Source organism: Phyllobates terribilis, unplaced genomic scaffold, assembly GCF_046119375.1.
Source record: "Phyllobates terribilis strain yellow unplaced genomic scaffold, ASM4611937v1 Scaffold_3__8_contigs__length_932513732, whole genome shotgun sequence".
NCBI classification, from domain to species: domain Eukaryota; kingdom Metazoa; phylum Chordata; class Amphibia; order Anura; family Dendrobatidae; genus Phyllobates; species Phyllobates terribilis.
This window is the reverse complement of record NW_027362763.1, coordinates 860,260,298-860,332,386: the sequence shown is the minus strand read 5'-3', so window position 1 is coordinate 860,332,386 and position 72,089 is coordinate 860,260,298. Positions and strand designations below refer to the sequence as shown.

The 72,089-nt window shown below is 45.6% G+C and overlaps 2 protein-coding genes across 6 annotated transcripts; one reads left to right on the top strand and one right to left on the bottom strand.

Moving 5' to 3' along the window:
* Positions 1-39,713: 39,713 nt before the first annotated feature.
* On the bottom strand, positions 39,714-49,872 carry SRSF7 (serine and arginine rich splicing factor 7). 2 transcript variants are annotated; one of them, XM_073672587.1, is made up of 8 exons: positions 49,702-49,872; positions 45,203-45,383; positions 43,229-43,405; positions 41,758-41,832; positions 41,300-41,401; positions 41,160-41,207; positions 40,513-40,545; positions 39,714-40,377 (listed from the first exon to the last, which is right to left on the bottom strand). In XM_073672587.1, exons 1-8 carry the CDS (start codon positions 49,727-49,729, stop codon positions 40,323-40,325), a joined length of 699 nt encoding a protein of 232 aa, XP_073528688.1. In that variant the 5' UTR covers positions 49,730-49,872; the 3' UTR covers positions 39,714-40,322. The 2 variants fall into 2 exon arrangements, with proteins under 2 accessions (XP_073528688.1, XP_073528689.1); XM_073672588.1 differs by having other exon boundaries at positions 43,253-43,405.
* Positions 49,873-56,306: 6,434 nt separating this feature from the next.
* GEMIN6 (gem nuclear organelle associated protein 6) lies at positions 56,307-62,434 on the top strand. Of its 4 annotated transcripts, none has more exons than XM_073672590.1 (4): positions 56,307-56,430; positions 58,327-58,377; positions 60,753-60,894; positions 62,034-62,434. In XM_073672590.1, the coding sequence occupies exons 2-4, from the start codon at positions 58,353-58,355 to the stop codon at positions 62,410-62,412; spliced, it is 546 nt and encodes a 181-aa protein (XP_073528691.1). In that variant the 5' UTR covers positions 56,307-56,430; positions 58,327-58,352; the 3' UTR covers positions 62,413-62,434. The 4 variants fall into 4 exon arrangements, with proteins under 4 accessions (XP_073528691.1, XP_073528690.1, XP_073528692.1 ...); XM_073672589.1 differs by having other exon boundaries at positions 56,375-56,527; XM_073672591.1 differs by having other exon boundaries at positions 56,409-56,523.
* Positions 62,435-72,089: the final 9,655 nt, after the last annotated feature.

Here is a 72,089-nt window from a genome sequence, read left to right as displayed (position 1 = left end):
GGACCCATGCTTGTGGAAGGCAGAGGCGATACCGGGAAATATAGTGTCCATACTCGGTCCTCAGCCGCCGCCGGCATAAGGTTATGAAAAGCTTCCGCCTCCACGAGCCTCAAAGGCCACATTTCAAGTGCAAGCAGCTGTCAAAAATTTGGCAGTATAGTATTGCAGCCTGTGGGTGGCTGCCTGCATACTTGCGCTTGCATTCCAAGGAATGGGGTAGGGGCAACTGAACACTGCAGTGGGACAAGGACGTGGACGGTGATTGTTGCAAGTCTGCAACAACAGGTGCATGACGGGAGGCATCTTCGCATGCGCCAAGGATCATTTATGATGGACACACTTATAGCCAGTGACCTGGGAGTCAGAGATGCTTCCAGAGGTCTTCCCCATGCTGTTCCCACGTCTTTTCAGCGCTGTATGCATGTGTCTGATGATGTGTCACACACCACATGGCCAGATAAGGTTGTAAAATGTTAAAATGACATTTCCTGGTGAATGCATTTGTCTTGGTTGAAAGCAATGCAAAAGTGCAAAAACGCATCAAAAACGCTACGAGTAGTGTTGAGCGAGCACTAAAATGCTCGGGTGCTCGAAGCTCGGGCCGAGCTCGCCGTGATACTCGGGTGCTCGACCCGAGCAACGAGCCCAATGTTAGTCTATGGGAGACTCGAGCATTTTTGTGGTGGCACCCCCGGCAGTCTTTTAAAAGCCTAACAAGTGCCCAAAACGATAGTGACAGTGCTCAAATGACATGGGGACAGCATGGGGATCGCCCCAGGAAGCATTTCTGACCCCCAGGTCACTGCTGTCAACAACGTGGTCAGAGGTATTAAGCCACTTTTACAGGCTCACAATAAAGCGTTCAAAAACGAAAGTGAAACTTTTTTCCTGTGAAATATGTTAAGGAACATCCTTTCCAGGGTAAAGACTTGTGTATAAGTTAAAATAAATGACCAAAAACAAAAATACTCCTTCACACCTTCGGCTATGTTCACAAGTAGCATTTTTTATGCGTTTTTGCACTTTTGTATTGCTTTCAACTATGACAAATGCATTCACCGTGAAATGTCATTTTAACACTTTACAACCTTATCTGGCCATGTGCTGTGTGACACATGCATAAAGTGCTGAAAAGACAAGGGAACAGCATGGGGAAGACCCCTGGAAGCATTTCTGACTCCCAGGTCACTGTCTAAAAGTGTGCCCATCATAAGTGATCCTTACCGCATCAGAAGATGCAGACTTGCAACTATCCCCATGCAAGTTCTAGTCCCAGGGCAGTGTTCAATTGTACCTCCCCCATTCCTTGCAATATAAGCTCAAGTATGCAGCCTGCCACCCACCCAACCCCAGGCTGCAATACCATACTGCTTGCTTGCTTGAACTTGAAATTGGGCCTTTTAGGCATGTGGAGGTGGAATCTGGCCACCACGTCATGGCTGTGTTGGCGGCCTGGAATACATACTCAGTCCCCAGCCGCCCGGCGGCCGGGTGTCCATACTCGGTCCCCAGCCGCCCCACGGCCGGGTGTCCACACACGGTCCCCAGCCGCCTGGAGGCAGCCGGGTGTCCATAAACGGTCCCCAGCCGCCCCTATTTCTCCTTGGAACATCCCCCCACACACTTTTCTTAGCCCGGCCTGCTTTAGGCAGCATTGGACGAGCCCACCAGAGAACCAGACTCCTCCGGTGGGCCCTGACTTCTCCATCGGTGGAGTTGAGAGTGCCAAGGTGAGGAGCATGATGATGATGACAGAAGTTAGCATCTGCTATGTTTTCTTTTAATGTAAGTGTAAGTGTGCAGCCTGCCACCCACCCACCCCCAGACTGCAATTCCATACTGCTAGCTTGCACTTGAAATGGGGCCTTTTAGTTTGGAGGAGGCCGAAGCTGGCCACTACCTCATGGCTGCTTCGGCAGCGAGGTATCCATACTCAGTCCCCAGCCGCCCATATTTGTCCTGGTGTGCCTTATACATAAGATTAAGCGCGTATACCAAAACATTACCTGTGCCCTCCCCAGTGCATTTAGTGGGAAGGAGAGCCTATTCCGCTGTAGTGTGTGCATGCCAAACCCCTGTTCATGGTACATGCGAAGATGCCTCCCACCTTGCACCTGTCGTTGCAGACTTGCAACTATCCCCATTCAAGTCCTTGTCCCAGGGCAGTGTTCAATTGTACCTCTCCCATTCCTTGCAATGCAAGCGCAAGTATGCAGCCTGCCACCCACCCACCCCCAGGCTGCAATACCATACTGCTTCCTTGCTTGCACTTTAAATTGGGCCTTTTAGGCATGTGGAGGCGGAATCTGGCCACCACGCCATGGCTGTGTCGGCGGCCTGGTATCCATACTCAGTCCCCAGCCGCCTGGTGGCCGGGTGTCCCCGCTTGCTCCCCAGCCTCCAGGGGGTGGCCGGGTGTCCATACTCGGTCCCCAGCCACCCCTATTTGTCCCGGTAACCTTTCCCACACTTTTCTTAGCCTGGCCTGCTTTAGGGCAGCATTGGCCGAGCCCACCGGACTATCAGACTTCTCCGGTGGGCCCTGGCTTCTCCATCAGGGGAGTTGAGAGTGCCAAGGTGAGGAGCATGATGAGGATGATAGAAGTTAGCATCTGCTTTGTTTTGTTGTAATGCAAGCGCATGTATGTAGTAGCGGCTAGGCCTGAGGTGGTCAGCGTTTTGGCGCATATCCTACCTCCTCCGAGGATTGCTGGATGTTTTCCTGCTACTATCCAAGTTCTATGACTCCCATTAAAACAAAGCTTCAGGTGATAAATGATGGATGAGGTAGTGGCAAAGGAGAAAGAGCAGGAGGAACAGGGACCATTCACATCAATATCAGGCCAGTCAAACCAGATATGTCTTGTAGGATATGTTTCTGTAACAAAAGGAGCGGTTCGGCTACACAGTTATAGGGCATACAGTGAGTGCAATGCCTGCCAAAAATTTCGAGCCACTCCAATGCCCCTTGGAAATGACATGGAGGTCAGAGGACGTTAACTAAACCTTTTTTTCCATTTATAGCAACTGGGTCTCCCGTGCACTGTTGGCCTAAGCAGTGAATGGAAGGCTTTCCAAAAATTATGAGGAACTGCAATGCTCCTTACAAGAGCCATGTGTGGCACCCCAGGGGTCTGGTCACCACAGTAATAGAGATATTACGTCGGAGAGCAAGTGGGAGGTTTCCTGGTCAGGATCCCTTAAACATGCAACATCCTCCTGCCCCAATCCTGGGAGGGGAGAATTCTGCCCTTATAAACTGGATCTGGGGCGGGGTTGAGTGAGTCAGAGAACAGTCAGAGTCAGAGTGAGAGCAAGGGAAAGTAACAGCAAGGAGCTCTGTAGGAGCTAGGAGCTAAAGGCCAGGGGCTGGAAGCTGAGCAGAGCTCACCCTGGCAGAAGACAATAGGAACCGGACACAGGAGTCCGAAGCTGTGAGGACTTATATATCCAGCAGCAGAAACCAGCCGGCAGGGGATTTCAGGTCCTCTGGCCATAGAAGCCCGGAGGCTCAGTCACAAGCAAAGGACCAGCACCGCCGTCGTGGAGCGGAGGCTAACAGAAGGCCCCAAGTCACCAGCTATACGGGTGAGCACTACACGGTACGCTCAGGGACGTGGGCTACTTCTACCCGCTTACAGCAAGGTAGCCAGGAAGAGTGCAAACAAACGGGGAGGCCTACAACTCCACCTGGCCAGGGGAACTGCTGCTTGCTCACAGACTGACCAGGCCTCTTATGCTAGCCAGTACTCCCGGGAGCGTCTACCTTATAATCATCAGTAAAGACCCTGAACTGCACTGCAAAGACTCTGAGTCGTTCCTGCTGCGCTCGTGCACCATCACCCCCATCATCCACACTCACTGCCCTGAGGCTATACTCCTCCCGAGGGGAGTTATCCCATTCTATGCTGCGCACACAACACCAGCCTCAGCGGTCTCCCTCGCAGCGGTGGTACTCCCTGACCGCAATCCACGGGTGGCGCAGTCGGACAATTAACCTCAAAACCTAAGAAAGACTGCCACTGGTTTGACCAGCCTGAACCACGGGACCGGGTCACCGCCACGGAGACTACAGACCCCAGAGACCCAGCACCGGGTATCCCACACACGTGTACACACGGCCCAGGGGGCGCGTCACATGCAATACAGCATATTACAAACATAAGTCCCATTATTGGGGAGTGGGTGTCCCATAGTATTTGCTTATGCTTTCCCAGCAAAAGCTGCCAAAAATTAGGACGGAGCAACTTGCAATGCCCCTTACAAGAGCCATGCAGTACAGCATATTACAAACATAAGTCCCATTATTGGGGAGTGGGTGTCCCATAGCATTTGCTTATGCTTTCCAAGCAAAAGCTGCCAAAAATTAGGACGGAGCAACTTGCAATGCCCCTTACAAGAGCCATGCAGTACAGCATATTACAAACATAAGTCCCATTATTGGGGAGTGGGTGTCCCATAGTATTTGCTTATGCTTTCCCAGCAAAAGCTGCCAAAAATTAGGACGGAGCAACTTGCAATGCCCCTTACAAGAGCCATGCAGTACAACATATTACAAACATAAGTCCCATTATTGGGGAGTGGGTGTCCCATAGTATTTGCTTATGCTTTCCCAGCAAAAGCTGCCAAAAATTAGGACGGAGCAACTTGCAATGCCCTTTACAAGAGCCATGCAGTACAGCATATTACAAACATAAGTCCCATTATTGGGGAGTGGGTGTCCCATAGTATTTGCTTATGCTTTCCCAGCAAAAGCTGCCAAAAATTAGGACGGAGCAACTTGCAATGCCCCTTACAAGAGCAATGCAGTACAGCATATTACAAACATAAGTCCCATTATTGGGGAGTGGGTGTCCCATGGTATTTGCTTATGCTCTCCCAGCAAAAGCTGCCAAAAATTAGGACGGAGGAACTTGCAATGCTGGCACCCTGGTGGTATAGTGGTGGTGGAGGCTGAGGATAAGGAGAAGAAGATTAAACAGTCGAAACGAGGAAGCGTATACCCATGTGTGGGTGTGAAGCGGTGCATGTGAATACACCTCCCGAAATAACACAGTGGATTTGACTTTGTCACTCTGCTGTCATTTGGTGGTGATGAGAAGTCTGGCCCACTCCAGCCCTTGTTCATTTTGATAAGGGTCAGCTTGTCAGCATTGTCAGTTGACAGGCGAGTGCGCTTATCAGTTATAATTCCCCCAGCGGCACTAAAAACACGCTCCGATAACACGCTAGCGGCAGGGCAGGCCAGGACCTCCAAGGCGTACAGAGCGATTTCATTCCAAGTGTCCAGCTTGGATGCCCAATAATTAAAAGGCACAGAGGAATCACGGAGGACGCTGGTACGATCGGCAAGGTACTCCCTCACCATCTTTTGAAACTTTCCACTCCTTGTGAGAGTACCCCGCGCCTCAGGGCCTGTAAGCTGGGCGGGTGTCAGAAAACTGTCCCAGAACGTTGACAGTGTTCCCCTGCCTCTGCTGGATTGGAGTTGCATCTCTCTCGCCTGTACGCCTTGGTTGGGCAACGAACTGTGACCTCTGCCGCTAGCGTGTTCAGATGGGAATTTTTTTAAGAGTTCTGCAGCAAGGGCCTTCTGGTATTGCCCCATTTTTGTAGACCTCTCCACCTCAGGAACAAGAGAGTGAAAGTTCTCTTTGTAGCGGGGGTCTACAAGTATCACCAACCAGTAATGACTGTCACCCAACATTTTGACAACGCGAGGGTCACGGTTAAGGCAGTGTAACATAAAGTCAGCCATGCGCGCCAGACTGGTAACGGGCAAGATTTCCGTGTCCTCACCAAGATGACGACTGACCATGCTCTCCTCCTCCTCTTCCTCCTCCCCCCTGTCCTCAGGCCACCCACGCTGAACAGACGGTATGACACTTGTACAGGTACTACCGTCTACAACGCATGATAGCAGCTCCTGTTCTTCCTCCTCCTCCTCCTCCTCCTCCTCTCCCTCATTGTCCCCCAATTGATCCATCTCATCATACTCTGGCTGCAATGCCTCCTCTTTAATTCTCTGCAGAGAGCGTTGCAAAAGACAGACAAGTGGGATGCTGACACTAATGATGGCGTCATCGCCACTCACCATCTTGGTGGCCTCCTCAAAGTTTGTCAGGATGGTACATATGTCAGACATCCAGGTCCACTCCTGAGGTCTTATGTGTGGAGTCTGACCTGAATATCGACGGCCTTGTTGCAGCTGGTACTCTACAACTGCTCTCTTCTGCTCACAAATCCTTTGCAACATGTGGAGGGTAGAGTTCCAACGTGTGGGGACATCACACACCAGTCGGTGTGCCGGAAGCTGCAAACGCTGCTGCAACACAGCAAGGGCGGCGGAAGCTGTAACCGACTTGCGAAAATGAGCTGACAGGCGGTGTACTTTCACGAGCAGATCTGGCAACTCGGGGTACGATTTAAGAAAAGGCTGAACCACGAGGTTAAGCACATGAGCCAGGCATGGTACGTGTGTGATCTCACCTCGCCTCAGAGCCGCCACCAGGTTACGGCCATTGTCACACACGACCATGCCGGGATGTAGGTTCAGCGGTCTCAGCCACAGATCTGCCTGCTCTTTCACAGCTGTCCACAACTCACAAGCAGTGTGAGGTTTATCACCTAAGCTTATGAGTTTCAGCACAGCCTGTTGCTGCTTGGTGGAGGCAGTACTGCAATGCTTCCAGCTTGTAACTGATGTGGTGATATCTGAGATGGAGGCTGAACATGAGGAGGAGGAGGAGGAGGAGGATGCGCAGGAGCTGTACACTGTGGGGGCAACTCTGACTGACATAGGGCCCGCAATCCTCGGTGTGGGGAGGATGTGTTTCGTCCCAAGGTCCGACTGGGTCCCGGCTTCCACTATGTTTACCCAGTGTGCCGTCAGAGAGATGTACCGTCCCTGGCCACAAGCACTTGTCCACGTGTTCGTTGTCAGGTGGACTCTCCCAGTAACTGCGTTGTTGAGGGCACGGCAGATGCTTTGGGACACGTGCTTGTGTAGTGCGGGGATGGCACACCGGGCAAAATAGTGTCGGCTGGGGACAGAGTACCGGGGGGACGGCCACCGCCATAAGATTGCGGAAGGATTCCGTCTCCACCAGCCTAAAAGGCAGCATTTCCAATGCAAGCAGTCGTGAAATGTGCGAATTTAGGACTGTGGCCTGTGGGGCGTTAGCTGCAAATTTCCTCTTTCGTTCAAAGGTCTGGGATATGGACAATTGAACGCTGCGGTGGGACGTGGACGTTGATGCTGTTTCTTGAGAAACTGCCATAACAAGTGAAGACTGAGAGGAGGGGGCATCTTTACATGCAGTATGGACAGGGGATTGCCTTGCACACACAACAGGGGGTTCTATTGCACGCACAACAGTGGAAGAAGCAGTGGTGACACCCGCTGACACTGGTCGTGGACCCTGGGTTTCGCCCCACAAAGTCGGGTGCTTTGCTGCCATGTGCCTGATCATGCTGGTGGTGGTCAGGCTGGTAGTTTTGTCACCCCTGCTGATGCTGGCATGGCAGGTGGAACATATGGCCTTTTTGGGGTTATCAGTAGAGTCTTTAAAAAAATTCCAGTCTCTGGAAGACCTACCGCTTGTACTGACAATATCCCTCGTGTTGTTGTTACGGGGAACGGTTGCCTGCCTTCTGTCTGCGGCCACCACACTGCTTCTTCCTGCCTGTTGGGGTACTCTGCCTCCCTCCCCCTGTGTGCTGCTGGCCTCACTCTGCATGTCCTCCTTCCACGTTCGGTCAGTTACTAGATCATCCACCACCTCCTCCTCTTCCACTTGCGCACCACGATCCTCCTCCTCACTTCCTGGCAATTGTGTCTCGTCATCGTCCACCTCTTGTGACAGATTGCCAACGTCGACTTCCTGTGGCCGTGGCTGTTCAAATATTTGGGCATCGCAACATGGGATCTCCTCTTCCACCACTTCAAGCGTATCAGGCGAGGGGCCCAAATATGGAAATGGACCAGTGAACAGCTCTTCAGAGTGTCCAAGTGTGGGATCACTTGCTGTCTGACTACACTCGGCATGGTGGGAGGAAGGAGCATCAGGGTGAGGAGGAGTATGCGGTCGAGACTCACGGCTACTAAGAGTTGACCGTGTGGAAGACAGACCGGAGGTGGTGGTGCCCAGGTAACTGGAAGTATTATCTGCTATCCAATTAATAACCTGTTCACACTGATCAGTTCTCAATACTGGTGTTGTTCTGTGCTTCCCTAGTAATTCGGTCAAGAAGTGGGAGCGAGAAGATGTGGCTGTTGGTTGTGGCACATTTTCACCTTGGCCACGGCCCCGTCCTCTGCACGAACCATTACCAGAACGTCCACTTCCACGTCCCTTGCCACGCGCCTTGCCCATTGTAAATGAAGTAAAATAGCTTACACTTGCACTATCAATGGAAAAAGGGTAATAAAGAGTAGATTAGAACCGTGGAAGAAGAAAACCACAGTTATTGTTTACTGGGGTATACCACACTTTTTTAAATAGAGATATTTGCGGCTGAACAGTGAGCGACACACTCAAACTGCTTTTTTTGTTAGATACCAAAGGCCCAAAACTGGATAGTACAGCGATTTGACCCGTGGAACTGCGAAACCACACTGGGATGTCGGGCCTACACAAGACTATTTTCAACAGATATATTTTTGTGTCACAACAGTCAGGAGACGCTACTGTTTTTCTTTACGGAAAAAACTACCAAAAGCTGAATAATAGAGATTTTTTACCGTGGGATGGCAAAACCACAGTTATTGTTTACTGGGGTATACCACACTTTTTTAAATAGAGATATTTGCGGCTGAACAGTGAGCGACACACTCAAACTGCTTTTTTTTTAGATACCAAAGGCCCAAAACTGGATAGTACAGCGATTTGACCCGTGGAGCTGCGAAACCACACTGGGATGTCGGGCCTACACAAGACTATTTTCAACAGATATATTTTTGTGTCACAACAGTCAGGAGACACTACTGTTTTTCTTTACGGAAAAAACTACCAAAACCTGAATAATAGAGATTTTTTACCGTGGGATGGCAAAACCACAGTTATTGTTTACTGGGGTATACCACACTTTTTTAAATAGAGATATTTGCGGCTGAACAGTGAGCGACACACTCAAACTGTTTTTTTTTTTAGATACAAATGGCCCAAAATGGATAATACAGAGGTTTGAACCGTGGAAGTGCAAAACAACACTTCTGTTTCTCTAGCCTACACCAGACTATTTTCAACAGTTATATTTGTGTCTGAAAAATCAGAGACACGCTTTTTTTTTGGTGGGGGGGGGGACACACCAAAAGGTTAATAAGACGGGTATTTGTACAGTGTGAAGGAGGAAAAAAAAGGAGGATTTAGATGAAAAAAAAAGGATTTTTCCTGGCCCCCGACACCTGGTGCTAAGTCCAGCAATTTCAGCAACAGGAGCACACAGGACTGTAATGCAGCGTTTGCTGGTATAACCACTGTGTCTCCTATACAGCCTGCCTGCCTGGTATCTGGGATGGATATTAGTCCTGAAAAGGACTGTTTGTTTGTTCTGGCAGCCTTTACAGACCCTACACTAACTATTTTGCAGTTTATATCTCTCCCTAAATCAGCAGCGCTATCCCTACACTGTCTAATCCGGAGCGACTGTGTCCAAGATGGCGGCGCCCCGTTTTAAATACTCAAGGTGACGCTGTGCGGCCAGCCAATCACTGTAATGCCCACAACCAACATGGCTGCAGCATTACAGTGACTGGCTGGCAATCCCTGCATGTTCATTGGCTCTGTAAAGAGCGCCAAAGATGCAGGGCGGAGACCCGAGCTCCCGCCCGAGTAACCCGGAAATGCTCGGTGCTCGCCGAACATCCCGAGTAGCGTGATGCTCGGGCGAGTACCGAGCAGTGTCGAGCATGTTCGCTCAACACTAGCTACGAGTGAACATAGCCCAAGGTGTGGAGGAGTATTTTTGTTTTTGGTTATTTATTTTGCCTTATATACAAGTCATTACCCTGGAAAGGATGTTCCTTAACATATTTCCCAGGAAAATCTATTTTGGTTTTGTTTTTATGTTTTATTGTGAGTCCATAAAAGTGGCGTAATACTCTGACCACGTTGTTGACAGCAGTGATCTGGGAATCAGAAATGCTTCCAGGGGTCTTCCCCATGCTGTTCCCGTGTCATTTGAGCACTGTTCCCATCGATTTTGGCAATTTTTAGGCCCTCTGCAAACCGCCGGGGGGGCCGCCTGAAAAATGCTCGAGTTTCCCATAGACTTACATTGGGCTCGTTGCTCGGGTCGAGCACCTGAGTATTCCAATTTGCTCGACCCGAGCAATGAGTACCCGAGCATTTTAGTGCTCGCTCATCACTACTAATTATTCATGGCTTAATTGTGACATGGAATCATTGTATTCCTGTATACCACACAATCCGGGTTTATCAGCTATCTCTGAATTTTTAGATAGGTACTCACTATACAGTCAGGATTTGAAACAATTCATTATTATGGCATTAGCATATTTATCATAATTATCAGCAAATAAAAAATAATTATTTACACTTGATTGGTGCACCCATGGGGGCTAAACATTCTTCATCTTTCGCAAATTTGTACATAGCCATTTGGGAGGAAAAATATATTTTTTCCGCAGCAAATCCCTTTTTTCAATATGTGGTATGGTATGGTTGCTATATTGATGACTGTAGTTTAATTTGGTCAGGGGACCAAACGGACCATACCACATTTCATGCAGTATTTGAATGCCAATCAATAAAATCTTAAATTTACCCATAATTGGCAAAAGGATTCTCTCTCTTTTCTGGATCTAATTCTGACTTCCAAAGATAATAGATTGGATACTTGTACTTATTGTAAGGAAATATCGGGTAATACTATCCTAAATGCCAATTCATGCCACTCCAGAAATACCATCAAGGGTGTGCCCGTAGGAGAGCTGACCCGTGCACGTAGCAATTGCACTGATGATGGGGTTTTCCACGAGGAGGAAATATATATATGTTCAAGGTTAAAGAAAAGACATTATTGGACTTTGAATAATGGCAAGAACAAAATTAGTAACATCAATAGGCAAGATCTTCTAAAATATAATAACAAATCTTTTCCCAGTGGCAATAAACCAATTTTCGTCACCACTTATAGTAAAGAATTCTCTGAGAATGTATTATTAACAGATATTTTCCGGTGTTATTCCAGGATGATAAACTTAGGACCATAGTTCACAATGGTTGAGGTTTTCCAGCAAAAAAAGCCCCTACATTAGGTAAAGCTATATCACCAAGTATGATTAATGTAAGCAGGAATCTCGGAGGGTCTTGGTTAAATTGCAAGGGTTTCTATACATGTGGAATGCAGAGATGCACATGTTGCAAGCATGCAAATAAAACCACAGTTATTTTTGATGCCATTAATAATAGTGAGTATAAATTAAAACAATTCATGAATTGCAACTCTACGTATATTGTGTATCGTGCACACTGGGATTTATGTCAGCTTTCCTATATAGGGTGTACTACTCGCAAGTTAAAACAAAGAATCAGAGATGCCGCTGACCCTAATGCACCAAATCCGTCAAAGGTGCCTAGGCACTTTTTGCTAACACATGTGTGGGATTTAATTTAACTCACTTTTCCTCCTGTGCCATTGAGAGGGTTAACAGGCCAATCCGGGGAGGGGTGGTTGTGACAGGAGAAGGGCTCTCCTATATACAGGTGCATCTCACTAAATTAGAATATCATCAAAAAGTTAATTTATTTCAGTTACTCAGTACAAAAAGTGAAAAGGCTTCCGATGCATTTAAAAAGATCTGTTAGTCTGTTTCAGTAGGCTCTACAATCATGGGAAAGACTGCTGACTTGACAAATGTCCAGAAGGCAGTCATTGACACACTCCACAAGGTCCCAGAGTTCCAATTTTCATTTGGAAATCAAGATCCCAGAGTCTGGCGGAAGAGTAGAGAGGCACACAATCCAAGCTGCTTGAGGTCTAGTGTGAAGTCTCCACAATCAGTAATGGTTTGGGGAGCCATGTCATTTGCTGGTGTAGGTCCACTGTGTTTTATCAAGACCAAAGTCACCGCAGCCGTCTACCAGGAAATTTTAGAGCACTTCATGCTTCCCTCTGCCGATAAGCTTTTTGGAGATGGAAATTTCATTCTCCAGCAAGACTTGGAACCTGTCCACACTGCCACAAGTACCAATACCTGGTTTAAAAACAGCTGTATCACTGTGTTTGATTGGCCAGCAAACTCGCCTGACCTTAATCCCATAGAGAATCCATGGGGTAATGTCAATTGGAAGATGAAACACCAGACCCAATAATGCAGATGGGCTGAAGGCTGCTATCAAAGCAACCTGGGCTTCCATAACACCTCAGCAGTGCCACAGGCTGATCGCCTCCATGCCACGCTGCATTGATGCAGTAATTGATGAAAAGGAGCCCCGACCAAGTATTGAGTGCATTTACTGAACATACATTTCAGTAGGCCAGCATTTCGGATTTTAAAAACATTTTTAAAGCTAGTGTTAGAAAGTATTCTAATTTATTGAGATAATGACTTTTGTGTTTTCATTGGCTGTAAGCCATAATCATCAACATTAACAGAAATAAACACTTGAAATTGATCACTGTTTGTAATGACTCTATATAATATATGAGTTTCACTTTTTGTATTGAAGAACTGAAATAAATTAACTGTGTGCCTCTCCACTCTTCCTCCAGACTCTGGGACCTTGATTTCCAAATGAAATGCAAATTTACTTTCATCTGAAAACACCCTGTACCACTGAGCTACAGTCCAGGTCTTTTTCTCCTTGGCCCAGGTAAGACGCTTCTGGCGTTGTCTATTGGTCATGAGTTGCTTGACACAAGGAATGCGACACTTGTAGCCCATGTCCTAGATACGTCTGTGTGTGGTGGCTCTTGAAGCAATGACTCCAGCAGCAGTCCACTCCTTGTGAATCTCCCCCAAATTTTTGAATGGCCTTTTCTTAACAATCCTTTCAAGGCTGCGTTTATCCCGGTTGCCTGTGCACCTTTTTCAACCACACTTTTTCGTTCCACTCATCTTTCCATTAATATGCTTGGATACAGCACTCTGTGAACAGTCAGCTTCTTTAGCAATGACCTTTTGTGGCTTACCCTCCTTGTGCAGTGTGTCAATGACTGCCTTCTGGACATCTGTCAAGTCAGCAGTCTTCCCCATTATTGTGGAGCCTACTGAAACAGACTAAGGGACCTTTTTAAACACATTGGAAGCCTTTGCAGGTGTTTTTTGTTAATTATTCTAATTCTAAGAGCCCTTCCTTGACCCATCTTCTCGGTTTAGCTATCGCCCCATATCACTTCTCCCTTATGCCTCAAAACTACTGGAACAACACATCTATTTTGAACTGTCCTCCCACCTCTACTACTGCTCCCTCTTTGACAGCTTACAATCTGACTTCCAACCGCACCAATCCACTGAAACTGCCCTAGCTAAAGTCAACAAACGACCTACTAACCACGAAATCCAAGCAACACTACTCTGTCCTCTTCCTCCTGGACCTGTCATCTGCCTTCGACACAGAGGACCATTCCCTCTTACTACAGATTCTCTGATCTCTTGGCATCACAGACTTGGCCCTATCTTGGATCTCCTCATACCCAACAGACCGGACATTTAGCGTCTCCCACTCACACACCACCTATCTGTCGGTGTCTCCCAAGGCTCAGTTCTAGGACTCCTGCTCTTCTCTATCCTCACCTTCGACCTGGGACAGCTCATAGAGTCTCATGGCTTTCAGTTTCACTTCTATGCTGATGATACACAGATCAACCTCTCTGGACCTGATATCACCTCCCTACTAACCAGAATCTCACAATGTCTGTCTGTTATTTCATCCTTCTTCTTTGCTAGATTTCTAAAACTTAACATGGATAAAACTAAATTCATCATCTTTCCACCATCTCACTCAACCCCAAAATCTGACCTATCCTTCAAAGTCAATGGCTCTCCTTCAAACCACATATCCAAGCCCTTTCCACTTACTGCCGACTCCAACTCAAAAATATCTTCCAGATCCGCACATTCCTCAACCAAGAATCTGCAAAAACACTAATGCACGTCCTCATCATCTCATGCCTTGACTATTGCAACCTCCTGCTTTGTGGCCTTCCCTCTAACACCCTCGCACCCCTCCAATCTATTATAAACTCTGCTGCCCCATTAATCCACCTATGCCCACGCTATTCCCCAGCTTTTCCCTTTTGTCAATCCCTTCACTGGTTCCCAACTGCCCAGAGACTCCAGTTCAAAACCCTAATCTTGGCATACAAAGCCATCCACAACCTGTCTCATCCATACATATGTGACCTAGTCTCCCAGTTCTTACCCGCACGCAACCTCTGATCCTCAAAAGATCTTCTCTACTCCCCTCTTATCTCCTCTTCCCACAATCGCATACAAGATTTCTCCTGTGCATCCCCCCTACTCTGGAACTCTCTACCACAACATATCAGACTCTCGCCTACCGTGGAAATCTTCAAAAGGAACCTCAAGACCCACCTCTTCCGACAAGCGTACATCCTGCAGCCTCGCTCCACCATACTGCTGCACGACCAGCTCTACGCTCACCTACTGTATCCTCACCCATAACTTGTAGATTGTGAGCTCTTGCGGGCAGGGTCCTCTCTCCTCCTGTACCAGTCAGTGACTCATTTTTGTTCAAGATTATTGTAATTGTATACCCCTTTTTCACATGTAAAGCGCCAGGAATAAATGGCGCTCTAATAATAAATAATATTTAAATCCCATGGTGGGACAGAGACCTTTATTGTGGGTCTCAACCTACTCGTGGCCCTAATGAATCTCTCGATCCAAGGATGATTTGCCAATGGGTAGTCCAAGAAGGCACTCAACACTGAAATTTGCACTTTCAACGTGCCGGGCCGCAGGCCTTTATCAAATCCTATTAACCTAAATAGGGCCCATATACCAACAGCACTTCCACAGAAAACACTATAAACCTATAAGGAGAGGGAAGCTACAGCCACTAAAATTCAGCAATAGTATATTTTATTCATATAAAAACACACAATTCATAAAAATGCATAAAAGCAGGGGGAAAACAATTCAGAAAGGTATTACCTGAGGTTGTAGTCTATCTATTCCACAAGAGGGAACCTGAGCTCCATGATTCATATACTATTCAAATCAATAATACATAATATTAAACGCTTCTCAATTAATGAACCATAGGATATATAGTCAATGCATGTTCATTCTCTTCTTTGTCTTTCTTTCGTCTTCTCTGCCCAATGAAAAATCTCCTTGGCTTTAGCCTGAAGATAGTGATGTCTTGGTCTACCTTGATGCCTGAGGAAAGCTACTGTTGTAGTATTGTCCGACAGGATTCTGATGTGCTGATCCTTCAGGATTGATCTGCATCTTTTCAATGTCTCCCAGACTGCCTAAAGTTCCCTGAGGTTTGATGATCTGAGAAGATCTGACTTTGGCCAGGCGCCCTGTAGTTGCTGACCCTGTATATGTGCTCTCCATCCGCTGCTGCTTGCGTCTGTGGTGACAGTTAGGAATGGGGATAGATTCCACATAATCCCCTTTTTAAGATTGGTCATAGAAGTCCACTAGGTTAAAGATTCTCTTGTTCTTACGGACAACCTTATCTTCTTGCCCAGACCTTCTATCCGTCTGTTCCAGGCTGTCAGAATCTGATGCTGTAATTGTATCAAGTGGAACTGGCTCCACCGAACACCGTATAGAGGCAGTCATTAGTCCCAGAATCTTCATAATTTCTTTGATAGAGACTTGTGATCTCCTCTTGAAGATTAGAACCCTTTCTCTGAGTTCGTCCCGCTTCCTTTTCTGGTAGGAAGTATGTTTGTTGCTCTGAATCCAAGAGGATTCCTAGAAAAATCTTTTGCCTTTCTGGGACGATATCTGATTTTTTCCAGTTTATAATCCACCCTTGTTTTTTTTCAGACTAGGGCGTTTGATGTTACTGATATTTAACTGATGGGGTGAATCTGCCTCTAACAGGAAATCGTCCAGGTACTGAATGCTTATTCCGTTCTCTCAGACAAGCCATAACTTCTGCCACAATTTTTGTAAAAATGCGTGAGGCTGAGGAAAGACCAATCGGAAGACACAAAAAATGGTAATGCTGGCTTATCTCCCTTCCTTTATTGCAAATCTCAGGTATCTTTGTCTGTAAGAATGAATAGGCATGTGGTAATACGCGTCAGACCTAACGTACACATCACTATGTATTTCCTGATTAGCAGAATCATTGATCTTCTCGATTCCATCTTGAATTTTTTTGCATATTATCCACTTGTTTAGGGATTTCAGATTTATGATCGTGCGATAACCGCCCCCGGGTTTTTTTTTTTTTTTATTGAAAACGGGTTTGAATAGTATTCCGCGCAACCATTCCATCTCTGGTACTGAGATCACTACCCCTGAATTCACTGAATTTTATGTCCTCTAGCAGTCTTTTTGAGACCTGTGGGGACTGAGTAGTTGTGAGGTGGAATCTTCCCTGAGGGATCTGTATAAATTCTATTCTGTATCTCTCTGCTATTGTCTGAAGTAACCACTGATTCTGGGATACTCCTGACCAGGCCTTGCGAAAGTTTTGGAGTCTTCCTCGGTCATCCCACTTTCTTGGCGTTATTGTCTCCTTGCGTTAGGGATTGGAAAAGGTATTTCTCATCTGAGGCTTGTCCAATAAAGGACCGAATACTCGGGAGACCTGAAAAGGGAATAGAAAAAGCTTATTTTTTGAGTTGCTGTTCCCCGACCACATTTTTAGCCATATAACTCGCCTTTCAGTATTAGGTATTTTACACATGTCAGTGTGTCTGGTACGTGTGGTGACAGTTTCCACACGTACTGGAGACACTGACACACGCAGACCCATTCAAATCTATGGGTCTGCGGACATGTCCGTGTATTTCCACGGACTGTGTGCCCGTGTGCTCCACATGTTGACATGCCCGTTTTTTTACACGCTGCACAGTCCGCAAAATGTCTCGTGCTGTACACACAGTGATGACATCTGTGTGTCATCAGTGTGACACGTACTGGCGCCTGGGAATCAGCAGTACAGTTGGTGCTGTTCCCAAGTGCCGGTTGCTGAACGCTGCCCTCATCATTGTCCCTTTCTCGCCCTGTGATATCACTTGTCTGGAGATGTCCCCCGCTGTAATCCTCTGCCCGCTGACTCCGAGGAGCCGGGGAGAATGAGCCGCTCCAGCGAGCGGGGCCCTGCACTTAGTGGAGCTTACTGAGTGGCAGGACACTGCTCCTGAGCTCAGCGCAGCTCCGGTGCCCGCTCACTGGAGCGGCTCATTCTCCCCGGCGTCAGAGGATTACAGCGGGGGACATCTCTAGACAGGTATGAGGATTGTATTATTTTATTCTTATTTTTACATAAGAACACTGCGGGAGCAGACTACTACTCCCAACATTGTCCCTTGCTGGTACTGATCACAGCGTGAGCAAGGGACAATGATAAAGGCAGCGTTCAGCACTCGGCGCTTGGGAACAGCGCTAACTGTAAACCAATTCCCAGGCGCCGGTTTGTGTGCTCCTGATGCAGCACATGGTTGCCACATGTGTGACTGACATAGATATCCCCGGTACTAGTTTTTCCGGTACCGGAAATATCCAGACGTGTGAAACCGGTCTTAGAGTAACATAGTAACATAGTTTTTAAGGTTGAAGGAAGACTAAGTCCATCTAGTTCAACCCATAGCCTAACATGTTGATCCAGAGGAAGTCCAAAAAAACCCATGTGGCAAACACTAAGCTCCACATTGGGGAAAAAAATTCCTTCCTGACTCCACATACGGCAATCAGACTAGTTCCTTGGATAAACTCCCTATCAAGGAATGTAGTACATATAACCTGTAATATTATACTTTTCAAGAAAGACATCCATGCCCTTCTTAACTTTTAGTAGTGAATCACTCATTACAACATCATGCGGCAGAGAGTTCCATAGTCTCACGGCTCTTACAGTAAAGAATCCGCGTCTGTGATTGAGCCTTCTTTCCTCCAGACGTAGTAGATGCCCCCTTGTCCCCGTCTCAGGCCTCAGAGTAAAAATATCAGTAGCAAGGTCTTTGTACTGTCCCCTCATATACTTGTACATAGTAATAAGATCACCCCTAAGCCTTCGTTTTTCCAAACTAAATAACCCCAAGTGTAATAACCTGTCTTGGTATTGCAGACCCCCCAGTCCTCTAATAACCTTAGTCGCTCTTCTCTGCACCTGCTCTCGTTCAGCTATGTCTCTCTTATGCACCGGAGACCAGAACTGTACACAGTATTCTAAGTGTGGTCGCACTAGTGACTTGTATAGAGGTAATGGCAATGAGTTTCTCTGTCTCAATCTTTGGTGCCTTGATTTGTTTTTTACAGAATTTATTTAATTTTCTGTATTTATTTAATACCTCATCACTACCTACTTGCTTTAGTTCTCTAAATGCTTTCTTTTTGTCACTTATTGCGCCCCTTACAGCTCTATTTAGCCATAGTGGTTTCCTCCTATTTCTAGCATCTTTATTTCCATAGGGTATATATTGTGCACAGGTCCTATCCAGGATGCTAATAAATGTCTCCCATTTGCTTTGTGTAGCTTTAGTTCTCAGGATATCGTCCCAGTTTATTGCACTAAGATCATCTCTCAACCGTTGGAAATTTGCCTTTCTGAAGTTTAGTGTCCTTGTAACCGCTCTACTACACATCTTATTAAAGGATACATGAAAACTTATTATTTTGTGATCACTATTACCCAAGTGACCCCCAACTCGTATATTTGATATGCGGTCTGGCCTGCTGGTTAATATTAGGTCTAGCAGTGCCCCCCTTCTTGTTGGGTCCTGAACCAGTTGTGAAAGGCAATTATCTCTCATAGTTGTCAAAAACCTATTACCTTTGCTGGAAATACATGTTTCTGTTCCCCAATGTATTTCAGGGTAGTTAAAGTCCCCCATAATAATGACTTCTCCTTGAGTCGCTGCTTCATCTATTTGCTTTATAAGGATATTCTCCGCTGCTTCCATTATTTTTGGAGACTTATAACAAACCCCTATCAGTAATTTATTATTTTTTCCCCCTCCCCTTATCTCCACCCACAGGGACTCTACATTTTGATTAGATTCACTTATATTCTCAGACAAGATGGGTTTTAAGGATGATTTCACATATAAACACCCCCCCCTTGCTTGTTTGTACGATCATTTCTGAACAGACTGTAAATTAACTGCACAGTCATGGCTCTCGTCCAGCCATGTCTCAGATATCCCCACCATGTCATAATTATTTTCCATCAAAATTAATTCTAATTCCTCCATTTTGTTGGTGAGGCTTCTGACATTAGTGTACATGCATTTTATGTATCTCTCTGTACCTCTATTCCTTCTTACATTATTGACTGTTCTAACCCCACCCCCAATTTCTTTATTTGTGCCCAGGTCACTATCTGCACTATCTTCCCCACCTATAAAATGCATACCGTCCCCCCAATCCCTAGTTTAAACACTCCTCCAACCTTCTAGCCATTTTCTCCCCAGCACAGCTGCACCCTCCCCATTGAGGTGCAGCCCGTCCCTAGTGTAGAACCTGCAGCCAACTGAGAAGTCGGCCCAGTTCTCCAGGAACGCAAATCCCTCCTTCCTCCACCAATTCCTGAGCTACTTATTTATCTCCCTAATCTCCGTTGCCTCTCTGGCATGGCACAGGCAGTATTTCAGAGAATACCACCTTGGAGGTCCTTGCTTTAAGCTTGCAGCCTAATTCCCTGAAATAATCTTTAAGGACCTTCCACCTACCCTAACTTTGTCATTTGTGCCAATGTGCACCATGACCGCTGGGTCCTCACCAGCCCCTCCCAATAATCTGTCAACCCGATCAGCGATGTGCCGGACTCAAGCGCCAGGTAGGCAGCACACTGTTCGACGATCCCTGTCTTTGTGACAGATTGCCCTATCTGTTCCCCTAATAATTGAGTCCCCCACTACCAGCACCTGCCTGGCCGGCCCTGCACTCCTATTTCCCCCCTGAATGGAGCTGACACTCCTCCGGCTTTCGGAGGACATGCCTTGCTGCAGCAGTGCTACCCCTGTACTGACACCGCCCTCATCTGCCAACTTTGCAAACTTATTGGGGTGTGCCAGATCAGGACTAGCCTCCCTGGCACTCTTCCCTCTACCCCCACTTCTAACTGTCACCCAGCTAGCTGCCTCACTGTCCTGCAGCTCCCTACTACCACCTTCCCCCACATCTACCCCAGTGAGCAGCTGCTCAGTGAGCAGCAGACTCCTTTCCATATTGTCAATGGATCTCAGTGTTGCCAGCTGCTCATTTAGATCCAGTACCTGGGCTTCAAAACTCACAACGTGCTCACATCTCGCACAGCGGTATGCGCCCCCGACCGACTGTTCAAGGATTGCATACATTTGGCAAGATGTACACTGGATAGCATTATCAATATGGGAGCTCATTTCCTAATGGGAATTGCACTAGACAGAAATGTTAGGTAAAGAGAAATGTAAAGAATTAATAAAATACAGACTCCTTGTGCTTAGATTTGGTGATGCACTTCTTCCCCTAGTAAGAACAGACAAGAAGAAGGGACACCCTATTACCAAGTGAACTTTCACGAAGAACACTTACCCAAACGACTCAAGGACTGGATACCAGTTTGGAGGAAGGACCTTTCTCAGCCGGGGGATCTTCCTTGGAGGCTGCAGATTCATCCAACCTGGAGGAGCTACTATGACTGGATCTGTTTGCAGATCCTCGCCTTCCTGAGGTCCTGGTGTCTCCAGTAACCCGAAGGTGTCGCTTCTCCAGGGGCTTTCCAAGCAGCCGCTGAGATTTTGATGGCGGCGGCTGCTGTAGTTGCTGCTGCTGCTCACTTTCTGACTCCCATTTCACAATAGGGGCAGAAGTAGCTGGGAAGTAGCTGCTCTCTTACTGTGTTTTTTTTTTTCCCAAACTCACTTCCGGGTAAGCATTTCAACTGAAAAGAGGTGTGACTGCCTTCTGGGCGTGCCACCTGCTGGTAGTTAAGCCCAAATCAGTGCTGCCCCAGCGCCCAGACCCACGTAACCAGTACTTCTGGGTCTGCCACTTGACCACCAGGGGCGCCCCCCGGCATCATCATGCTGCACCCTCGGCTTCTTACAGAGCTCAGAGGTGCACGGTCACACTACAGAGGAACCCGGAAGCCGCAGCACTGGAGCTGCAAACCCCAGGCAGGGGCACCGCTTCAACAGCCTCCTTCTTCAGCCAAGTGATGCTGGAGCTGCCAACCCCAGGCAGGGACACCGCTTCAATGGCCTGCTTCTTCAGCCAAGCGATGCCGGAGCTGCCATCCCCAGGCAGGGGCACCACTCAACAGCCAGCATTTCTTCTACGGTGTCAGCTCCCTGGATCGCACTGTGAGAGACTGAATCCTCTGCCAGCCAGGACAGCTGCGGACTCCACCTTCGACGAGTAAGCCTGTCACAGGTTCCACCATCAAGGACAGGAAACCAAACTGAGGCGGGAGAGAGGTGCCGCCCCTTTTAAGCCTGTAGGTTTCCTATCCTTGGTGGGCAGATCCCCTCTCTCGTGGTGCTGTCATGGTCGACCGATAAAAATCTATGACCCCTACAACAACTAAGGGAAAAAGATGTGCCATATGCAACAGAAAACTACCTGACTCATATGGGAAAAAGTTATGCCAGAAGTGTATTGACAGGGTAGTTCAAGAGGAACATGCCTCTTTCATGAGGGCCATAATAAGAGAAGAGGTCCAGAATTCCGTCACGGAGCTAGTCTCCCCTCAGTCCTCCCAGACAGCACCTAGACCAAAAAGGCCATGATGGGAGACTTGAGTCAAGTTCAGAGGAAGAGAATGTATTATACTATACTGACCCTGAACAGGAGGAAGGGGAAGGGTTTATCCCAGCAATACCAGAAGAGAAAAATAAATATCTTTTTTTTCTTGGGAAAACACCGATACACTCCATTCAGCGGTAAGGGATACAATGAGGATACCCACCAATCCTCCTCAATACACAATGAAATGTGTGGAGGTTTGAGATCACAAATGGACAAAGTATTCTCTGTTACTAAACATATAAAGGCCATGATCCTAGAGGAATGGGAGGACATAGAAAAGAAACTAATACCAAGGCATTTCAAATCACGCCAGCCATTCCAGCCAGAAGAAATCCCTAAGATAGACATCCCTATAGGTAGAGTATCTAAAAATACATCTATCCCATTTGATGATTCTTCATGCTTGAAAGACCCTATGGACCGGAAAGCAGATGGTCTTCTCAAAACAACATGGGAATCCTCAGCAACTATTAAGGCTAAAATAGCAGCCACCTCTGTAGCAAGATCCATGAATATATGGATAGAGAGTTAGAGGGTCATCTTAGGAAGAAAACACCCAGAGAGGAGATCCTGGAATCCATACCATTACTAAAAATGGCAACAGGATTCACGGCTGATGCCGTCTGAGCAGATCTATCAGATTTGCTGCAAGGAATGAGGCACACTGGAAGTGCATTGAGCTGTGGGTTGGATTGCTGTTAAAGGGGAAAAAAAAACTCTTTAAATCTTCTTCCTTAGCGAGTGTGAACGAGCTGAGTGTGACTGGAGCGTAAGTGCAAACGGAAGTAAGTGTGTGACTTGTGATTCAGTGACTTTGGATTCAGGGAGTTTAGAACGGAAGAATTTGGACTGAATTGCTGTCTGTATTTTATTTACTATCGCCATACAGGGTATAGAAAAGTAAATCTATACATACCTGTATGGCCCATAGTAGAGGTCTGATTGCAGAGAAAAGCACTTTAATCAATTTTATTTTGTACAGGCTTGGCGTCCGGGGGATGCCAAGAAATCCCTGACTATGTGCTTAATATTCCCCCAAATCCCCGCCTATCTGCTTAATTACCATATCCCCTCCCCCTTCCCTGCACGTCACAGGGCCATCTGCTTGTGCAATAGAACCCTGCAGCGCAGTGCACAAGCAGATGGGGCCGGGATGAAGCAAAGCGCGCTGTATGTGAGTGGCGCTTTGCGCATGCCCTGGAAGTCAGGGAGCACAGTGCACGTCACAGGGCCCTGTGACGTGCAGGGGAGGGAGGGAATATGATAATTAAGCAGATAGGCGGGGATTTGGGGGAATAATAAGCACATAGGCGGGGATTGCTTGGTGTCCCCGCTGTACAAAATAGAATTGATTAAAGCGCTTTTCTCTGCAATCAAACGTCTACTATGGGCCATACAGGTATGTATAGATTTACTTTTCTTTACCCTGTATGGACATAGTAGAGATCTGATAACTCCAAAGTGGTGACAGATTCCCTTTAAGAAAGCCATAAACTCGGCTACTAGTTTGGTGAAAATGCGTGGGGCCGAGGAGAGACCAAACGGGAGGCATCTGAACTGATAATGCTGGACTTTGTGCCCGTCTTTCAACCCAAATCTTAGACATTTCTGACTGTGGGGGTGAATGGGTACATGATAATATGCCTCTTTGAGGTCCAACGTGCACATCACCATGTTTTCTCTGACCAGAAGAATGGTGGATCTGATGGATTCCATTTTGAATTTTTTGTACGCCACTGACCTGTGTAACGACTTTAGGTATATAATTGTACGGTAGTCGCCTCCCAGTTTTTTTTTTTTTTTATCAAGAACAGGTTTTAGTAGTATCCCGATAACTGATCGGCCACTGGCACCGGTATTACTACACCTGCTAGTAACAGTTTTTTGACATCTGTCAGCAATCTTTGTTGGACTAACAGGGACTGTGCCATGGTTAGATGGAATATTTCCTGGGGAATCTTTACCATCTCTATCTTGTACCCATCTGCAATTAGCTGGAATATCCATGGACAGCTGGATATCCCCGACCATGCCCCTAGAAAGTGTTGGAGTCTCCCTCCTACTCTTATGGCGTCATTGTCTAAGCGAGCTATTTCTCGAACTAGGAAAGGTACTCCTGCTTTTACCTCCTTTCGGGTAGTTCCATCTACCTGATTTTCCCTTCCCAGTGTATTCTGGTCTCTGTTGGGGACGTGGTCTCCGAAAGGATGTTGTTCTCCTGGGGTTTACCTCCGGAAAACCTTTCTATTCGTCCAAGGCCTTTTCTAGAATATCATCTAGAACCGGGCCAAACACTTGGAGGCCAGAAAAAGGGATGGAGCACAACTTGTTTTTGGAGTGGTTATCTCCAGACCAGGTTTTTAGCCATATTGCTAGTCTGGCTGTAGTAGATAAAGAATCATTTCTTGCGGCAAACCTAATTGATTCGGCTGAGGCTTCAGCCATAAATTCTGTTGCCATTTGTAGAGAGGGATGGAGTCTCCGATCTCCTCTCTGGAAGTTTTGTTTCTCAGATGTCTTCCAATTGTTCCAACCAAATGATCATGGATCTTGCTACTGAAGTTGTTGCAATATTTGTTTTGATTACCGCAGCTGCGGTTTCCCAGGTCTTTTTGAGGTTATCTGCCTTTCTGTCCATAGGGTCTTTTAAGCATGACGAGTCTTCAAAAGAAATCAATGTTTTCTTTGCTACCCTAGCTATTGGAATATCAATCTTTGGAATTTCTTCCCACAGCTTAATTTTTTCTGATTCAAAAGGCAAATGGGATCTGAAACTTCTGGAATGACTAATCTCTTCTCTACCTCCTCCCATTCCTCTAAGGTCATTGCTTTAATATGCTTATTGACTGGAAATACTCTGTTCATTCGGGTCCTCAACCCTCCGAACATTTCATATTGTATCAAGGAGGGCTGGAGGTTGTCTTCCACTGACTGATAAAAGTGGTTCAGTGTTCTCCCATGAAAAGAGATATTTTTTCCTTTCTTCTGGGGGAACTGAAATAGATCCTTCTCCTTCATCCTGTTCAGGGTCGGAGTAAACTGACCGATTTTTCTCCTCCTCTGAACTAGATTCCATCTCCCATCGGGGTCTTTTTTGCCTAGGTCCAGGCTGGGAGGCTTGTGTGGGGATTACATCCGCCACTGAACTGTGGACCTCCTCTCTTATTATAGATCTTATGTCAAACATAAAGGAGGAATATTCATCCCTGACTACTCGGGCAATACAGTCAGTGCATAATTGCTTCCAATATGTGTCCGGTAGCTTCAAGTTACAGGTGGCACATATTTTCCCTTTTTTCTTAGGGGTTCATGACGTTGTGGATTTTTTAGAACTCTCCTTGTCCTACAACAACAAGGGATCATATAATAATATGCTACTGAAGACAGATGGTAACAGTGAATTTAGCCAAAAGGGGGGCAACCACTTATTTGTACCGGGGTTTCTGCTGGCGTGTCAGGGCGACCAGTGGTTAATCTTTCCATGGCTGGTGACCAAGACACAGTAATACCTCAGATGCAGCCCCATGGGTTTTAAATAGCCTTTTGTCTCACCTGTCTTCCATCTGATTCATCAAATTCAGGCATTTCTCCTTTAATTTCCGGATTGGCGCCCTTTTTTTTTAATGAATCCCGGAACCGGAAGTGCATTCCAGTGTGGAACGCACGCCGGTTACTAGAGGCATGCGTTCCACTGCCCCTGTAACTGGAAGTGCTGCTTAGTTCTCCCCTGTGCTCACAGGACCGCGCGCAGGGCTGCAGCAGCATGGACCCAGAGCCCCCTTAATGGGGAAAACTGGTCCACCTCGGGAGCTACCGCTCGACTGGCCAGGCTGAGGGACCCCTTGTCTGGCGGGGTATCTGCCTCCAGACCGCGGCAGAAGGAAGGGGAGGAGTGCGAGGACCCCATACCAATCCTCCTGCGTCCGGCATCAGGAGGTCTTGCTCACTAGAGGTGAGCCTTCTGCGTCCTGTCTCCAATAGGGACAGGAAAAACACTGAAGGTATTGGTGGAGGGGGGGGGGAGGCTTTTAAACTCTTCTGTGTTTCCTGTCCCTATCAGAGATATGAAGGACGTCCTCCTGAGGTGCTGTCAGGAGGGACGTCCTGGAAATTACTGTTTTCTGGCTGTTACATGGTAGTATTGGATTTGAAAGACGCTTATTGTCATGTGCCTATACATGATGAATATCAGTAATACCTGAGGGTGACCATAGTCTTGGATGGGGAGATTAAACATTTCCAGTTTGGGGCCCTGCCGTTTGGTTTAGCCATAGCCCCTCGGGTGTTTACTAAGGTTATGGCGGAGGTCATAGTTCATATCCGGGAACGTAATATTTTAATCATCTCTTATCTGGATGATTTCTTAGTGGTAGGGAATTTTGCCTACCAATGTAGTATACACCTAAAAGAAGTAATGATCATCCTAAAAAAAAATCTGGGCTGGGTACTGAATTTAGAAAAATCCAGATTAGTCCCCTCAAAAGTTCAGCAATTTTTGGGGATTTTGCTTGATTCGGAAACTCAAGAATGTTACCTCCCGGAAACTAAAATTCAAAAGATTAGGAGCCAGGTGGAGACAGCCATAGCAAATCCGGTTAAGTCCCTTAGAGGGGCAATGTCTCTGTTGAATAACCTGACATCGTGCTTTCCAGGGATTCTGTGGGCACAATACCACTCCAGGGTTCTACAGTGGGATGTGTTACATAATGAAGCTCCTCTTAAAGGGCATTTAGAATGGAAGATGTCCTTATCACTCTGGTCAGTAAAATCTTTACAGTGGTGGCAGGATGAGACAAACCTATCTCGGGGGTTCCCTGGGTACTTATGGTCACTAGAATAATTACCAGACGTGAGTCCCAGAAGGTGGGGAGCCCATCTGGGGGATATGGTAGCTCAGGTGACCTGGTCAGATAGTGAAAAGGGTTTCTCCTCCAATGCAAAAGAGCTGCTGGCAGTAGACAAGTCGGTGAGTAGTTTCTTAGTTTTCCTTCAGGGCAAGAATATAAAGACCCTCTCGGATAATCGAGTTGCGGTTGCCTATGTAAACCACCAGGGGGGTACACGGTCAAGATCGCTGATGAGAGTGACAGATCATCTCTTCCAGGTTGGAGAAAGTCATCTCCTTGACGGCCTTCCATATAAGGGGAAAAGAAAACACCAGAGCAGATTACCTAAGCCGTTATCCTCTGATGCAAAAAGAGTGGGAACTAAATCAAGAAGTATTTACCCAAATATTCAGAAGATAGGGCTCTCCAGTGGTAGATCTGTTTGCCAAAAAACTAAATCAGAAGACAAGGATTTTCTGTTCCCCAGATCCCAGAGAAAATCCCCTAGCTGTGGACGCTCTTCTGGTGCCCTGGGATTTCAACCTGGTGTATGCCCCCCCCCACCGTTGGCACTACTTCCCATGGCTATAAGGAAAAACGGGGAAGGCGAGGGTTCTTCTGATTGCGCCCTTCTGGCCCTGGAAAGCCTGGTTCTCATGCCTGAGGAGCATGTCCATTTCCGATTCTTGGGTCCTACCCGAGATTCCGGATCTCCTCTTCCAGGGTCCGATATTCCATCCTCAAGCAACTGGCCTCCACTTGACGGCATGGAACTTGAAAGGACGTTGCTAAAGCAAAGGTTTTTCCCTAAATCTTGTAACCACCCTGATGCATAGCAGAAAACCAGTTACAACACAGATTTATGCCAGAAGCTGGGAAAAATTCTTATTCTTCTCAGGGTCTAGAGTTGACAAGGGGGCACTGATAGGGAAAATTCTGGAATTTCTATAGAAGGGTCTTGAGCTAGGGTTGTCCACCAGCACCTTAAAAGTTCAGTTATCTGCCATGGGCACCCTGTATAGCTGCGATCTAGCAGGTAACTACTGGGTTTCTCAATTTATCAAGGCAGGTTTTAGGTCCAGACCCATTGTTAAAAACAGTTTGGTCCCTTGAAATCTAAATTTAGTTCTAACGGCCTTGACTAGCTCGCTGTTTCAGCCAATAGAGTCAGCAACTCTTAAAACAGCTTTACTAATAGCTTTAACCTCGGCCAGGAGGATTAGTGACATTCAGGCCCTGTCTATAGCTTCGCCATTTACACAAATCCTGGATGACAGGCGGGATCTGACCTAAAAATCACTCTCCCTAAAGTAGCCACTCACTTCCACAGGCTTCAGGAAGTCATCCTACCCTCTTGTCCCAACCCAAGTAATCAGAGGGTCTAAAGTCACAAAGTCCACCATAGCTAGATGGATTAGGGAGGCCATTTCTCTAGCATATACATCTAGCGGCGAGGAAGTGCCAGAAGGGTTGAAGGCCCATTCCACCCGGGCAGTGATGACCTCCTGGGCTGAAAGACAGGTGTCTCGATAGAAGTCATATGTAAGGCTGCCATCTGGTCCTCTCCATCTACTTTCTATAGACACTATAGATTAGATAATAATTACTTATCGGTAATTTGATTTTTCCTGAAACCCATGACAGCACCATACGAAAGTATAGGATCCGCCCCTATGACCGGACAGGAAGCCCTGAGCACAAAATAATAAGGCAACACCCACTTCCTCCTTCAATGTGGTTTCCAGGAGTCAAGTAAGAGTCACCCAATTCATCATTATTTTTATTTATACATTCACTCAAGCCCATTCTTCATTGTGAGAAGAGAAGACTAAGAACTAAGTACTAAGACTCAGCTTGTAATAGAAGCAGAAGTTAATCGATTCAGGGAACCTGGTAACCTTAACCAGGCTTTGACTAGGGTTTCTACCTTAATATTGTTGGCATTTTCAATTGAAGGCCCCACTTAAGGCCAAGATCTGGACCGTAAGAAACCTTTCTAGGGTCAACGATCATATAGTTGTTCAAAATTACCCAACTCTATGCTATCAAGAGTAGATAGAGCATCCCAGATTGCCAAAATGGGGATTCCAAAACCAGCAGAAATATTTAGTACTTTATATCCCTTAGGGTGTAATGGTAAGTCCCCCCAAGAAAAGTATTTAAGCCGAACGGACACTTATAGTTCGAGATTTCCATCCTGGGGAGTTTCTGGCAATAACAATCTAGCCAAGGAATCAAGAAAGGGCAAAAACACAGATCTAAGCTATTCCAAAAGAAAAGTCACAATCCACCGTTCATGCAGGGATGATAGGAGAATAGCGTAAATACTACAATTCTCAAAAAAATAAAGGGAACACTTAAACAACACAATGTAACTCCAAGTCAATAACACTTCTGTGAATTCTACCTGTCCAGTTATGAAGCAACACTGATTGTGAATCAATTTCTCCTGCTGCTGTGCAAATGGAACAGACAACTGGTAGAAATGATAGGCAACAAGCAAGATACCCCCTATAAAGGAGTGGTTCTGCAGGTGGTAACCACAGACAATTTCTCTGTTCTCATCCTTTTTGGCTGTTGTTTTGGTCATTTTTTCATTTTGCTATTGTTCTCTCCCCTAGAGGTAGAGTACCATGAGGCACTGTCTACAGTACCACCCACAGAAGTTGCTCAGGTAGTGCAGTTCATCCAGAGTGGCACATCAGTGCGAGCTGAGGCAAGAAGGGTAGCTGTGTCTGTCAGCACAGTGTCCAGAGCATGGAGCAGATACCAGGAGATGTGGAGGGAACCATAGGAGGGCAACAACCAAGCAGCAGGACTGTTACCTCCTCCTTTCCTTTGTGCAAGGAGGAACAGGAGGAGCACTGCCAGAGCCCTGCAAAATGACCTCCAGCAGGCCACAAATGTGCATGTGTCTGCACAAATGGTTTGAAACCAACTCCATGAGGGTGGTATGAGGGCCCAACGTCTACAGATGGGAGTTGTGCTCACAGCCCAACACCGTGCAGGACACTTGGCATTTGCCACAGAACACCAGGATTGGCAAAGTCGCCACTGGCGCGCTGTGCTCATGTGACAGACATGAAAGAGTCTGGAGACGCCGTGGAAAGCGATGATCTGCCTGCAACATCCTTCAGCATGACCGGTTTGGCAGTGGGCCAGTAATGATGTGGGGTGGCATTTCTTTGGAGGGCCGCACAGCCCTTCATGTGCTCGCCAGAGGTAGCCTGACTGCCATTAGGTACCGAGATGAGATCCTCAGACCCCTTGTGAGACCATATGCTGGTGCGGTTGGCCCTGGGTTAATCCTAATGCAGGACAATGCCAGACCTCATGTGGCTGGAGTGTGTCAGCAGTTCCTGCAAGATGAAGGTATTGAAGCTATGGACTGGCCCGCCCGTTCCTCAGACCTGAATCTGATTGAGCACATCTGGGAAATCATGTCTCGCTCCATCCACCAACATCACGTTGCACCACAGACTGTCCAGGAGTTGGCGGATGCTTTAGTCCAGGTCTGGGAGGAGACCCATCCACAACCTCATCAGGAGCATGCCCAGGCGTTGTAGGGAGGTCATACAGGCACGTGGAGGCCACACACAATACTGAGCCTCATTTTGACTTGTTTTAAGGACATTACATCAAAGTTGGATCAGTCTGTAGTGTGTTTTTCCACTTTAATTTTGGGGGTGACTCCAAATCCAGGCCTCCATTGGTTAATAAATTTGATTTCCATTGATGATTTTTGTGTGATTTTGTTGTCAGGACATTCAACTTTGTACAGAACAGAACAAAGTATTCAATGAGAATATTTCACTCATTCAGATCTAGGATGTGTTATTTGAGTGTTCCCTTTATTTTTTGAGCAGTGTATAATAGCATCAATTCTGCAACTTAAATGGATGTTAATATAATCCAACCATGGAGATTGTTAGATGAAAATAGTTCAAATGCAAAACAGATTAGTTTTCAAGCAAAGAAACCAAGTGATAACCATCACTTCTGATACACTTTTTTTCTTTTTCCAGAAGCAACTCATTTAGAAAGAGATATTGGTCAAATCTCAGATGGTCTTAAGCTAAGGTATTAGCATTATGTCCCGTTAAACATATACCTTAAGTACGTATCATCCTGTACTTGAGTAATAATCAGAACGGTCTTACCTCAGTGTGAAGGCATTCGTCTTAACTGGCAAAGATGTTTCTCCTTCGCCACAGGAGTCTCACGGGTACGGGGACATTTTAACTCATCCACTGATTCCTCCTTTTATAGGTTTATTGCAGAGTTGCCGTCTTATCACTGCAAGAGCGCACTGACTGTATATTTAACCAACTCGCCACTTAGTTGAGTCTACCAGTTTTTTACTTTAATCCCAAGAATACATAGTGTAATATGGCTCCATTGACTTAATTTCTAATTAGTCCATCTGCCCCACTTCTAACTGGGAGGATACACTGGTCTTGAAATAATTTTTACCATATCTGGTATAATCATGTCTGTCGAGCAACTCCATTAGGAGGATGGACTGGGATATTTACTGGTTCGTCAGTCCCATACCGGCAAGTCCAACTCGTACCTCCGTTAGGAGGGCAGACCGGTAGTGCTGCCCCACTCATTACAATCAAGTTTATCTTACCATTACGAATCAGGAGCGTAGATTGAGGCAATTTTTAGTTTATCAACCATCGATACCAGCGAGTCCAGCTCGCATTTACCTTAAGAAGGCTGACCGGTAGTGCTGCATTACTTGGCACAATCAAGTTTATCTTACCATTCCATACCAGGAGGGTAGTATGGGGCAATTGGTGGTTTATCAACTTCTCTAGCGGTGAGTCCAACTCAATGCTCCCTTAGATCAGACCGGTATAGTGCCACCCCTCTTGGCACAATCAAGTTTCTTATCACACTAAACCAGGAGGGTAGTTTCGGGCAAATGTTGGTTTTTCAGCTCCCCCTCCCCCCACATCCTCAGTGAATACAACTCCCAGCTCCTCTTACCATTCCCTATCAGGGATATATGGGGTATAGAGAGTTTAATCACTTAATGTCCAAAAGGTCATTCGAAGACTCCAGGTAGGAGTTTTAACTGGACTTAAGGCCCCGTCACACTTAGCGACGCTGCATCGATCCAGACAACGATACGACCTGTCAGGGATCGTTGCTGCGTCGCTATGTGGTCGCTGGTGAGCTGTCAAACAGGCAGGCTCACCAACGATCAGGGAGCTGCGACATCGTGGAAAGAATGTTTCCACGATGTCCTGCTCCTGGTTACGAGCCTGCTGAAGTAGGAGCAGGCTGGTAACTATGGTAAACATCGGGTTACTAGGGGCACACGCGCTCCTAGTAACCCGTTGTTTATCATGGTTACCACTCTGCTACGGTGAGCAGGAGGTTCCCGCTCACTTTAGCAGGCTCGTAACCATGATAAACAATGGGTTACTAGGTGCGCGTGTGCCCCTAGTAACCCGATGTTTACCATAGTTACCAGCCTGATCGCTGCTCCCGCTGGTCACACACAGCGATGTGTGCTGACCAGCGGGAGAGCAACGACCAAAAAAAGGTCCAGGACACTTTGCAGCGATCTCACAGCAGGGGCCTGATCGTTGCAAAGTGTCACACATAGCGACATCGCTGGTGAGGTCGCTATTGCGTCACCAAAACCGTGACACAGCAGCGATCTCGCTATGTGAGACGGGGGCTTTACAGTGGTTTCTTTAAGCTTAGTGCAGCCGTGTCCCTCTTGCACCTTTGACTAGGAGGGGGGAACTGAGCTGTAGATGTTTATCAGCCAGTTCATCTAAAGGGATGGAAGGCCTCTCATATGATGAAAGGTTGAAAAAGTTGAGCTTGTTTAGCTTAGAAAAACGACTCCTCAGAGGGGATCCCATTTACATGTATAAATGTATGTGTGGTCATTACAAAGGAATAGTACATGATTTATTCCCTCCAAAGACCAGACGGCACTCATTACGGGTGGAAGAAAAGCCGTTCCAGAATCTAAATAGGAAAGAGTTCTTTACAGTCAGACTGTGGAATTCCCTACCACAAGAGGTAGTAATTACAGTAGTGCTGAGCGAGTATGTTCTATTAACCCTTTTGCCAAGTATGCTCGGGCCGAGCTCCGAGTATTTACAGCTGCTCGGTGATATGGTTGAATCGCTCCCGTGTGCATGATTTGCGACTGTACAGTTTTACTACATGTAAGGAATTTCTATTTCTTACACATTCCTCACATGTAATAAAACTGTCAAACAGTGGCAAATCATGCACACGGGAGCGATTCAACCATATCACCGCAGGTGTAAATACTCAGACAGAACATACTCGCTCAACACTAGTAGTAATGGAAGATACAAACTGCTTTCAAAAAAGGAAAAAAAAGGGGCTGGATGATTTCCTCGATACACATAACATTGTGGGTTACAGATAAATTAGACATATTACACATATAGTAGTACATTTGATCCAGGGTTCTAGTTCTGATCACCTTTTCTCGAGGGTCAAGAGGGAATTTTTTCCCGCTGATGCAAATTGGTTGAGTGTGTCCTTGGTTTTTCCTTCTTCTGGATCAACAGTTTTTAGGTCTAGGGATTTTAGTAATACCATTATCAAAGTATGAGGAATTGTCTTGACCTGTTACTCAGCAGCTATCCTTTGAATTGTATTCAATAGAATCACCCCAGACCGAGGGCATCGTCCAAAAACCTCCTTACCAATATCAGTAATATTGCTAGTAAAAGGGTAGTGAAGCTTTCAGACCTTGGTAAAACTGATCTACAAGCCCCAAGTTGCTTGGCTAACCGGGCAACCCACAGTGAGGCAAACAGCTGAGGAAAATCCTAGACCTAACGTGGTAGGGTTTTCCGCAACTATGAAGCCGTCGGAAAAAAACCTTCAGACAGGCCAACATGAGACATAAGCCCAGGCCTGACCAGACCCAGGCCTAGCCGTGAGGCTCAATGCGCAAGCCATGAGGCCTAGGCCAAACAAACGTAGGTAGGTACGGAATCATTAAAAGTAGATTCTTCCAGGCTGAGGTTAGAATTTCAGAGCCCAACTGGGCCCCTGCTCACTGCCACTTACTAGAGGTTGCTAAAGAACACGGTATGGTGTTCCATGATTCACAGCTGCTCCAGGCTTCTACATCCTTGAGGACAGGAAACCACATTGAAGGTGGGAATTGACTTTATTTTGTACTCAGGGCTTCCTGTCCAGTAATTGGGGCTGATCCTACTCCCTTGTATAGTGCTGTCATGTGGGAAGAGAAAATGGGTGTTTCAGCTGACCTCACCTTTGAAGTAATTTAGGTGGTCCCTCCCTATATTACTTCACCTCTGTAATTCTTCCATGGTCCACTGATGGTCTTAAATTACTTACCGGTAACAGGATTTTTCAGAGACCATGACAGCACCCTTATATTCCCTCCCTTCACGTTTGTGGGAGCACTTTTTTTTTTGTATAATCTCACACGTGTCGTGTGGTATGGTAATTTTGTAATTGTTGTGTTTCTTAACCTGGCGGCCCTCTCAATGCTCTGTAATCCAAACTGAGGTGGGAGAGGTGCTGCCCCTTTTAAGCCTGTAAGTTTCCTGTCCTTGGTGGGTGGATCCCCTCTCTCGTGGTGCTGTCATGGTCTCCTGAAAAATCCCATTACCAGTAAGTAATTTAAGAATTTTAGGAATATCCTTATCATAAGGGGACAAAAGGTATGTACAGGTGCTTCTCAGTAAATTAAAATATCAAAAAGTTAATTTCTTTCAGTTCTTCAAAACAAAAAGTGAAACTTATATAGTCATTACAAACAGTGAACTATTTCAAGTGTTTTTCTGTTAATGTTGATGATTATGGATTACAGCCAATGAAAACAAGTCATTATCTCAACAAAAAAACACCTGCAAAGGCCTCCTACGTGTTTAAAAAGGTCCCTTAGTCGGTTTCAGTAGGCTCCACAATCACGGGGAAGACTGCTGACTTGACAGATGTCAAGAAGGCAGACATTCACACTTCACAAGGAGGGTAAGCCACAAAAGGTCATTGCTAAAGAAGATGGCTGTTCACAGAGTGCTGTATCCAATCCAAGCATATTAATGGAAAGTTGAGTGGAAGGAAAAAGTGTGGTAGAAAAAGGTGCACAAGCACCTGGGATAGCCGCAGCCTTGAAAGGATTGTTAAGAAAGGGGCATTCAAAAATTTGAGGGAGATTCACAAAGAGTGGACTGCTGCTGGAGTCATTGCTTCAAGAGCCACCACACACAGACGTATCCAAGACATGGGCTACAAGTGTCGCATTCCTTGTGTCAAGCCACTCATGACCAATAGACAAGGCCAGAAGAGTCTTATTGGGCCAAGGAGAAAAAGTCCTGGACTGTTGCTCAGTGGTCCAAGGTGTTGTTTTCAGATGAAAGTAACTTTTGCATTTCATTTGGAAATAAAGGTCCCATAGTCTGGAGGAAGAGTGGAGAGGCCATAATCCAAGCTGCTTGAGGTCTAGTGTGAAGTTTCCACAATCAGTGATGGTTTGAGGAGCCATGTCATCTGCTGATGTAGGTCCACTGTGTTTTATCAAGACCAAAGTCAGCACAGCCATCTACCAGAAAATTTTAGAGCATGTCATGCTTCTCTCTGCCTGTTTACTCACTTGTACCAGAGCGCCCCAGTGGTTTGTCCTTCCATTGTTGGCTCTGTAAATGCACTGGTAACCTCAGCTACCCTCTGGTAGTGCAATAATAGTACTCTCACCTGTCTAGCATCTGAATCGTCAAAGGCGCTGTCCTCTTTAATTCTAGGTTTGGTGTTCTTTTCTTCAAATTCCCACAAGTGCAAGCCACGGTGGATCACACGTCAGGCACAAGAGACTTGCACGTCATCACTCTAACCAGAAGGGCTCCTGCATACCGGTCTCTTTGGTGTGCATATACGTCACGTGCAGGGATGGACGGTGTGAGACCCTCTCAGGGGGGAGCGGCTCAATTCAGGAGCTTCAGCTCTACTGGTCTTGGCTATGGGACCCCTTGTTCAGCAAGGCGTCGGGCCTCAGACTCTAGTGCAGCAGGAAGGGGAGAGATGCCCTCCCCCAGATCCTCCTACGTCAGACAGTCAGGAACTCCTGCTCCACTGACCGGTAAGTTCTTCAGTGTTTACAAGCACTCTTATGCGTCTGTCCCTAATAGGGACAGGAAAAACACTGGCGGTTGGTGGATGAAGGGGCCTTTTAACCTTGTGTTCCTGTCCCCATCAAGGATATGAAGGACGACCTCCTGACTGTGCCATCAGGAGGGACGTCCTGGAAATAGTTCTTTAACCGCTTCCTGACCGCCCACTATAGATAAACGTCCGCGCTGCCTGGGCTCTGTGCAGCACAGACGTTTAAAAACGGTGGGTGGTCTCGCAGCGCTCAGGACCCCCAGGGTCCTGCAAGCGCTGTGGGAGTGGTGCAGAGCGATAGCTCTGACAGGGAACATCATCGGGACCTGATTAGATCAGGTCCCAGTGATGTTAACCCTTTGCAGTCTTCTATATACCGCGATCTATAGTGATCGCGGCATATAGAAGACAGCAGGAGGAGAGGGGGTCGTCCACTTACCTCTCCGACGACCCCTGATTCCTTTCAGGACCTGATGTTGCTATGGCAGCTGGAGGTCACATGACCGCCTCCAGCTCTGCCATATATGGTGTCCTGCCTGGCTCAGCCTGCAGCTAAGCCAGACAGGAGACTGACTGTGTGAAGATCTCATGTAATGTAATATATGTCTATTACATTACATGAGATCAGGGATCAGAAAAATAAAACTTAATGTCCCATACAGGGACTAAGTAAAAATGTAAAAAAAAGTTAAAAAAAATTACAAAATAAATTAAAATAAATAAAATATTAAACCGATAAATCCATATATTTTTGCAAAAATAAAAAAAAGTACACATATTTGGTATTGCCGCGTCCGAAACAACCCGAGCTATAAAACTGTCACACTAATTAACTCCTTCTGTGCACACCGTAATAAAAATAAATAAAAAACGGAGCAAAAAACTGCTTTTTCCTCATATCGCCAAAAAGTGGAAAAAAATGCAATCACAAAGCAAAATGGAAATAAAAATGGTACCACTGAAAACGTCATCTTGTTTTGCAAAAAACAAGCCGCCATACAGCTCCATCAGCCGAAAAATAAAAGTTATACCGCTCAGAATAAAGCAATGCAAAAAAAATATTTTTTCTATAAAATGGTTGTGTAAAAGCGCCAAAACATAAAAAAATATACAGTACGTGTAGTATTGCTGTAAACGTACTGACCCGAAGAATAATGCCGCCTTATCACTTTTACCACACGCAGAACGGCATAAAAAAAAAAAAACCTCAAAAAACAATTCCTGAATTGTTGGTTTTTGTTAATTTTACCTCCCAAAAAACGGAATAGAAAGCGATCAAAAAATGTCAAGTACCCAAAAATGGTACCAATAAAAAGGTCAACTCGTCCCGCAAAAAACAAGCAGTCACATGACTGTCGGCCGAAATATGGAAAAATTATAGCTCTCAAAATATGGCGATGCAAAAACTAGATTTTGCAAAAAAAAAAGCGTCTTAGTGTGTGACAGCTGTCAGTCATAAAAACCCGATATAAGTCTGGTATCTCTGTAATCGCACCGACCCGAAGAATAAAGTAATCTAATCAGTTATATCACACTAGGAACGGCGTAAAAAAAAATAAATAAAACCAATTCTTCACCTGCTACTGATTTGTTTATTATGTCTACCAAAGATCGCAGTAAGGCTCTGCTCACATTTATCCTGCGCTCTGCGCTGAGCACTTACGCCAGAGTTTCCGTGTAAATCTCTGAAATATGTGATTCAGCCGGAACCCATGACAGAAGATTCCCTGTAATGAGGCAGATATAGGCCACTGTGGAAGCCGTCTAGCCTGGGATCCCACGGTGTCATTTGTTTTAGGCGTGCATAAAAGTGCGGTTGGCCAGTTTTGTGCACTTCTGAAAAAAAGGACACCGCTAAACAGAGGCCAGACGGAGTCCAGAGTAACTCTGCTGCCTCATTACAGTGAATGGATCCCGCAGGGGTTTCATCTGAATTACATCACTTGGAAATTTAGATGGAAACCCCGATGTAAGTGCTCAGCCTAGCGCGCCGGATAAATGTTACGTAAAATGTTCCCAATAAAAGCTTCAACTCAGTCCTCAAAAAAAGCTAGTCCCCACTCAGGTCCGTCATCTGTTAAAAATATAAGGGACTTCCAAGTTACTGGTAGCAGAAAGGCTCTGGAAAAGAGAAATGGCCCTTGCCCCCCAAAAGAAATTCAGAAAATGTTGTGCTCCCAAATCCAAATGTCTATTCTACAATAATTTGTGTTCTCCAATTGTCAAATAGCGCTCCGTCCCCCCCAGATCTCGCCGTATGGCTGAGTGGTACGATACAGCCACATATGTGGTATTGCCACTTTTAGAAGAAATTGTGTGACACATTTCGGCACCATTTTTACCCATTGCCCTGTGTGAAAATGTAAAATCTGAGGGTAAAACATTTTTTTGTGGTAAAAATATAATTATGCTTTTTTCACTGCCCAATGGTATAAATTTAAAAATTAAAAAATACTCACTACTTCCCTAGATTAATTCCTTGAGAGGTGTAGTTTACAAAATGGGGTCACTTGTGGGGGTTTCGGCATGTCAGCGACTCTTCAAATGTGACATGGTGTCTGCTGCCTATCCCAGCCAACATAGCGCTCCTTTCTCTTCCGAACCCTGCCGTACACCAAAGCAGTGGTTTTCCCCCACATATGGGGTATCGGCGTGTTCAGGAGAAATTGCACAACAAATTTCATGGTGCAATTTGTCCTGTTACCCTTATGATAATACAAAATTAGGGAATGAAAAACATTTTTTGTGGGAAAAATGTGAAAATTTTATTTTTATGGCTCAATATTATAAACTTCTGTGAAGCAGCTAGGGGTGCAAGGTGCTCACCACACATCTAGATAAGTTCCCTAAGGGGTCTAGTTTCCAAAATGGTGTCACTTGTGGGGGGTTTCCACTGTTTAGGCACATTAGGGGTCCCCCAAATGCAACATGGCGTCTGCTAATTATTCAGACAAATTTTACATTCAAAAAGTCTAATGGCGCTCCTTCCCTTCCGAACCCTGCCGTGCGCCCAAACAGTGGTTTTCCCTCACATATGGGGTATCAGCACGCTCAAGAGAAATTGCACAAAAAATTTTGGGGTCCATTTTCTCCTGTTATCTCTGTGAAAATAAAAAAAAATGGGTCTAAAGTAACATTTTTGTGAAAAAAGTTAAATGTTAATTTTTTTCTTCCACATTCCAAAAATTCCTGTGAAGCACCTGAAGGGTTAATAAAGTTCTTGAATGTGGTTTTGAGCACCTTGAGGGGTGCAGTTTTTAGAATGGTGTCACTTTTGGGTACTTTCTGTCATAAAGGCCCCTCAAAGTGACTTCAAATATGATGTGGTCCCAAAAAAAATGTTTTTGTAAATTTTGTTGGAAAAATGAGAAATCGCTGGTCAACTTTTAACCCTTATAGCTCCCCAACAAAAAAAAATTTGGGTTCCAAAATTGTGCTGATGTAAAGTAGACATGTGGGAAATGTTATTTATTAACTATTTTGTGTGACATATCTCTCTGATTTAAGGGCATGAAAATTCAAAGTTTGAAAATTGCAAAATTTTCAAAATTTTTGCCAAATTTCCGATTTTTTCACAAATAAACGCAAGTGATATCAAAGAAATTTTACCACTATCATGAAGTACAATATGTCACGAATAAACAGTCTCAGAATCAGGGGGATCCGTTGAAGCGTTCCAGAGTAATTGCTTCATAAAGTGACAGCGGTCAGAATTGAAAAAATGGGCCTGGTCACGAAGGCAAAAACAGGCTCTGGTGCGAAGTGGTTAATTAAACTAGTTTTAAACCAGAACAAGTAACAAACACTGCATGGAAAAGAACAGCAAACAAGGATATTGGAAAAAAGAAAACTTTATTTAGAACATCTCGTATGCTGAAGTTCCAAAATCTGCAGTTTTAAAGCTCTATAGACAGATTGAGAAGTTGTTTCCTTTATACAAGCTGCTCAGGTAATAGACCACAGCACAAATCTTCATATAACAGCACAATATGGAAATGCAGAATCATGTTAGGGCAAAACCACAAAGGACCCAGAAACCATACTGCAATTAATCAGGTATAGCACATGTCAGGCGAGCCACCAGTTTGTCAAGAAAATCACATTCAAATTATTTACTCAAGAGTGCAAGTAGCCATATGCATCAGGCAAGTCATTTATTACAGTTTTTAAAATGGGTCTTTTCCCTCATGCATCCCCAAGTATCCCTGCACTTTTAGGATAGGAAATTCTAGTCAAGACAGGTCACAATCATTGAACAAGTACTTTTAATTTAAAGATACAAAAGTTTCACTTTCAGATGACAGAATATAACATACATTGTACGCTAGCCTACGAAAGTGACTTAAAAACAATTCAAAAGGTGAAAAAAATATGCATGTCTGGCAAGTGAATGCCATAGCAAGTATGTAAAAAAAAAAAGAAAAAAAAAGAAAAGTGGAAGTCTAGCCATTCCTCTCTGGGCTTATGCTCCTTCGTGGGCTCCGGGATGGTGAGCGGCTGCAAAGAGAAATCAGTTAGTATCTTGTGAATTAAGACTTTCCCCAGAGGCACAGAGATGTGTACATATATTTTATCTAAGAGTAGACCACTAACTATAACTATATGTGTTGAGGAATAGAAAATGTGACATACCTTCTTTTGGGAGTAACAGATCTGGACTTTGATCTAGAAATGAAAAATTTAGAAATGTATTTAAGAACCATCAATAAGCAATCCTTGAGGTCGCTATTTTGCTGATGAGTCTTGTGACATTGACTGTCAGGATACCAGTGGAGAACACTGGGCTAAGATGACAGAATAGAGCTTAGCATAGCTTATTTTCTGCTGCATTCTCCATTAAAAAGTAATGTACAAAACAGGACAACCCCCACCCCCTCAAAGGGGTGTTCTGGTGCCATTTGCACATATCTTAGGTGAGGGATGACATTACATTATAGGCCACATGCTTATAGTGCACATGCAATAGCACATTTAAATGAGTCAATAGGCAAATGTGCAGAAATACTCATTACTGATCAGCCCATATAAAAAGGACACTTAATAAACTAGTAAAATGATCATTCATCAGGTAATTAGAAACTGTACACAGGACAATGTAGTGCCAATAATTTTTAATGCTGGCATAAACAATTGCATTAACAGTTTTTCACATAAGTTCACCTTAGCTCATGTAAACATACAAACAAGTGCAAACCAACTTGTACACAGGCATTCCACGCTCATTATTAGGTTCAAATCAGTACATCTAAATGAATCAGAGAAGTGAAATGCATTCTTACCTGCTTCTGGGGCGTGTGACAGACCTGGATCTGGAGCGAGACCTAGATCTGAAAACAGTTCAGATATTTTAGATCTACCACCAAATAATACAAATCCAACATTACACACAACCCACTTAGGTTTTAGAATTTTCACTTACCTAGACCTTTTAACTGACGGAGATCGTGATCTGCGTGGGGAACCAGATCTTGACCTACGAGGTGAGCCAGACCTAGACCTACGGGGAGAACCAGACCTAGACCTACAAAACAGAATATTGCACAAGACAAGCTTTAAATAGTTTCTGAAAGACAAATCAAAGCATTTACCCTGCTCAATTTGTGCTAGATGATGACCAACAGGGCTGAGGAGTCTGAGTCATGCAGTCTGTCCATTTTGGTGGAGTCCGTATAAAAAGGACTGACTCCTAAAATATATAATAAACTGGGTACTGATTATCTTTCTACAGTTACCACCATGAGCTCTTATATTAATTTCCAAATTCGTGACCACAGTATTCAAGTCAGTATTTAATAGTCTGCAGAAGGTGTAAGATCTCAGCACTAAAATTTTACATTCCCATTATTTCACTTTAAAAAAAATTTAAAAAAAACTCACCTCCTTCCTCGGCTTCTGCTTCTAGAACGAGTGTATCGCCTTCCCCGGGATCTTGAGTGAGAGCGAGACCTGGATCTGAATATTTAAAAGTAAAGTTATCTTCTATTTAGAAATCATCAATTAGGTAGACTACAGTCAGACAGCAATGAGCGTCTGATATCAGGACACCTATTTGCCTTGAATAGATCTACCTAGGAGAAACTGGTTAAATAAAAGGAGTTTCACTTTACAATAAAATGAAAAAAAAAAAAAAAAAAAAAAAAAGATGAAAAAAAAAACAAACAAAGAAACAAAACAAAAAAACCAAAAAAATAAAATAAAAAACAAGACTAGAATTTGTAGTAAATAAACCTTGCAAGTCTGCAGGTCGACCCTCTTTGGCCTCAAGGTCTAGAAGATCTAGACGGTCTAGAAGGATCTACCAGCCGATCACTTCATCTACTGTAGGTCTTCAATCTAACGACGATCATACTGACAGCCATATGAGCCAGGTGAGGCTTGATTGACGTTTTTTCTAGATGGGAATGTGGTCAATCTGTAGTTCTTTTCTAAAGCGGAGGGGTGCCCCAATTGTATGCCAATATTACTCTGATACGGCGATCACAGTAGATCGTAGATTTCAAGGCCTCTACAGAATCTTAAAGGATGATATAGTTGTAGAAGGCTTGAGGGGATCTGGCCTCTTATGCTGATCACCTCAAGGTCTAGCAGAATCATAAGGTCGGATTTGCAAGGCGCCTCAGCATGAAATCTTAAGGCTCGTGACATTCTGAATCAAGTCGACTGACTCAAACGAAGAAACCTGTAAGGTTTTGACCAGGTTGATTATTAATATATTTGAACAGTGCAAAGTCATCACATAAGCCATAATGCATAAAAAAGCAGCAGCACACAAAATCCATTAACTGCTATAACTGCCCAATTTAGGTTACTTCAGCCATAGTAACTAAAATGCTCACTTCCTCCCCACACCCAACTTTCACTTCAAGTTTCTTGTACGCTGCAAGCACATGCATACAAAGCTACAAAGTCCTATTAACATTTAATCCAAACATGTCAAACATTTAGCCTTAGGGCAAAAGAAAGTCCATCAGCGACATTTTGCCTAGGAGAGAAATTTAATTTGCATTTTAGAACTTTTTGTTGGGTAATAGAGATCTTACGTTTCAGTAATAAGCTGTAGATAACCATCTTTTCTGCATATTAAACGGCACAGAGTAGTCTGTTACTATAACTGCCCACAGACTTGTCTGACACATTTGTGCATGCCAAAAGCTAATCTTTAGTGTGAACCTGCCAGCCCACCCCCTTCTGGCCTAACATTGCACAGCCCACCCCCTTCTGGCCTAACATTGCACTGGGTTCTATATTCTTCATTCTACTCGTTAAAAGCAGCTGCTGCTTTAGGACTATCACTGCCAGCTTTCAGTATTGCTGAACACCTGGCTACTCATCAATAAACCCAGTGTACCTGCTTCTCCTACGTCGGCTGTACCTTAGGCAGTCATAAGCATAGTGACCCTTTTCACCACACTCATAACATCTATCACTTGGATCAAAAGGACGACGAGCCGGGGGTCTGTCGTAGCGAGATCGCCGTGGCATGCCTGTGGACAGCTCTACTCGAACTCTTGAGCCACAAATAACTCTGTAAAGATAAAAACTCACAATTAATATATTGTTAAAGGAAATCTGTCACCACTTTGGAGTTATCAGACCTCTACTATGGCCATACAGGGTATAGAAAAGTAAATCTATACATATGTGTATGGCCCATAGTAGAGGTTTGATTGCAGAAAAAAGCACTTTAACCCCTTAACTGGTTAGGTGGGTTTTGCCACACCACAGGGAATTTTTGTTCGGCTGCCATTCATTGAAAAATGCTGGTATGAGGATACGTGTCTCACTAGCTTCCATCCATTTGTGGGTGTCAAAAATTTGTTATACTCATGTGTAATCAATCGTCAACAAGAAAATGATAAAAACAAACGTGATCTTTGCATTTTCTGTAAAAATAAGAGATTTCTAAACACTGTGGTATAGGAAACCCCACATCACTAGTTGCGTGACAAAAACCCCACCTCACCAGTTGAGGGTTAATCAACTATTTTGTACAGGCTTGGCGTCCGGGGGATTATGTGCATCCGCCTATGTGCTTATTATTCCCCCAAATCCCTGCTTGTATGCTTAATCATCATAATCCCCCTCCCCTGGACATCACAAGGCCTATGACAGGCCCTGTGACGTGCACTGTGCTCCCTGACTTCTTGGGCATGCGCAAAGCGCGGCTCGCAGAGCATGTTCTATTGCACAGGGGAATCACTCGTCACTTCCGGCGCATTCCCAATAGAAACCTGCAGCACAGTGCACAGGCAGACGGGGCCAGGATGAAGCAAAGCGTGCTCTGTGAGCGGCGCTTTACGCATGCCTTGGAAGTCAAGGAGCACAGGGATGTGCAGAGAGGGGGGGTATAGGAAGGGAGGGGACCCTTATGCAGGGATTGCTTGGCATCCTCCGGACGTCAAGCCTGTACAAAATAGAATTGATTAAACCGCTTTTCTCTGCAGTCAGACCTCTACTATGGGCCATACAGGTATATCTAGATATACTTTTCTATAACCTGTATGACCATAGTAGAGGTGTGAACACCAAAGTGGTGACAGATTCCCTTTAAAAACATGATGAAGATATACACCGTCTTTTCAACCACCCTCTCAACTTAGCACATTTAGTAAGAGTGATACCAAATGCAAGAGTCCCCATAAAGGGCGGTGTGCAGATGTTTTATAGCATGGTTTGTTGTCTTTTAAACTTAAAGGGGTTGTCCAGGTTTGGAATGAAAGTCAGCAGCCATGCCATGACTGCAGACTTCTGAATCCTCAGTGTGCGCAACGCACACAGTCCGGATTCTCCAGTGACAGGAAGTATGCGATTTGCTTACATGCGCTGACTATACTGCCTCATTCAATTCACTTGTACAGAGGGAGCCTGCACACATCCACTCAGCATGTGGCTAAAATTAGGAAAGTCGCATTCTTCCATCATGCGACTGCCCACTCTCACCATCAACACTGGAGAATCCTGACAGCATGTGGTACGCATGGTGTGAGGATTCAGAAGTCTGCAGACTTTCATGCTAAATCTGGACAACTTATTTAAACACCAGTAGGTCTGTTGCTGCTGGCTCTCCCAGATTGCAAGAACAGTCAGGATTCGATCATAGACGTGCTTCCCATTGAAATTAAGAGAAATTACAAGAATTGTACATTTGTAATCTCGGCTACTCCCATTCACTATAAATGAGAGCAACAACATCCTGCCTCCTAGCAACCAGGAACACTGCCAGTCCACTTAGGATTGCTGCGGTTCGTGACATATCTTAAAAATGATGCACATATTTAATGAACTTTAGTACAGCATAGAAAAAAAAAAGTGAAGCACGTACTTTCCGTCTAATCCGCGCACAGCGTCTTCAGCGTCCCGCGTGTCTTCAAACTCTACAAAAGCAAACCCAGGAGGGTTTCGGGCAATCCAGACTGTACGCAGGGGGCCGTAGTAACTAAACGCACGCTCCAACTCTCCTTTGCCAGCTCCAGTTCCTAGATTACCAACATAGACTTTCGCTTCTGAAGAAGGAAGAAAAAAAAAAAAAAAGTAAAAATTTATACAAAACAGCTACAAAAAATCAGTGTGAACCACTTGCAGGTATCACTTTTAAGACCCATTGTAAGGCTATGTTCAGTATTTTACCTCAGCATCTGTAAGCCAAAACTAGGAGTGGAACAGTCAATAGAAACACGTCAGCACTTCTACATTGTTCACCCACTCCTGGTCTTGGCCAGGGTGGTTCCATAGAGACGGACACCTATATGCAGTATACTACATCTAAGTGTCCGCCTCCAGTAGGCATATACGACCAAAATTATGCACGGCCAAGCGCGTTCGCTCTGTTAGCACAATTAAAGTCTATGGCCTTGTCAGCACATACACCAAAGTGCCATTTTGCAGGGGGGGGGGGGGGGGGGGGATGTTCAGACGCAAGCACCAACGGGAACAAGGAACGGGTGGCAAAACGCATTATAACAACCACCCTTGCAAATACCGAACGTGTCCTAGCAGGTTATATTCCTTACAAAGAATTGTCCATCAATATTAGAACCATGGGGGAAGGGGCTGGACAAGATTTGAACTCCACTAATGAATGCCACCACAAGCAGACCCCTTCATTGTTACCAAGCGGAGCGCTGTACTTCCAGTAGTGGTTGTGCCTGACAAATCAATACAGTTCAGGCCCAATGAAGAAACAGAGACAAAGTTGCAATATCAAAACAAAAAAGACCTGCTACATGTTGAAAAACTGTCATATCCTGTACATAGCAAGTTAAAGGATGCCTTGATTTCTCATCATCTGATTTGGAGGACGTCGGCTAGATTTCTACAAAACGTTGCAATATCAGACACAAACCAAGGTATGAGGCCACGTCTGTTTACTGGGTTTGGACCAAGATAATAAGCCATCCCAGAAATCCTGAAGATGAGGCTCTGAAAAGCTGAGTGGGACGAAGGACAAACATGTGCACCTCCAGTCAATCTCTATGATTGGGTGAGATGGCGTAGTGGACCACACATCTCTGGCAGCATCATAGACAAGGTATGGAGCTGGGTGCATGCTCGACCTTCGCTCAGAAGTGCTTTTCAGAGCCCAGATCTCAAGATCGCTGGGAGACCCAGCCTAGAAAAACCCTCTAGAGAATGTGAGTCATGTTCCCTTGGTAAAGACAAATTAACATGAAATAAAAAAAGGCCCACATTTCTGACAGCATATGCCAGACAGAAAAAACAATACTGTGGGGAGCAGCAAGAATAAAAATTGATAAATATTTCAAATTTTGAACAGATCTTTAAAAGGATATTTTCAGCCCTGATTATTTCTAGCAGAATGAAGATCTGCTCACACTCTACAATACTGTAAGGCTATGTTCACATGTTGCATTTTTGTAGTGCTTTTTTTTTTCCTGCAGGAAAAACCTACTCTCAAGGCATTATGGGTATGCGCTCCCGATGTGTCCAGGCTGGCAGTCCAGAAGCTGCGGAATAGAAGCCTGTGGCTTCCGCTCATTTTATGCAAATGAGCGGCAGTCTTTCACAAGGGGACTTTCCCCATAGAGGTTAGGTCTATAGGGAAATCCCGCATGCGAACACGCAGAGAAATCGACATGCTGCGGTCTGGAAAGATGCACCGCATGTCAGTTTCGGCAGGTGATCTGCAAGTGCCCAGATACGCATAGTGGACATGGGATTTCTACAAATCCCATCCACTATGCTATAACAGCTGGCCACTGCAGGTTTGACACTGAGCGTGTACATAAAGTGCAGCACAGATTCATCTCAACTAAAAGCAGAGATCCTTAGATCAGGAACAGTACAGACATTATAGGACCTTTCATAACTTTCCCAAATTCTGAAAAAAATTCCCACATACTGCATTGTACTACTGTACCCCATTTATTAAACATTTTAGAAGTCGGTCCATTTTATACCTACTTCACCAAAATGGACACCGACTGGCAGTGACCACCAATATGGAGGCTAGAACAGGGTCAGGCTCCAATTCAGTGGAAGCAAAGTCTAGAAAACAGCGAAGAACCAAAAAAAGGTATGAGGAAGGGGCAGGGGGTGAACTACAGGCAAGCACCGAGGTCACTGACCAGGGAGCACATGACTGACTGCAGGGGTACAATGATGTAACGAGCCGCCTATGGGCCCCCCCACCTCCAGGCTCGCTCACTAGGGCCCCCCCGCATCCACCTCCAGGCACGCTCACTCGGTCCACCCCCCCCCCATCCACCTCCAGGCTCGCTCACTCGGTCCACCCCCCCCATCCACCTCCAGGCTCGCTCACTTGGTCCACCCCCCCCCATCCACCTCCAGGCTCGCTCACTAGGGCCCCCCCCCATCCACCTCCAGGCTCGCTCACTAGGGCCCCCCCCCCGCATCCACCTCCAGGCTCGCTCACTAGGGCCCCCCCGCATCCACCTCCAGGCTCGCTCACTAGGGCCCCCCCGCATCCACCTCCAGGCTCGCTCACTAGGGCCCCCCCGCATCCACCTCCAGGCTCGCTCACTAGGGCCTCCCCCGCATCCACCTCCAGGCTCGCTCACTAGGGTCCCCCCCCCGCATCCACCTCCAGGCTCGCTCACTAGGGCCCCCCCCCCCGCATCCACCTCCAGGCTCGCTCACTCAGTCCACCCCCCCCCCGCATCCACCTCCAGGCTCGCTCACTCAGTCCACCCCCCCCCCATCCACCTCCAGGCTCGCTCACTCAGTCCACCCCCCCCCCACCCACCTCCAGGCTCGCTCACTCAGTCCACCCCCCCCCCCCATCCACCTCCAGGCTCGGCTCACTGGGGTCCCCCCCCCGCATCCACCTCCAGGCTCGCTCACTGGGCCCCCCCCCCCCGCATCCACCTCCAGGCTCGCTCACTAGGGCCCCCCCCCGCATCCACCTCCAGGCTCGCTCACTAGGCCCCCCCCCCCGCATCCACCTCCAGGCTCGCTCACTAGGGTCCCCCCCCCCATCCACCTCCAGGCTCGCTCACTAGGGTCCCCCCGCATCCACCTCCAGGCTCGCTCACTAGGGCCTCCCCCGCATCCACCTCCAGGCTCGCTCACTAGGGCCCCCCCCCGCATCCACCTCCAGGCTCGCTCACTCAGTCCACCCCCCCCCCCCCCGCATCCACCTCCAGGCTCGCTCACTCAGTCCACCCCCCCCCCCATCCACCTCCAGGCTCGCTCGCTCAGTCCACCCCCCCCCCACCCACCTCCAGGCTCGGCTCACTGGGGTCCCCCCCCCCGCATCCACCTCCAGGCTCGGCTCACTGGGGTCCCCCCCCCCGCATCCACCTCCAGGCTCGCTCACTAGGGCCTCCCCCGCATCCACCTCCAGGCTCGCTCACTAGGGTCCCCCCCCCGCATCCACCTCCAGGCTCGCTCACTAGGGCCCCCCCCCGCATCCACCTCCAGGCTCGCTCACTCAGTCCACCCCCCCCCCCCCGCATCCACCTCCAGGCTCGCTCACTCAGTCCACCCCCCCCCCCCATCCACCTCCAGGCTCGCTCGCTCAGTCCACCCCCCCCCCACCCACCTCCAGGCTCGGCTCACTCAGTCCACCCCCCCCCCATCCACCTCCAGGCTCGCTCACTCAGTCCACCCCCCCCCCCATCCACCTCCAGGCTCGCTCACTCAGTCCACCCCCCCCCCCATCCACCTCCAGGCTCGCTCACTCAGTCCACCCCCCCCCCCCATCCACCTCCAGGCTCGCTCGCTCAGTCCACCCCCCCCCCATCCACCTCCAGGCTCGCTCACTCAGTCCACCCCCCCCCCATCCACCTCCAGGCTCGCTCACTCAGTCCACCCCCCCCCCCATCCACCTCCAGGCTCGCTCACTCAGTCCATCCCCCCCCATCCACCTCCAGGCTCGCTCACTAGGGCCCCCCGCATCCACCTCCAGGCTCGCTCGCTAGGGCCCCCCGCATCCACCTCCAGGCTCGCTCGCTAGGGCCCCCCTGCATCCACCTCAAGGCTCGCTCACTCGGTCCACCCCCCACTTTCAGGCCTGCACGTGTCCCCCGCCGCTCCTGCAGGCCGTGCGTGGGATTTAGCAGGTGTCGTTATTTCTGCCGCCCATTAGGCCGGGCTGGTCTGCACACCCACACGACTGAAGGCGAGGCAGCGGGACACAGTGAGGAGGCACGCCGACATACCGAGCACATGGACCACCAGAATACACCACGACCCGCCATTACCTAGCAGTACTGCACAAAGCGCCAAACACGTGACCGCCCACACTGCAAAATGGCGACCGCAGGCCGAACGCGCTGCCGGAGGCAGAAGAGGAAAACCGCCCGCCTCAGGGACCGCCCTGCGTACCCCGTACCCGCTTACCGCCACTGTACCGGCCGTACCGCGACATGTCCGCACAATGCAGGCTACCACACCTCCGCCGCTGTCACTAGAGCGCAGCAGCCCGTCTCCCCGCTCTTTATCAGCCACCAACGGTCGTTGAAGCCGGCTATTGGCTAGTGGGCGATTACGTCACATGCAGCTCCTCCTCTTTTCGGGGGAGAACGTGCTTTTCTGCTGTTACCTGGTAACTAGGGAGGGGCGGGGCTAGCGGTGACCGTGCTGCGCCTTTGTTGTGCTGATAGCGTGCAATAGCACGGAGAGAGCAGTAATGGCTGCCGTCCTGCAGGGCAGTCTCTCCTTATCCCATACCCTTACATACACAGCCCACTCCTACCTGCTCAGTCCTGTCTGCTCCTAGGAAAGCAGTGAGGTACCAGCTGGCGGCCACGGTAAAGAAAACCGGTTGTTACCACTGGCAGCCGGTGACAAGCTTCTTCTAGGGCAGCTAGAAAGTGAAAACTGAGGGGATTGGTTGCTACAAGCAACACGTTTTATTTTAACGCAGGGATGTCAAACTCAGACACACAGAGGGCCAAAATGAAAAACTTGGACAAAGTCTTGGGCCAACCAGTATACAGAATAGTGGGCCTCACATAGTCCTCCATACAGTATAATGGGCCCCACATAGTCCTCCATACAGTATAATGGGCCCCACATAGTCCTCCATACAGAATGGGCCCCACATAATCCTACATACAGAATAATGAGCCCCACATAGTCCTCCGTACAGTATAATGGGCCCCACATAGTCCTCCGTACAGAATAATGGGCCCCACATAATCCTCCATACAGTATAATGGGCCCCACATAGTCCTCCATACAGTATAATGGGCCCCACATAGTCCTACATACAGAATAATGAGCCCCACATAGTCCTACATGCAGAATAATGAGCCCCACATAGTCCTCCATACAGTATAATGGGCCCCACATAGTCCTCCATACAGAATAATGGGCCCCACATAATCCTCCATACAGTATAATGGGTCCACATAGTCCTCCATATAGTATAATGGGCCCACATAGTCCTCCATACAGAATAATGGGCCTCACATAGTCCTCCATACAGTATAATGGGCCCCACATAGTCCTCCATACAGTATAATGGGCCCCACATAGTCCTCCATACAGAATAATGAGCCCCACATAGTCCTCCATACAGTATAATGGGCCCACATAGTCCTCTATACAGTATAATGGGCCCCACATAGTCCTCCATACAGTATAATGGGCCCCACATAGTCCTCTATACAGTATAATGGGCCCCACATAGTCCTCCATACAGCATAATGGCCCCACATAGTCCTCCATACAGAATAATGGGCTCCACATTGTCACCCATACAGAATAATGGCCCCACATAGTCCTCCATACAGTATAATGGGCCCCACATAGTCCTCCATACAATATAATGGCCCCATATAGTCCTCCATACAGAATAATGGGCTCCACATTGTCACCCATACAGTATATTGGCCCCACATAGTCCTCAATACAGTATAATGGGCCCCACATAGTGCTCCATACAGTATAATGGGCTCCACATAGTGCTCCATACAGTATAATAGATCATACATAGTCCTCCATACAGTATAATGGACCCCACATAGTCCTCCATACATTAATTAATCAGCAGGAATACGGAGTATTATATGTACTGCATATAGCTATTGATTTGTATATAATCCAATCCTGAAAAAACCCATGCTGGGAAATTTTGAACTGCACAGGTGCACAATGCCAAAGGCAGGCTATGAATGACAAATTAGCACCACCGTAGGTGGTAGATCACAATGTCTCACCTGTGTACCACAAATAAAATGAACAAAGCCCAGTCATTTTTCATTAAATAAGCACGTTGGTATTGTGTCTGTCAAATATAATGTCCATAGCTTACCCAGGGAGCAGAATGGCAAAGAGAGTGCAGCAGGCTGACACACAAGAGCCCCCTAAGAGACCCCTACGCGCGTTTCGCTTTCAATGTTACCGCTTCATCATGGGGGATATGGCAATAAGCCAAAGCAGGACCTTAAATTCACATGGTACCATATCACATGGTGTGGAAGTGGCCAATAATAGAACGTTCACGGCGCATGTGCGCTGCACTCCACATCCGGCAAGGACCTAAAGTATAGGTTACATGGGAACAGCATGCCACTCCCATTTTGATGACGCACATTGGCGCATGCGCACCCGGGCACACGCAGTCCGGCAATCCACCGGCGGCATCACTGTCACTGCGCAGGAGCCAGGACGCGTCACCAAGGCACCCGCGCACAACAGCACCAGACGCCCCAGGAATCCCGGGCATACGGTAACCGATCTGCGCACGTGCACTACGTCACCAAACGATATAAAATCAACATCCCCGGACAATAATGACATATAATAAAAAATATTGATATAAATAGCCACACATAGTATCCCCTTAGAAAAAAAAGAAGTTTTTACATATAAGTGACAAATCAGCAACAATATTATACAGTGTTGGCTTGAATAGATGACTTTCAAAAAAGGGGAATCCATATGTGCTAAACACAAGTAGAAGAGTCCAGTTGCCCCAGGGAAATTGAATAAGTGATTGGTCCAGTTTGAATGACCATGGAAAGAGGTCACTAATATAAGAAAAATGAGAATAAAATAAAATTAGAACTACAATAGACATAAAATTCAAACAAGAAAATAAACAAGGGAAAGAAAGGGATAAATAAAAAGAACAGGATTAAGGTATGGTCTACAGGAATGATGCAAAATTCACGGTCTCATTAAGGCCATGCGGGGTGATGGATCCCAATACAGCTCTTGTGTGTCAGCCTGCTGCACTCTCTTTGCCATCCTGCTCCCTGGGTAAGCTATGGACATTATATTTGACAGACACAATACCAATGTGCTTATTTAATGAAAAATAATGACTGGGCTTTGTTCATTTTATTTTTGATACACAGGTGAGACATTGTGATCTACCACCTACGGTGGTGCTAATTTGTCATTCATAGCCTGCCTTTGGCATTGTGCACCTGTGCAGTTCAAAATTTTCCCAGCATGGGTTTTTGCAGGATTGGATTATATACAAATGAATAGCTATATGCAGTGCTGTACACACTCTTGATGTAATCTTTGTTTGTCCTATCTGAATTTTATGAATCAATGTGTTTTTTAATACATATCCAATAAAAATTGATTTTACTTGAGTCTATAAAATACTCCGTATTCCTCCTGATTAATTAATGTTATAATTTGGAGTTGATGGGGTTGCAAAGCCGTGACTACCCGGCTGTGCTCCCAAGTACATATATAATGCCTAATCTGGGATTATCTGTGCTAAAAAATCCTCCATACAGTATAATGGGCCCCACATAGTCCTCCATACAGTATAATGGGCCCCACATTGGAGGGCTATACAGCCCTCCACGTGCTCGCCAGAGGTAGCCTGGCTGCCATTAGGTACCGAGATGAGATCCTCAGACCCCTTGTGAGACCATATGCTGGTGTGGTTGGCCCTGGGTTCCTCCTAATGCAGGACAATGCCAGACCTCATGTGGCTGGAGTGTGTCAGCAGTTCCTGCAAGATGAAGGCATTGAAGCTATGGACTGGCCCGCCCGTTCCCCAGACCTGAATCCGATTGAGCACATCTGGGACATAATTTCTCGCTCTATCCACCAACGTCATGTTGCACCACAGACTGTCCAGGAGTTGGCGGATGCTTTAGTCCAGGTCTGGGAGGAGATCCCACAGGAGACCATCCGCAACCTCATCAGGAGCATGCCCAAGCATTGTAGGGAGGTCATACAGGCATGTGGAGGCCACACACAATACTGAGCCTCATTTTGACTTGTTTTAAGGACATTACATCAACTTTGGATCAGCCTGTAGTGTGTTTTTCCACTTTAATTTTGGGGGTGACTCCAAATCCAGGCCTTTATTGGTTAATAAATTTGATTTCCATTGATGATGTTTGCGTGATTTTGTCAGCACATTCAACTTTGTACAGAACAAAGTAGTCAATGAGAATATTTCATTCATTCAGATCTAGGATGTGTTATTTGAGTGTTCCCTTTATTTTTTGAGCAGTGTATTTTGATAAATCCAATATTTCTGAAAGAAGCGATACAAAGTATGTGTTTTTGTTTTATTTTCAATGGGAACAAAGGAATTTGAGTTTTTTTTGTTTAAACATTTGTTTCTTCACTTTTTACTGTATGTAATGGTCCCACTTAGGGAACGTGAAGCTGTAATCGTTCAATCGCTTGTGCTACACATAGCAGTGCTGAAGCACTGTCATGTATAGCAAAAATCACGTTCTCCTAAGAACGCCGGCCTGCAGGAATGGATCATGACAGGCACAGTTGTCACCCAACCCCTGGCTGTCATAACAACCCATCGGTGCCCTGCATTCAGATCATGGGTATGCCGATGGGAGCATGGAATGGCGCATGCCCCAGTCGGCGCATCTTAAATGCTGCTGTGAGGCTGCGTGCCCACAATGCGTTTTTCATGCGGAATTTCCGTAAACGCTTTAAAAACGCTTGGTAATCTGTGCTCCATGGTCCCCAATGAAAATCCGCATGCTGTGTGCACATGCCGCGGAATTTTCCGCAGTGGATTTTCCTTGCGGAAAAATCCGCAGCATGTCCATTATTTGTGCGTTTCCGCATGCGGATTTGAGGTCACAATGCATTTGAAAAAAGCAAGTCAAATCCGCATGTAAAAACGCTTAAAAAACGCGTGTAAAATCCGCAAGCGTTTTTACTGGCAAGGACATGCAGAAACGCTGTGGAAATTTTCTGCTTCAATTCAGCATCATGGGCACATAGCCTCAAAGATTGACAGCAGGATTTAACAGGTTAACAGCCGTGGACAGAGGAACATGTGACCAGACCTGTCAATCAGTCTCCAAGAGAAAAGCAGTTTTCTCATTTGGGGTTTTCACTTGGACAAGACTGATAGACGGGTCTCTCGTCACTGTTCCTCCACTAGCCACCATTGTATGGACTGGAGATCTGTGCAGTCTGCGGAAAGCTGCAGTAACAAGAGAAGGAGGAGAACCTGTCATACCTATCAACGTCAATGGCTGTTCACTCTCCCCAGTCCTGCAAGCTCGCTGCCTTGGGGTAACTCTGATCTCTCTTTCAAACCACATATCCAAACCCTTTCCACTTCCTGCCGACTCCAACTCAAAAATATTTCCCGGATCTGCACATTCCTCAACCACAAATCTGCAAAAACACTAGTGCACACCCTCATCTCCTGCCTCAACTACTGCAACCTCCCTTCCAACACTTTCTCACCACTCCAATCTATCCTAAACTCTGCTGCCCGACTAATCCACCTGTCCCCCCGCTATTCCCTGGCCTCTCCTCTCTGTCAATCCTTTCACTGGCTCCCCATTGCCCAGAGACTCCAGTTCAAAACCCTAACCTTGGCATACAAATCCATCCATCTGTGACCTAGTCTCCCGGTACTTACCTGCACGCAGCCTCCGATCCTCACAAGATCTCCTTCTCTACTCCCCTTATCTCAATCGCATATAAGATTTCTCCCATGCATCTCCCCTTCTCTGGAAATCTCTACCCCAACATATCAGACTCTCGCCTACTGTGGAAACCTTCAAAAGGGACCTGAAGACCTACCTCTTCTGACAAGCCTACAACCTGCAGTAACCATCGCTCCACGACTAGCTCTACCCTCACATACTAAGTCCTCACCCATTCCTTGTAGACTGAGCCCTCGCAGGGAGGGTCCTCGCTCCTCCTGTACCAGTTGCGGTCAAGTTTTGTTAAAGATCATTGTAATTGTTTTTGTATGTATACCCCTTTTTCACATGTAAAGCACCATGGAATAAATGGCACTATAATAATAAAACCTACATAATAGTAAGTGCCACAAAATCATCTTCCTCAACACATTTGTAAAAATAAAGCTAATGTGGCCGACCCTGGTAACTCATTCAGCAGCCAGCAATAGACAGTGTAATTCAGCGACTATAGAAGACAAACAGTGCGAAATGTTTAATGAAAGTAAATTGCAAATATTATTTTTGGCCCCAATTGCACGCATTAAAGTAAGAAAATTGTCACCAAAAGTGGTCAACCCCTTTAAAGAGCAGTGATCAGCATACATACAAGTTTATACACAAACCTCACAGGACAGGTGCTGGAGCAAAGCGTGGTCAGGTGCTATGCCTGCGCACTACTGTGTGCAGGCTGTGCTATACAGCCAGCGCTCGCCTCTAGCACCGCTGGCAACACATAGCCCTTGTTGCCACCTTCAATGTTTGTAATGGTGAGGGCAAGTGCTTGGGCCCAAACAGTAATTGTGGTGCTCCATTGTGTTAGTTCAGCTGGACCCTGCTAAGGCCGAGGTCCCATGAAGCCTCACCGTGTACATAGAATACAGAGCTGATCCGTAGTGGCTCGTACTCGCAGATAACGTGCCCTTCTCCGCCGTATGGGGCCACCTAGTCTTATACAGGTCGGTGTTAGGACGGTGTGCACACGAGGACCGCTCTAGCTCCTGTCTGTGCGTATTACCCGCGGACTGTTCCCGCCACCGCAATGACTGAGGAACTAGCGCGCTGAGCATTCTGGGTGAGCGAGGCGGAAGGGACGTCACTGTGCGGCGCCCAGTGAGGCGCTCCAGGTGTGCGGGAGACACGTGATGTCCCCGGGGTGTGGCCGTCTCACTGCGCAGGACACTGTACGGACCATGTGAGTACAGTAGCACATGATGGCGGCAGGCTGCTGTGGGAGCGCAGGCTTCACCTGACACCTGCGTACCGCACATGTAGCTCATCTTCTCGGGCAGGTACACTCTAGTGTCCGCTGTTGTCAGCCATTTGTGGTGATCTCAGTTCTGAGAGCACCATAGTCATTTATGTATGCCATGGATTTTCTTGCTGATGGATGTTCGTAACAGAAGGCAAAGAGTACAGAGGTTCTCCACCTTCGGGGATGATCATACATTTTTTTACATCAAACCTAATTGCAAAAAAATATTTAAAATATTGCACCTTTTACCTCCTATATCCTTTTTGTTATGATGTCTATTGCTGGCTGCAGAATGAGCTAACTGAAAATCCGTCAGTGAGCTCGTTCTGATTTTCCTAGGGGAGAGTTTGTAGATCTTTTATCTGTCGTTCTACTCCTAGCTGACTTGTAAGCACAGGCCCGTAAACAGCAAATATTGCAAAGTTTTTAATGAAATCCAATTGGAAAAATGGCTTTGCGATACAAGAATGTGCGTTAAATTAAAAAATCCTCAAAGATGGACAACTTCTTAACCTAATCTGGACTGAACAGGTTAATCTCCACACTGCAGATAATTCTATGGCAGATCTGAACCAGAATTCAATGTCCTAAATCCACATGGAGTCATTGGCGCCATTAGGTGGAGCAAACCGGTGCAAGAAAGCAGAAGCAGAAACTGACATCTACTGCCAAATGGATGCTGCACTGACTTCTTTCTGTATGGCCGTCTGTGGAAGGGTATAAACTATATACACTATTGATGCCGCGAAGGAGGAACCCTAAGTTCACACAAGCATGTTTTCACTTCAATGGGAAAAAAAAGAGACAGGACATGGACTGATGTTAATCAGTGTGGTCGTTGACATGAATGTTTTCCCACACTGGTCAGCAGTCTGTGTGGAAGAAAATCTCAGCATGCACCAGTCTGATTGTCCTTAAAGGGTTGTCCCACCTCTGCTGATTGCTTCACGTCCCATCATAACTGGGGGCTGGTGTCCCCAATTTGAATGGTTAAGCATGCACTCTGCCTCTCCACTAAAGCGTGGGTGACTGAGGGACATGGACACTTATGATTTATGTGTAGAGGAGGAGGGGGCATTACAGGAATCTCAGCAAGTCAAAAAGGCGAGAAAAGAGCAGGCAGAACAGGGATCAACAAGACCGTGATCCTACAATGTCAGGACTAGAGGAGGCCTGACCAGTCAGTATCTACCCGTTACCCTATTATGTAGAGATAATCAAAAAGAATCAAAGGACCTCAATCCAGTGGGCACAGTAGTATGTGGCAGGCAGATGGGAGCCCTGAGAACCTCCTTCTACCTGCCGGCCACTCCTGGTTTGTAGGCCTGGCTCGACTTCATTATTGCTGTGTGAAGCACACATTATGTTGCAGCGGGCCTGCTAATAGTAAGAAGCGCTGAGGAGGTTCGCAGGGTTCCCATCTGATGGCCATGGGCTACTGACGTTGCTGCTGGACTAGCGGCCTGCCGTTCTTTCTGATCATCTCTAATGGCCAGGTTTGGATTACATTTGCACTACAGTACTGGTCCTGAATATTTGGTTCCTACACAATAGCACAATACAGTTATATGAAGAGACGGCTGTTACATGGCTGCATTTTGTGCCCGTATTGCCGATATAATGCCCAGAATAATAAATGCTCCCACTGATTTTCTATTAGTCTATAAGAGTTATTGTCGATGTTCAGATCCCTGCTACATCCATCACCCAGTGTAGTAATGGCAACAAAGACACTTTCTTTCTCTGGTTATTGCTGAAGATAACATTTTTTTGATTGGGATGTTGTGTTTTTATGTTGTGTCCATCTTTAACCTTTATTGATATTTTCTCTTCCAGATTTCAGCCAGTTGTCGTACAGTGCAATGGACACTGATATAGCTACGCAAGGTACAATGCGATTTATTGTAACATACTGGAATTAAAGGGGTTTTCCAAGATTTTGATATTGATGATCTATACTTTGGGTAGGCCATTAGCCAGGGCTGTGGAGTCGGTAAGCCAAACCTCTGACTCCAGCTCCGACTCCTCAATTTCCATGACACCAACTCCGACTCCCTGATACATGGTTCATGTTTAAGTGATACATTTACTGTAGCACAGATTCATCTCAGCTAAAAGTCTAGACCCTTAGATCAGGAATAGGACAGACATTTCTAGAACATTTCATAACTTTCCCAAATTCTTATGAAAAAAAATATTCCCCACAAACTGCATTGAACTACTCTACCCAATTTATTATATATTTTAGGAGTTGGAGTCGGTTAATTTTATACCAACTCTGATTCTAACTCCACCAAAATGGACACCAACTCCGACTCCACGTCTCTGACTCCACAGCCCTGCCGTTAGCATCAGAGCATTGGAGGTGTCACTGTTGACACCCCTACAAATGAGCAGATTGAAGGTCCTGGGGCATCGTATCCCCCTAATTTTTTACTGGATACAACTTCATTCAATTTTGTAGTTGATGCGCCTGATTCTAGGGAATCGGACTGAGCCGTAGTAGTAGGAAAAGCCTCTCCAGAATGGACAGCGCTGTAACCAGTAATAGGGGACACCACTCTCCAAGCTTCCTTCAACACTTTTGAGATCTAGCGCTAAGAAATATAAAATATACACCGCTTTCACTTACAAAAAAATAAAATAAAATGTGTGGAGGCCTCATGATCCACAGATTGTTGAAATATACAAGGTAACGTAAAACCGGGAACACATTCTGCCCTAGAAACAATACTTCTAGTATTATATCTCCTTTTATATGGAGGCACACTGAATATTCTGTATTAATTCATGAGAAAAAAAATATGGCCCAAGAAGGTGGAAATATCTTTAATAACACAATGGGCCCTATTCATCAAGTTGTTTATGACCAGCTTCGCCAAAGTTGTCAGAGCTGGGATGGTGGTTGGCGAAGTTTGCCCGTCAAAGTCCTCAAAATGTGCTCCACCACTTAAGTGGCGTAAATTATGCCAGAAATGTACTGAATTCTGACGGAGGCACACAGCAGTTGTCAGATGAGCAGAACTCATTACGTGGTTTGCGCCTCTTAATGAATCTGGTGCATCATGCTCCAGCGGTGCCTTCATTAAGACAAAAGAACATTCTTCATGTATCGAGCCCAATGTGTCCGACTAGCCCGGGATATCTCAGACACCTATTTTTATATATGTTTGTGTTTTACATTTATATTTGGTGACTTGGTATTAGACATTATAGATAATATCTTAGCGTTGATAGAAAATTAAAGTTTCCATATGCAAAGCAAAAAACACCTTCAACCACTGTGATATTTCCTTCAGTTTTTAATATCCGTGTACTCATTCTTTGCATACTGGGTCTCTACAGTTTACAATTAGATTAGGCTCTGTTCACAAATCTAGGAATTAAACCAGTATTCTTCTTTATTATTTTACATCCACTCGGGATAACAAAATATATCTACAGCAGGCACACAGACCTACGTGATACAGACTAACATCGTTTTTAATCGTGGTACCGAGAACAATATGATTGTTTTTTTGCAACGCATAGGTCTCTGAGCCTGCTGTAAATACTTTTTTAGCTGTAGTTGAGTTTAGGGGGTTTTCTTGTTTCAGAAAAGTCCCCTGGCTGCAGTTGTTTAAAAAAAAAAAAAATCAAAATACACGGGCTTTTCTCACCCTGTCCAGGTCCAGTACTGAGTCTCCGCCACTTCTATCGGTGTTTGTTATTGTCTGCAGTGCTGACATCACATCTACAGCGCTGCAACCAATCAGTGAGTTCTGCCTCAGTTGACTGTACGAGCTGCTGAGCTCAATGATTGGCAATCTGCAACGGAGGCTCTGAACCTCTACTACAGATACCCACATCTCAGAACGATTTCATATTTTCTAAAAGATGATGATCTTGGCTACAAACGTATTCAGATTAGCTTGTTTGAAACTAATTGTAAAAAAAAAAAAAATCCAGGAGACAATCAAGGATTGCCGTCTCCAGCTGTATCCGCCACGCAGATTAGTGAGGGATTGGTGGTACCATTTTTGATGCATATTTATTATTTCATTGGCAAAAAAATCAAATGCTGCCTATACCTCTAAGATCATGCAATAAAATAGGCATTACTCACCTATTCAGTCCTTGCCGGTTTTCCACAATGATGTTGCTTTCATCCCCCTTGACCGCTGGGCCCAGTCACTGCCTAGATGGACATACAGGTTTGGCACTATAGTCTCTATTTTTATTCTATTTTTGTTATAATTTTGCTTACCTATTTTTATTAATAGATGAACAGAATACTGTAACCAGTTGGACGGAGAGAACCCCACTGGAGTGGCAAGAATATGTGAACAAAGAAGTCACGGTTATAGCTGATGAGAAAAACGAATACCAGGGCTGGGTTGTCACCATTGATCCTGTGTCTGCAAGGTAAATATCATTACCAATTGAACAGTTGTTAATGGCAAAGAATAAATAATGACATAAAGCTGGTGGTATTGGTGTTCGACATAGAGCATGTGTTCTAGAGGAGCTAAATATTCAGGCAGGTTCATCCACCCTATGCACCCGCAGGTAATACAAGGGCGTGGGTGCTCATTCTAGGACACTCTCTTTTCCTTCTCACATTTGTTCTTCTACCTATGGCCCTACATTGCAGTGATTATGAGTTTCTCTTATGTAAATTACCTGTTCTTTTGTACAGAAAGGTCACATTACCAAGTCTGCAGAACTAGCTTTATGACTGCAGGCTACAGGCCCTTAGAAAGCAGGGTGGGGCATGTTGAGTTTCAGCATAGGTCAACTATTTTTTTTTTTTTTTTTTTTACAAAAAAAAAAGATTTTGATGTAGTTTCTGAACCCATATACATATCCCCTCCTAGTTTTGGCTTCTAAAACTGTATCTTTGAAAAAGTGTCCTCCTTAGTAGGGTTGGAAAACGAAGAAACCTCCAGCTCCCACGATCCAAATAAAATAATGGATGGTTTTATTAAATAATCCACCAAAAATCTGAACAAACACAGAGTGTAGATATTCGATTCAGATAGATCAATTGTGATCCTTCTTCATGGCTCCTCAATAGGGTTGTCCAGGTTTGGGACAAAAGTCTGCACACTCTCTATGACTGCAGACGGCCGAAGTGACTGCAGCATGAAGTGCGCACGCTATCACCATTCCTCAGTATTACCGGTGCAAGCAAACTGGCGATCTGTGATCTGCATACCTGTGGAAACTTGCCTATTAGACTCCTGATCTTCTCTCAATTGACTCCTATTGAGAGAAGCCAAACGAATTCAGTTGGCAAATGACCGCAAGTAGGCAAATGATGCGACCGCCCACTCACATCGGGAATACCAAGTTATCGAGACACTTCGGTAGTCTGCAGCCACATGGAGTAACTGCAGACTTTTGTCTCAAGCGTGGACAACCACTTTAAGGCATAGAACATCACCACATTTTCTTGAAAAAAATAATAAAAACACAATTAAATGGCATCTTTAAAAAGAAACCCGTCCGCACTAGGTGTGTGAATGTTCCCTTCCGCACTGATTCATGGATATCTCTTTTAGTGTTGTCCTGGTTAACTTTGAAGACAATCAGAAGATATCCGTCCGCATGGTGATGGGGCACGCAGTGCAAAAGGTGGAAATACTGAAAGACTCTGATGAAGTCACCAAACAGAAACTTCTAAATATCTTCAACCTTGAGGGAAGCAGCAGCAGCACCTACAAGAAGGAGGATCTGGAGACCAAGAAGCTCAATCTGAAAGGCTGGCTGCAGCAGAACAACATCCCAGTCACCGAACAGGGGCCGACTACGAGGACATTGTGTGTTGCTGGTGTATTGACTATTGACCCTCCGTACGGCCCAGAAAACTGCAGCAGCACTAATGAAATCATATTGTCTCGCGTACAAGGACTACTACAGGGTTATATGACAAGCCAATAAATTAAAACCATGTCGGCCACAATCTCTCCCATGTATTATTCTTGTCATGCGTAACGTGACAAGAATACCTGTGAAATGTACGACAACTCGTTGATGGATCCATCCACCTTTTTTATTCTAATGTATCTAAAATGAAACATTTCTACTTATTTTGGAGAGAAATTTATCAAAGGGTGTACTTAAGGTTTTGTTGAAAATGTTGCAGCATGCCATTCTTATTCCAAAATGTGCAAATTGCTACTACTTTATGCCACTATTGCTACTCTAAATAGTGGGTGTAACCCGGGCATGGTTTGCTATGCAAACACGCTTTAAGCCACAGTTATGATTTGCAACTTTTTATTAAGTTGTAAATTCACTCCAGTAAAGGGTGGAATAAAAAAATTGGAAAATCGGCCTCAGACAAAAGTGTTATATTGAAAGATGTGCTATATTTGTCAAATGCTGTAGGACACTTTACATTTTGCAAAAATGACAACAATGGAGCCACAAGGAAAAAACTGACTTAAAAAATTTCTCTCATCATCAATTCACGACTTTGTGTCTACAACGCCTTTGCAGCTTGCAGGATCTTACCACAAAGTTTATAGTCTATTGCCATACCAACATATAGGTCTGCATAGGCACTGTAGACACAGTTTACATTAACCCCTTAACGACCGCTGATGCTCACAAAAACGGCTGCTGGTAAGGGGTCTTATTCCCAGGGCTGTGGAGTCAGAGTCGTGGAGTTGGAATCGGTATAAAATGGATCGACGTCAACTCGCAAATATATAGTAAATTGGGTACAGTAGTTCAATGCAGTCTGTGGGGAATATTTTTTCATAACAATTTGGGAAAGTTATGAAATGTCTTATAAATGTCTGTCCTATTCCTGATCTAAGGGTATAGACTTTTAGCTGAGATGAATCTGTGCTACAGTAAATTTATCGGAGGTTTGGCTTACCGACTCCACAGTCCCGCTTATTCCCTCATCGGTAATAAGTGTATAGCGCCCCTCAGAGTCGGAAAATCTCTGTGGTTTCAGCTACCGGGAATAGCTGAGACCCTGGAGAACACAATCGGGGCTGGTTTTTACGGTGCCCGATCACTTGATTTCCGCTATTCAACGAATAACAACGATCACGTAAAAAAAAATGCAATCAGAATTAAAAATCATTTCTCTTCTTACATGATCTAATATGTCAGAGGAGAGAGAAATGGTGTCCCCAAGCCCCCCTCGGTACTGTAAACTTCATTCCCCGACCCTCCTCCTCCTCCTCTTCACAAAGCAAAATGGCGGGTTCATGCACTGTGTCCCCACCAAGATCTGTCGGCACCCGGTAAGGTCAGAAGCCAATTTGATTGGTTCCTGACATTTGAATACTGAGAGAGACCCAATCACAGTGATCAAAACCCCAATATTTGGTAAATATGGCAACACTTGGGCTGTGCCTCTGCTTCCCTTATAGTTGTTCTGGGAGAGAAGAGAGATACATTATGTCTAAGTGCTGTCCTGTCAGAGAAAAAAAATCTAATTTCTAGATCAATTCCAATAAATCTTTCCCCAATCTCCTAATCACCCCCTTGATCATCACCCACCTCCACGTGTCATCCACCTAGTCAAATATAACAATTCTAAAATATATATATTTTTAATCTTTCATTCTTTGCTATTAGAGTTTTTTCAAAATCCCCCCCCACCAAAAAAAAAAAATACTAGTGTTTGATTAGGTTTACTAGTTTTAGATTAGATTTAGGTTTTTATTTTGTTAGGCAAAATAATAATATAACAGCTTCCCGACCGCCCCCTCTATATAAACGTCGGTGCTGCCTGGGCTCTGTGCAGCGCCGACGTTTATAAACGGTCGGTGGTCCCGCAGCGCTCAGGACCCCCAGGGTCCTGCAGGCGCTGCGGTTGCGTTTCAGATCAGTAGCAGTGATTGGATCAGGTCCCAATGATGTTAACCCTTTGCTATCTTCTAGATGCCACAATCTATAGCGATCGCGGCATTTAGAAGATAGTGAGAGGAGAGGGGGTCGTCCACTTACCTCTCCGATGGCCCCCTGATGTCTGAGAGGACCTGCCGTTGTCATGTCAGCCGGAGGTCACATGACCGCCTCCAGGTCTGCCATGTACGGTGTCCTGCAGCTCAAGTCTAGCAGGAGACACTGACAGTGTGATACTGTCAGCAAAGCTCTCATGCAATGCAATACATGTCTATTGCATGAGAACAGTGATTAGAAAAATAAAAATTAATGTCCCATACAGGGACTAAGTAAAAATGTAAAAAAATAAAATATTAAACCAATAAATCCGTATGTTTATGAAAAAACAAAAAAAGTGCACAAATTTGGTATTGCCGCGTCTGAAACAACCCAATCTATAAAACTGTCACACTAATTAACTCCTTCTGTGCACACCGTAATAAAAATAAATAAAAAACGGAGCAAAAAACTCTTTTTTTCATCATATCGCCAAACAAAAAGTGGAATAAAATGCGATCAAAAAGCAAAATGGAAATAAAAATGGTACCGCTGAAAATGTCATCTTGTTCCGCAAAAAAAAAGCCGCCATACAGCTCCATCAGCCGAAAAATAAAAAAGTTAGAGCTCTCAGAATAAAGCGATGCAAAAAAAATATTTTTCCTATAAAATTCTTTTATTTTGTAAAAGCGCCAAAACATAAAAAAAAAATATACGGTAAGTGTAGTATCACTGTAAACGTACTGACCCGAAGAATAATGCTGCCTTATCACTTTTACCACACGCAGAATGGCATAAAAAAAAAACTCGAAAAACAATTCCTGAATTCTTGTTTTTTTGTTCATTTTACCTCCCAAAAAATGGAATAGAAAGCGATCAAAAAATGTCACGTACCCAAAAATGGTACCAATAAAAATGTCAACTCGTCCCGCAAAAAACAAGCCGTCACATGACTGTCGGCCGAAATATGGAAAAATTATGGCACTCAAAATATGGCGATGCAAAAACTAGATTTTGCAAAAAAAGCGTCTTTTAGTGTGTGACAGCTGTCAGTCATAAAAACCCAATATAAATCTGGTATCTCTGTAATCGCACCGACCCGAAGAATAAAGTAATCTCATCACTTATACCGCATGAGGAACAGCGTAAAAAATAAATAAAACCAATTCTTCACCTGCTACTGATTTGTTTATTATGTCTCCCAAAGATCGCAGTAAGGCTCTGCTCACATTTATCCTGCGCTCTGCGCTGAGCACTTACACCAGAGTTTCCGTGTAAATCTCTGAAATACGTGATTCAGATGGAACCCATGACAGAAGATTCCCTGTAATGAGGCAGATATAGGCCACTGTGGATGCCGTCTGGCTTGTGATCCCACGGTGTCAGTTTTTTAGGCGTGCATAAAAGTGCAGTTGGCTACAGTTTTGTGCACTTCTGAAAAAAAGGACACCGCTAAACAGAGGCCAGACGGAATCCAGAGTAACTCTGCTGCCTCATTACAGTGAATGGATCCCGCAGGGGTTTCATCTGAATTACATCACTTGGAAATTTAGATGGAAACCCCAATGTAAGTGCTCAGCCTAGAGCGCCGGATAAACAATATGTAAAATGTTCCCAATAAAAGATTCAACTCAAGCTAGTCCCCACTCAGGTCCGTTATCTGTTAAAAATATAAGGGACTTCCAAGTTACTGGTAGCAGAAAGGCTCTGGAAAAGCGAAATGGCCCTTGCCCCCCAAAGAAATTCAGAAAATTTTGTGCTCCCAAATCCAAATGCCTATTCTGCAATAATTTGTTCTCCAATTGTCAAATAGCGCTCCGTCCCCCCCAGATCTCGCCGTATGGCTGAGCGGTACGATACAGCCACATATGGGGTATGGCCACGTTTAGAAGAAATTGTGTGACTCATTTTGGCACCATTTTTACCCATTGCCTTGTGTGAAAATGTAAATTCTGAGGGTAAAACATTTTTTTGTGGTAAAAATATAATTATGTTTTCTTCACTGCCCAATGGTATAAATTTAAAAATGAAAAAATACTCACTACTTCCCTAGATGAATTCCTTGAGAGGTGTAGTTTACAAAATGGGGTCACTTGTGGGGGTTTCTGCTGTTTCGGCATGTCAGCGACTCTTCATATGTGACATGGTGTCTGCAACCTATCCCAGCCAACATAGCGCTCCTTTCTCTTCCGAACCCTGCCGTACACCAAAGCAGTGGTTTTCCCCCACATATGGGGTATCGGCGTACTCAGGAGAAATTACACAACAAATTTCATGGTGCAATTTCTCCTGTTAGCCTTATGATAATGCAAAATTAGGGGATGAAGAACATTTTTTGTGGGAAAAATGTGAAAATTTTATTTTTACGGCTCAATATTATAAACTTCTGTGAAGCACCTGGGGGTGCAAGGTGCTTACAACACATCTAGATAAGTTCCCTAAGGGGTCTAGTTTCCAAAATGGTGTTCACTTGTGGAGGGTTTCCACTGTTTAGGCACATCAGAGGCTCCCCAAATGCGACATAGCGTCCGCTAATTATTCAAACAAATTTTACATTCAAAATGTCAAATGGCGCTCCTTCCCTTCCGAACCCTGCAGTGCGCCCAAACAGTGGTTTTCCCTCACATATGGGTTATCAGCGTGCTCATGAGAAATTGCACTACAAATTGTGTAGTCCATTTTTTCCTGTTACCCTTGTGAAAATAAAAAAATTGGGTCTAAAGTAACATAAAGTAAAAGTTAAATGTTCATTGTTTTCCTCCACATTCCAAAAATTCCTGTGAAACACCTGAAGGGTTAATAAACTTCTTGAATGGGGTTTTGAGCACCTTGAGGGGTGCAGTTTTTAGAATGGTGTCACTTTTGTGTATTTTCTGTCATAAAGGCCCCTCAAAGTCACTTCAAATAAGATGTGGTCCCTAAAAAAATGTTTTTGTAAATTTTGTTGGAAAAATGAGAAATCGCTGATCAACTTTTAACTCTTAGAACTTCCTAATAAAAAAAAAATGTTGGTTCCAAAATTGTGCTGATGTAAAGTAGACATGTGGGAAATGTTATTTATTAACTATTTTGTGTGACATATCTCTCTGATTTAAGGGCATGAAAATTTAAAGTTTGAAAATTGCAAAATTTTCAACATTTTCGCCAAATTTCCAATTTTTTCACAAATAAACGCAGGTGATATCGAATAAATTTTACCACTATCATGAAGTCCAATATGTCACGAAAAAATAATCTCGGAATCAAGGGAATCCGTTGAAGCGTTCCAGAGTAATTACTTCATAAAGTGACAGTGGTCAGAATTGAAAAAATTGGCCTGGTCACGAAGGCGAAAACAGGCTCTGGCACGAAGTGGATAATGTAATATAAAAATTCATTTCATATATATTCAGCTCTGGCTCAGGATAGCACGCGTGCTGGGTCACGCGTGCAATAGATTTTAAGTGCAATAGTTAAAAGTGCAGTTATACATGGCCAGAAGCTGATAATCCACTCTCCTCTCTTCTTCTTCTTCTTCACACAGGTATTTAATTCATCCATCCGTTTGTGTGCTGTCTGATAAGTCATATTCTCTAGCAACATTTTTCCATGGTATTTAATTCCTTGGTCCTCCTTATTTTTGTCTTTTTTGTTTTTGTTGTCTTGTTTCTATTTTAAAATGTTCAAAGCCTTCTATATTACTGTTTTATGGCCTCTGTGTTTATCTTACATAGCATTGCCTGCTCTAGCCCTGTGCTAATTGGCTAATTACTCAGTATGACCAAATGGTGCTGGACTCTAGCAGACATTTCATTTCATATATATTCTGCTCTGGCTCGGGATAGCACACGTGCTGGGTCACGCGTGCAATAGATTTGAAGTGCAATAGTTAAAAGTGCAGTTATACAGGGCAGGAGACAGGTAAGGTGCATAAGAGATTCATACAAACATGCTTCTCGGTCAGTCATACTGCATTATGCATTAGTCTTATCAATCTGCTTTTTATTTGTTTTCACTTCTGCTTTCTCACAACTCGCCCGCCCTTTAACACATTCTGTGCACTCACTCTATATCAGCCCCTCCCTTCTCCCCTCTCCCATGTATAACTCTGAGGCTCTACTGACATTCCTCACCCACTGCAAACAATCCTCTACCTCCATACAGCACTCAAAACGTTCGTACAAATCATTGCACCACCTGCTCTTTCTCTTCTTTCTCCTTTTACTAGTCGCAGGCGACATCTCCCCCAACCCTGGGCCCCACTCCACTAGCATACATTACTCTCCTCCAGCTGCATATAGAAACCCTGCTAATCGTATTAACGTTCAGTGCATGCCCTCTCCTATCGATTTCCATTATGCTCTCTGGAATGCATGGTCGTCTGTGTGTAACAAACTAACTTACATCCATGATTTTTTCCTCTCTAATTCCCTTAACCTTCTGGCTATCACTGAAACCTGGATTCAGCAGCCAGACACCACCACTGCTGCTGCTCTCTCGTTTAGTGGGCTGAAATTTTCACATACCGCCAGACCTGGCAACAGACAGGGTGGAGGTGTTGGTCTGCTCCTTTCCTCACAATGTGCTTTCCAGGTCATCCCCCCAGTTCCCTCACTTATGTTTCCTTCCTTTGAAGTCCACACCATCAGACTCTTTAAACCCTTCTCCCTGCGAGTGGCAGTTGAGTATCGCCCTCCAGGCTCCTCCCGCCAGTTCTTGGATCTCTTTGCCACCTGGCTTCCTCACTTTCTATCCTGTGACATCCCCACCCTCATCATGGGCGACTTTAACATCCCCATCGATGATCCCCTCTCCCTATCTGCCTCTCATCTACTTTCTCTAACCTCTTCATTCTGTCTCTCACAGTTTACTAATTCTCCTACCCATGAAGACGGGAATACTCTGGACCTGTTTTTTTTCAGTCTCTGCTCGCTGGATGACTTTACTAACTCCCCTCTCCCGCTCTCGGACCACAACCTTCTTTCCTTCTCTGTTAAGAATTGTCTCCTCACCCGGGACACCCCCACTTACCACACTTATAGGAATACACGTACCATTAATACCCAGCAGCTTATGGACAATCTCCACACGTCTTTAGCGCCCATCTCCTCCTCCTGTCCAGACTTAGCATTGTCACACTACAATAATACACTGAAGAGTGCCCTAGATGAAGCAGCTCCTTCTACTCGCAGAAAGACCCGACACAGACAACGGCAGCCCTGGCACAAGATGCAAACACGTTTTCTTCAACGTTGCTCAAGGTGTGCTGAGCATCAGTGGAGAAAATCTCTTTTAGCAGAGGACTTCATCCACTATAAATTCATGCTCAAAATCTATAACTCTGCCCTTCATCTGGCCAAACAATCCTACTTCACCACCCTCATCACTTCAATGTCCAACAATCCAAAACGACTTTTCGAAACCTTAAACTCCCTCCTGAAACCTAAAGCACAGGCCCCCACCACCAACCTCAGCGGGGAGGATCTGGCCACTTATTTCTTTGAAAAAATCAACCACATCCATCAGGACATCTCAGCCCAATCTCCTCAGTGCCTGGATCCCCTTCCCTGCTGCACTTCAAGCTCACTTGCCATCTTTGAGCCTGTTACAGAAGAAGAAGTTACCCAGCTCCTCGCTTCTTCTCGGCCTACAACCTGTAACAGTGACCCCATTCCTTCACATCTCCTGCAGTCCCTCTCACAGGTGGTCACCACTCACCTGACTAAAATATTTAACCTCTCTCTTTCTTCAGGTATCTTTCCCTCCTCATTTAAACATGCCATCATAACCCCTTTACTAAAAAAGCCATCCCTGGACCAGAACTGCACTGCTAACTACAGACCTGTCTCTAATCTTCCTTTCATCTCTAAACTCCTGGAACGCTTGGTCCACTCCCGTCTAATCCGCTATCTCTCAGATAACTCTCTCCTTGACCCTCTACAATCTGGTTTCCGCTCCTTACACTCCACTGAAACTGCCCTCACTAAAGTCTCTAATGATCTACTAACAGCCAAATCCAAAGGTCACTTCTCCCTGCTGATTCTCCTGGATCTCTCTGCAGCATATGACGCTGTGGATCACCAGCTCCTCCTCACTATGCTCCGCTCTATAGGCCTCAAGGAAACCCTTCTCTCCTGGTTCTCCTCCTACCTCTCTGACCGCTCCTTCACTGTATCTTTTGCCGGCTCCTCTTCCCCTCCTCATCCCCTTACTATCGGTGTTCCGCAGGGTTCAGTCCTAGGCCCCCTCCTCTTCTCTCTATACACTGCCCCTATTGGACAAACAATCAGCAGATTTGTGTTCCAGTATCATCTCTATGCTGACGACACCCAATTATACACTTCTTCCCCTGACATCACCCCTACCCTAATACAAAACACCAAGGATTGTTTGTCTGCTGTGTCTATCATCATGTCCTCCCTCTATCTTAAACTGAATCTCTCCAAAACTGAACTTCTTGTGTTTCCCCCCTCTACTAACCTAACTCTACCTAACATCGAAATTACCTTGGAGGGTTCAACCATAACTCCCAAGCAGCACGCCCGCTGCCTTGGGGTCATATTCGACACTAACCTTTCCTTTACTCCCTATATCCGATCACTCACTCGCTCTTGTCACCTGCATCTTAAAAACATCTCCAGAATCCGATCTTTTCTCACTTTTGAAACTGCTAAAACTCTTACTGTCACTCTTATTCACTCTCGTCTGGACTACTGCAACTCTCTTCTGATCGGTCTCCCTCTTACCAAAATTTCCCCTCTCCAATCTGTCCTGAATGCGGCAGCCAGGGTCGTATTTCTGTCCAGCCGCTTCACCGATGCCTCCACCTTGTGCCAGTCATTACACTGGTTACCCATTCGCTACAGGGTCCAATATAAACTCATTGCTCTCACCCACAAAGCTCTCCACAGTTCTGCACCACCTTATATCTCCTCTCTCATTTCAGTCTATCATCCTACACGTGCCCTCCGTTCCACAAATGACCTAAGACTAACATCCCCCATAATCCGAACCTCGCACCTCCGTCTCTAAGACTTCTCTCGTGCTGCGCCAGTTCTCTGGAATGCTCTACCCCAGACGATCCGATTGATGCCTATCCCCGATGTCTTCAAGCGCGCTTTAAAAACCCATCTCTTTAAACAAGCCTACCACCTCAAATACCCAGTAAACTAACTTTCCCCTGTTCCCTCCTAAATAATATCCAGAATCTGCTCCCTACTGTTCATCTGTCTCTACACCCTCCATGCACACGATAACTGCACTCGGTAATTGAGTATTGCACTTGAACATACCGGCTGATGACCGGATCATACAGCTTTATATGATAATCCCGACTTATTATAATTGCCAGACCTGAAATAACAAGCACTTTCCACCTATTGTGTCCCCCCATTTCCTTGTAGAATGTAAGCTTGCGAGCAGGGACCTCACTCCTGATGTAACTGTTTAAACTGTCTCACCTTGTATTGAATTTATTGTTTGAACATGTCCCCGCTTAATTGTAAAGTGCTGCGGAATATGTTGGCGCTATATAAATAAAAATTATTATTATTATTATAATAATGGCTTGCATAATGTTTACTGCGGAGCAAGTGTACATCCTGTTTTGCTCCAGCTGTTCCGAGACTGATACAGAATCTGCCTCTGAAGCAGAGCAGTTTTCAGCCTGTGACTACTCCTTTTCCTCCACGGGATCCCACAGTCGTCACTGCTGAATCGTCAGAGGCATGGCC

Excerpts from the sequence above, each read along its gene's own strand:
- SRSF7 (XM_073672587.1), bottom strand. The coding sequence starts at position 49,729 with ATGTCGCGGTACGGCCGGTACAGTGGCG. Across the intron at positions 41,833-43,228 it reads AGCCGACGTAGGAGAAGCAG|ATCCAGGTCTCGCTCTCACT; the intron begins GTACACTGGGTT and ends TTAAATATTCAG. Across the intron at positions 41,402-41,757 it reads AGCAGAAGCCGAGGAAGGAG|GTCTAGGTCTGGTTCTCCCC; the intron begins GTGAGTTTTTTT and ends TCTGTTTTGTAG.
- GEMIN6 (XM_073672590.1), top strand. The coding sequence starts at position 58,353 with ATGGACACTGATATAGCTACGCAAG. Across the intron at positions 58,378-60,752 it reads CACTGATATAGCTACGCAAG|ATGAACAGAATACTGTAACC; the intron begins GTACAATGCGAT and ends TTTTATTAATAG. Across the intron at positions 60,895-62,033 it reads ATTGATCCTGTGTCTGCAAG|TGTTGTCCTGGTTAACTTTG; the intron begins GTAAATATCATT and ends TATCTCTTTTAG.